Below are 69,799 nucleotides of genomic sequence, written 5' to 3'. Positions count from 1 at the left end.
AGCGCCTCGCACCTCGGCGGCTCTAGCTGTTCCACTTGCAGCGCGCATGATCCGGCCGGGCCCAGCCTTAAGGCCGGTGGCTACCCACTGGTGTACCCCGGGCACCCCTTGCAACCCGCGGCTCTGTCCTCCAGCGCTGCCCAGGCCGCGCTCCCGGGCCATCCTCTCTACACCTATGGCTTCATGCTGCAGAACGAACCGCTGCCACACAGCTGCAACTGGGTGGCGGCCAGCGGGCCCTGCGACAAGCGCTTTGCCACTTCCGAGGAGCTGCTCAGCCATCTACGGACTCACACAGCCCTGCCCGGCGCAGAGAAACTTCTGGCCGCCTACCCCGGGGCCTCGAGCTTGGGCAGTGCCGCAGCAGCGGCTGCTGCTGCTGCTTCTTGCCATCTGCATCTCCCCCCGCCCGCCGCCCCAGGCAGCCCCGGATCGCTGTCATTGCGGAGTCCACACACTTTGGGGCTAAGCCGATACCACCCCTATGGCAAGAGCCACTTATCCACAGCTGGGGGGCTGGCAGTGCCATCCCTCCCCACAGCCGGACCCTACTACTCGCCATATGCGCTGTATGGACAGAGACTAGCCTCCGCCTCGGCGCTCGGATATCAGTAACTACAGCTCTGGCCCCTCCCAGCCCTTCCCCACCCACCCACCCGTTCCTCTCCTGTCCCACTGCCCTCGACGCTGCAACCTCCACTACTGCTTACCCCTACCAGGATCCAGCCCAGCCCCTCCCCACCGGACTGTGTATTTATTTACTATAATGTTAGCTTACAAGCTGGGAATATAAGTGCATTAATGGCCCACATGAGTCAATGGTATGCAAAAAGTCTGTCTCCTCAAATAATAATATTAACCACCCAGAGAACTACACGAACCCCTTCCCTCTCCCATTCTTTTTTTTTTTCTTCTTTTTCTTAGGTGTATGTTTTAAGGTTTTGTTTTTTTTTTTTTTTTTTTTTTTGACTGGTTTGGTTTTAAGGAATGAAGGGAGAGCTGGGTTCTATGCTTTTCTCATCTTGGGCAGTCTCTTGCATGAGTCTTCACTGTTCAAACTGCATCTCTTCCCTTTTCCTTCCGTCCCCTCTTGTTTCTTTCCATGTGACGTTTTAATTTTTCTCCTTTGTACAAAAAAAATTGTAACGATTTTTTTTGGGGGGGGGGGTCGAAGGGGGAACCACCGTGGTGGCTGGAGGTCCCCAGCTTTGTTGAATCAGAACGCTGCTGTGTGGCCCTGTCTCAAGCAACCCTCCTTTCCCCTACGTGAGCACTTGGTTCTAGGCCCTGACCCCTCAAATCAAATCACAGCCTTGTTCTTCCACAATGCTCAGCTGGAAGAGTCCCGGTGCCACCAGCAGGCTTCCCCTGCAGTGGTCCCAATGGCCTCCAACAGAGCCTGCTGTTCCTTCTACCTTCCTGGCCCCTCAGGGACCCGCACCTTGCCCTGCAGCCGCAGACCTGCCACAGCCAGTCAAGCGTCTTAGAAGCCCCCCCCCCCCCCGCTGGCACGAAATTGCTCTTTATATTTTGTGGAGTACTTTATCATCTTTTTTTCCCCCTCTCCCTAGTTGGGACTGTGACCCCCGCCCTCCTCTCGTGATAGGAGCAGGGCCAGGGATCCTTGCCGGATCCCTCCAAAGCAGACTAGTCCCAGAGTCATCAGACCAGACAACATTAGTAGCTCTGTTGGGGGCAGGCTGGGGACTCAGGGAGCCCTAGGATCACAGCACTCCCTTCGCCCTCTCCCAGACCTGAGCCAGCAACCTCCAAAGCTGGCGGTGGGTTTCCCTGGGTTCCTGCAGTGGATTAAAGACTCGACCCGGGTCTTGTCCCCCTCCCCCCAACACCTTCCCTCCCTCCCGGTCTTACGCAGCAGCGCCGGGGCTGCGGGGCCTCTCGTGGGGTGAACAGAGCTCTCCCTTACTAAGACTATTTTGTTAATAAATGGAATACTTGGCTATATTCACACCGTGGTGTGTCTCTCTCTTGCCTCAACATAGTCCCACTTCCAGACACCTAAGCAAATGCCCTTGTTTTGGTTTGGTTTTTTTTCGATTTCCTTCTGAGACTGCGGTTCCAAGGCTAGTTTACTGCCTTTCCTCTCTGAGGGGGACTTGCACCCATGTATTACAAATTACATAAAAACACTTTTACTCCCCACCCCCCTTTTGGTTGTTTGGCTCCCAGCGTTACTTCAAAGGCCTTGGCATTTCCTGGGGGCAAAGTGGAGCAAGGGCGTGTGTGAAAGTGGATCTTCCTCTGGGCGGGAATTCAAGGGCTAAAGGCTGAGAAAGGGAACCAGGAAGGAGGGTTGAAGCTAGCTGCCCGGCAACCTTATCCCAAGCCCGGCGGGAGGGCTATCAGAGACGTGCCTCTGGCGCCATCTCGTGGCCAAAAGGAGAGCTACAGGCTGAGAGGCCTCACTAATTCTAGTGATAGACACCTTTCAAGGTCCCCAAGACTGAGTGAGGATTTGTACTTGGTGCTCATGGTAGGGGTGACTCTTTACACAATCAGCACTTGCTTCAAGAAATGTTTCGTGAGACTTGAGGGCTCCTCAGCCAACTCTGCGACTCTGAAAACTCGGAACCGGGTTTGGGTTTTGCTGAGAATTCTCAGCGATGATACAGGAACGTGAAACTGTTCTGATACGGGGGAAGCCAGACATTGAGACCTGGCTCTTCTTCCATATGTCTCTCGACTTGCCTGCATCCTCTCGCAGTGGCGAGCAGGCGTTGTTTACTGAGATGTTGGCCCGGTACTTGCCTACTTCGTGGAATGGCGTTCCCTCTGTGAGTGTCCAGGATGCCCTGAGCCCAAGTGTCTGAGTCACCAACTGCCTAATGCCAGTGCGAACTGGTTCTTCTCCATTGGGGGCAGCCACAGTGGTGCTGCAGACCGTGGACCACCAGCCCCTTCTCACTGCGCATCCCTGGTCGCGCCGCATAGGTGCCACCAGGCTTTTGGATCTGTTGGTGACTCTGTACTTTGCCCGCTGTTGAGAGTAACAACAGGTAGTTTGTACCTGACTTCCGGCTTCTGAAACTTGGTAGGCAGGAGTCAATTGCAGGGGGGGGGGGGGGCGGGGAGAGGCGGGATGTGTTCTCCATCTAGAAGTATCAAGAGTTCACAAACTGAACCTCTCTCTGGGTTGAGACTCCGTGGAAGGCCGCAGCACAGCTCTGGCCTCTTCTGCACAAGGCCCACACGTTTGTGTCCTGAGATCTTTGCATCAGACAAAATTCTTCTGTCAGTTAAGAGAACAAGAGGATTGTTTTGTTTTTGTTTTGTTGTTGTTGTTGTTGTTGTTGTTCTTCTTCTTCTTCTTCTCTCCTCTCCTCCCCCCCTCCTCTCCTCCTCCTCCTTTTAACCCAGTGTTAATGCTGGCCACTCAATGACTGCATGTTCCAGGGACAGTAGACTGGGGTCCAGAGAAAACTGCAACAAGCAGCAGGTGTAAAAGTCACCCTGAGACCAGCCCAGGTGGGACCTGGGGAAGAAGCATTGCTGAGCCGCCTTCTCCTACACCCCTGAAATGCAGACTCCTGCCCCCACCCCGCCCCGTTGTGCTGTTCGCTGTTACTGTTTCTTTCCCAGCTTCCTTTACACATACTTTCTCCCCCTTTTCAACAGACACCTTTATGTTTCTTCCCCAACGCCTGTTAAAAGTAATGATAAGGGCTCCTAAACTTTGCCTTTCTGCCCTTCCTCTGGGGCACAGGGCTCCTCTGCTTAGGATGGGAGATGGAAGGAGATTCTTTATCTCCCATATCTAATAACTGCTCTCTAGACAAAAAGAAAACTTTGCTAATAGCTGCCTGGCTTATGCCTTTGGTGTGAAAAAAAAAACCATTTTGAAAAACCATTGCACCTGGGACTGGGAAGGGCACGCACTGAGCCTGGTTGAACTAACTTGCCCCAAACTACCATGGTAACCAAAGGCCTGGAAGTAACGTTCTTACCTTTAAAACCTCCCTCCATTCATAAGCTGGGAAGATTCCTAAGAAATTGCCTATTTTAATTAAATAGTGAGGAGTTTGTTACTTTCGATGGCTTAATTCTCATTAATTGCCATTTTAATAGAGAAGAACTCTTCCCCCTACAGCTGCCAATTTGCATACTTAATACATCTGGCAACTCCTTCCCAGCATTTCTCTGCCTCCTTTTCTCCAGATTCCTCCTTCTTCCCTTCCTCCTCCTCCTCCTCCTCCTTCCCCTAATCTCTCCCAGCTCCAAAAACCGGGACCTGTCTTCCCAGGGTACAATGGTGGAAGCCATAGAGCTGAACCTGAGACTCTGGATGTTCCTGGCTCCAGCTCCCATTTTCTCATCTCTTGCTCAGTTATTTTTGTGGCCGTGGGCAGTGGAGACAAGAGGAAGAGAAGGGGGAAAAGGCTTGCCCTCGAACACGGTCTTGACTCCGAATTGGTCGTGTTTTTAACCTTCCCAACCATCCTGTGTCACTGGGGAAATTCACCATTCTCCATTCATAGACAGCTCCGGCCGCCTATCTCAGCCTATCCTACTGCATGGTGTTCGTAGACACGCTAACTCCCTTCTCATGCGTGTCGGGGCTGGGTAGAATCCGTCTTGCCATAATCCTGAGGTCAGCATTTCATTAATCATTCTGTAGGGGAGGCTGCACTCCGGTTTTCTGTTTGATTTGATTTCATTCATCCTGTCTTTTTGCAAAATAGATGGTTGGGCGCATCCGATAATGTATGGTTTAATTTGGAGCACTATGGGTTTGAATTACCATTTTCATAATGTGCTGCGCCTTAATGTGTTACATCATTTATAAAGAGGAATGTGCTAGGTTTCAAACTTTTCCCTCAAAGCCAAAGTCACCTGAAGGAAACAAAGCTCACATCGCTTCTACGAGTCTCCTCCTCCCTCCCAGAATACCTCCTGCCTGCTCCACAGGGTCACATGGCCAGAGCTCATAAAACCAACATGAGGGTTTTCATTCACATAACGCAGGTGGGTGTGGAGGTTGGGGGGAGCGTGGTCAACGTGCACATGGCTGCCCAAGCTGTCCATGGCAGTACAAAGCGCCCCCTCATTATTGCCTAACAACGGTTTTGCAGCCAACCAGCTTGCGTTTTTCGCCTAGACCTCCAGTGGATGGCTCTCCGTCGACCCTAATCCCAGCATCGCCTCTCCCCGATGGCTGTAATAACACCAGCTGTCTGTTACTCAAACTCTGAGTGAGGAGGAAAAAGCACTGATTATCCAAATACAGTCATTAAAGGGGAAATGTGTTTTTAGGACTGTCAGGGTGATTAATGAGAGCGAGCCGTCTTTGCAAACGCGCTTGTTTAGTCTAACTGGCAGCTTCTATTTTCCCATTGATTTATTGCAGCCGTTGCCGGGCCTTGGTGTGTGCAAAGTCAGGGCACTTCACAACTGCGCCCTGTTTAAACAGGAAAAGCATGCACCAGGAGGGAGGAGACAGCCTGAAGTCTCTCTCTTCTGGGCAGCCCACAGGGGCACAGACCAACAAAGAGGACATTAAAACCTGCAAGCAAAGAGGGAAGGAAACGGGCTCCCCTTGGTCCTTCCCAGTCATTTTGCTCCAAGGTCAGTAGAGACATAGCAGGCCCCTGGACAAAACCTGCCCTATTGTAACCCTCAAGCCTGGCCACATTTCTCCTCCCCGTGGCCAGAATCCAGCTGTCAGTTACTGGGTCAAAGGACAGGAAAGGGCCTCAGCAGAGAAAGAGACAAGAGAGGGAAACTGATGAAGAGGAGGAGGAGGAGGAGGAGGAGGAGGAGGAGGAGGAGGAGGAGAAGAAGAAGAAGAAGAAGAAGAAGAAGAAGAAGAAGAAGAAGAAGAAGAAGAAGTCACCAAAGCCCTGTAGTAGTCCAGCAAGGGGTGGGTATGCAGTACACTGATAGACACTAACAATTGGGTTCAACTTTTAAGAGAGATGAGGGGACCACCAAAGCCTCCATTTTTTGATATATACGGTAAATAATGACCGGAAACAAGGGTGGCAGCTCTAAAAGTCTCACAGGTTGGGGCACTGTACTTGCAGGTGGTGGCTTATGGTCCCAGAAAGGAGTTTACAGTCCGTCTGTGCCGGCACAATGCAGGATGCCATACAGTACCAGAGGTAACACGGGAAACCTCCCACCCACGAGGCAGGGGACGCTATAGGATGGTACTTAACTGAAGCTCTGCCCAGCTGACCCGGCACCACATTCTGCGTGCAGCCAGAAGACCATGGAGAGGCTCAGGAAGGTACCACGATGCTGACGAGACTGTCACACTGCAGAAGATAGGGCCATTGGAGGAACAGCGGTGGGACCCAGGGCTCCCGGTTGTCCTGAAGGCTTTGGGTTAGTTGAGGCATTTTGTAGTGGGGACAGGGATGGATGTGAGTCCCTAGGTCGATATTTTCCACTGTCAGAGCAAATCAAGAGACGGGGTTTAGGACCAGAGAGACAGTTCAGTAGTTAAGAACACTGGCTGTTCTTCCAGACGACGAGCATGGTTGGCAACCACCTGTTACTCCACTTCCAAGGGGTCTGACTCCCTCTTCTGGCCTCCGCCAGCACTTGTACGCTTATGGTATTTACTCACTTGGACACATAGACTTAAATAAAAGTAAAAACAATTTTTTTTAAAGAAACAGATTTTAATCTATGATGTAAACTATAGGGCTGATGCAATATAATGGTAAGTCCAGCGCTTGGGAGGCTAAGGCAGAAAGATACCAAGTGTGAGACCATCTTGGGCTACAGAATAAGGCCCTTGTGATGGTTTGAATAAAAATGGCCCCCAGAAGCCCATAGGAAGTGGCACTATTAGGAGGTGTGGCCTTGTTGGAGGAAATGTGTCACGGGTGGGCTTTGAAGTCTCAGAACATCAAGCCAGGCCCAATGTCACTCTCCTCCTGCTGCCTGCAGGATGTAGAACTCTCAGCTACCTCCCTCCAGCTCCATGTCTCCCTGTGTGCTACCATGTTCTGCTGTGATCAGAATGAACTAAACCTCTGAACTGTAAGCTAGCCCCAGTTAAATGTTTTCCCTTATAAGAGCAGCCAGGGTCATGGTGTCTCTTCCCAGCAATAGAAACCCTAAGACAGTCCTATCTCAAGAAAATAGAGAAACATCTGAATCACCACCCGTCCACTCTTTCCTGGTCAGCGTGCGCCCTCTGCACAGCAGTCCTCAGGTGGAAAGGGTTTCTACTTCTTCCTGAATGAAGGCCCTTCCCAGCATTCCTAGGGCGTCAGCACATCCCCCCGCACCATCAACAACATTTCCTGCAGCAGGAAAAGCTGCCCCTGGATTCCGAGTTACAGATGAACCAGAAGTAATTTTTTTCTCAAGACAAAACAAATTGAACCTACCACGTAGGAGAAGAAAGAGTGGCTGCACTCTATAAACTTCAGAACGGAGAGCCATGGGATCAGCATGCTTTGGTGAACTTGTAGACTATTATGGAAAGCCTGGGCTGTCCCGTCATTAATGCAGCTAGCAGGAAGAACACTGAGCTAAGAGACAGGAGACTTAGCTATTGTTCCGCTTCTAAAACCCAACTGGAGAACAAAATCCATCACTTTGTACTCTAAGTAAAAGAGTTAAAAGGGGAGGGGAGAGCTGGAGAGATGACTCAGTTAAGAGCACTGGCTGTTCTTCAGGGAACTGGGGTTTGTTTCCCAGCACCCATATGGTTCGCAGTCATCCGTTAGCTCCAGCAGCAGAGGATCCGCCATACTCTTCTGACCTTCATGGGCACCAGGCACACACGTAGTGTGCAAGCGTGCACATAGGCAAGACTCCCATGCACACACAATAAATAAATGATGGTTTTAGTTTTAAAAAGTTGTAACTTCGGGCCAGGAGTAAGCAGTGGTGCACACCTGTGATCCCAGCACTCTGAAGACAGAGGCAGGAGGATCTTGGGTGTAAGGGTACCCTGAAGTATACAACAAGTTCCAGGGTGGCCTACTTAAAAATCATTAATTAATTACATTCAATAAAACCCAGCTGTGCTGGCCTCTGCTGAATCTATTTTTGACTTCTGAAATGAGAGTCTTAGGCTGTATACTTATCTCTTCCTGGCCGGACTATTCTGTACTCTTAAAGGCAGGCTCGTGACATCCTCCTGCCTCAGCCTCTACAATAGCTGAAACTACAGACATGTACCACCATACACGGCTCCTACGGATGTATAAGCCATTTAAGTAATAAAGTACCATGAGGGTGTCACTGCCTCGGATGCTGCCCCTGATCCCCACCAAGTGTAACTCTAAAGTCCCTCTCAGACCTGGAGACACAGCTCAGTGGTACAATGGGCCTAGCATGCATGAAGTCCTGGGCTCCATCAGAAAAAGTTCCCTATCAGAGAAGACAACATGGATGGTCCAGTTAAAGAGTCTCCATGGCCTCACATCTCCAGCAGGCAGAGGGAAGGGGTGCCCATGAAAAGCTCCCGCAGTATAGAATCTTCCCCCTCAAAACTGACTCCTCCGAGGCGAATTGCTACAATGTTTTCTTTTTAAATCAAATGCTCAGTATAGGCCGAAACTGCAGGAGTGGTTCAGGTAGGGTAGAAATTATTTTAAATAATTTCCAGAATCCTGAGGTTAAACTAAGGTCTTCAAACAGAATTCTATTGTTCATAGCCTACAGCCAATGGCTTTTGGGGAGTGCGACTGGCTAGAGAGAAAAAAGGAAAAGCAGATAAACATCAAACCACACTGGCGGCCTTTGCTCTCCGTGGGCCGTGGGCATCTCTGCACGGTTCAGAACATAACGTGAAGTAGTCTTGGAGCTTAAATCAGAGCCAGATTTGAGACTAGAAAGAGCAGTTTAGAAAGTGCTCTTGCACGTCCCTCCACATCCTGTTTGCTCTCCTGGGAGTGTGGATTTGTGAGCATATGTGTGTGTGTGTGTGCTAGATGCGAGATTGTGCTTGGTCCTTACAGGAAATGGCGTGGCTCTGCTTTTCCAGTGACTCACACATGTGGAACTCTAAGTCAGGCGTGTCTGGGGAGATCAGGAAACATCGCTCTGTGTTCGTCATAACATACATATTGAATCATATATACATTTACCATAATAAGATATGCTCAGCACTTGGTTCCTCCTTCTGTGTGTGTGTGTGTGTGTGTGTGTGTGTGTGTGTGTGTGTGTGTGCTGGGGCTGGAACCCAGGGCCTGGCACACACTAAGCTAGTGCTCTCCCCCGAGCTATATCCACAGTCCCTGCTACTTAATTTTTATGACAGACCACCATATTCCTTTGATGATAGGCTGAGATTTAAAGTTAATTTCCCAAGGTTTCATAGTTAAAGGACTGTGGAAAGCTGGGTGTACACACACCCAGCTGTGGTACCAAGTACATAGGATACTGAGGCAGGAAGACAACTCTGCCAGATTCAGCAATGCGCTTCCAGCGTAAGCGGCGGCGTAGGGGCGGCACCTCCAGTAGAAACAAACACAAAGGCTGAACTCACGATCTCACTATTCTCCCGACTTTAAAACACGTCACACTCATATCTCGGAGATCTCCAAACTTGCTGATCTGGAGGCTACTCATGCTTCAAAAGTGTCTCGGACCACAGTGCAGGGCAGGAGGAGGTTAGGTTCGAATCAACAAGTAAACAAAGTGACCACCCGTGCCAAGTAGAACCAGCTGGACTGGGACCCAGGGCGCCGCACAGGTGAAGCAAAGTAAAGCGAATGCTCGTTCTACCTCTGAGGCGGGATTCTCTCCAAAAATATTTTTTTAAGAGCTGCGTGAACATAGAAAATGACAAGGCTTGCATCTTGTCATCATCATTCCTTAAGCAATACAGTGTCACGACTATTTACACAGTGTTCCATTCTGTCGAGTGTTATGAGTAACCTACAGGTGGTTTAAAGGGTAAGTGTACTTAGGTAATATGAGAATCCTATGCCATCTTCTGTAAGAGACAAGCACCCGTGGATTTGGGCCCTGAAGCCAGTCTAACTTGATTGCTGGTACTATAATCTGGCCTAGGGTTCAACAGATGTGGAACCAGTCTTATTTCAAGGAACTTATTGTTGAATGTGGCATAGAGACACATTCTAGCTAACATATGATATACTAAGGGACCCATCAATGCTGTTTCGATAGCTAGATTCTGTGGTGACAGACAATTAACGCTGAAATCTCAGGGCCTTAACACAATGAAGATCTTTCTTCTTCACTCACACTCCGTGTCCAATATGGACCAACAGGCGTCCCATCATCCACACTTCAACCAGAAACCGTGCTCAGACACTTCTTCCAAGTTATTAGTCTAAGCAATTGTAGTGGCTAGCTATGCAAATCAGAAGTTTGTGGGGCAGTGGGAAGGAAGGGAGGATCACAAACATGCTGGTGGGAGCCATGAATTCAGGGGAGGCTTAAAACCTCTCTCAAAGGGCTCACCTGACTAGGCGTGGCTTCCCCCAGACCATCTCCCTTTTGATCAACATAAAGTCCACTTCTTAGGAACTCCGACTATAATCTGCAAAGCTGTTTTACAGAGGTGTTTAGATTGGCATTTGATTGACTAATGGGACTATGACTCAATCTCATCAAGCCAACGTGTCAGAAAGCATCACTCTCTGCAAACTAATCAACTGGACCCACTGACTAACAGGGACAACAGCAGAGGATCTTGAACGAATGGTTGCATGCTTCAAGCCAAAAATAGCCCTGGGTGTCTCTTGTGCCGCTAACTGCAAGACTAATATGCAGATAGTCCCAGTGAGCAGAGGGGATGAGCCCAGTCAGCCGCTGAACGGGCACCTTCACAGGAGGCTCCCCAAACCCTACCAAGTCTTGCTTCGCTGGGCAAAGCTGATGTTGAGGTCACAGGGAGAGGGAGAGTTTGATAGTATAGTATGGGTCTGGAAGACCAGCACCAAGAGGGCAGAAGCAGAAGGGTCACAAGTTTGAGGCTAGCCTGGACTACATGAGAGGTTCCAAGCCATCCCAGAGTGAGATCCTGTCTCAAAAATAGAAAGGAAGGAGAAGGAAATGGGGGAGAGAGACTATAAGAAACACACACACACACTCACATCCCCAGGGATATAATGGTCCAGCAGCCGAATCTGGCATCACTAAGGGCAAAGCAGAAGAGTCAGAGCTACTCAGAGATCAAGACCTGTACCCTCCATAGAGCTGAGACCTCCCCCTTGCAAAGAACCACAGATCTGAGACCTTGAGGTGGCCTAGAAGCAAGCCTCTCTAGCAAAAAGCTCGGGGAGCTTTGATGTGTGTGATGATAACCATGGTCTTGTGGGTTACAGGAAGCTGAAGGTTTACTCAAAGTGATAACGATCAATGGCCACGGGCATCAATGGTCACCAACAGGTGCTGTCAGTAGAATGTGCTCCAAGTTCAAGTGGAAAAGCCTGGGCCACAGGGACCGGACCTGAGCGAGCCCTTTGTCCTCTAGCGTCAGCTGAATGCTTACTGTGCATCAGGCCCTGAGCTGGTATTCCTGCACACATGCTCCCATCAATGCCCCTCCATAGATCTTGATGCAAAGTCACACGAAGAGACAGAAACAAGATCACCTGATTGCACTGCCTGTGTTCCCACCTCCCAGGCTACCACACTATTGTCAAGGTGGAGCCTACATCAGCCAAAGCAGCGAGCGGGGCTCCACAGCTCCTGTGAGACCCAGCCTGGGCTGCACCCACAAAGGCCAAGCAGAAAAGGGAGCCTTGCTCACCTCTGACCCTACACGCCAAAGACCAAAGTCAAAAAGGAGCCTTTAGGCCCTGGTCACAGGTTCCCCTCCTGGAGTCTGGCACTAAGGATAGAATTGTGTCGGGCTAATCACCAGCTACAGAAGACTTTTGGAGTCCAGGGTTGGACACCCTAAATCCCAGTCTTCAGGAGGCTGAGGAGTGAGGCCTGTTCAAGGCGAAGTTCAAGGCCTATAAAAGGATGTCTCACACAGTTTTCTGGGTTTTGTTTGTTTGTTTGTTTCCTGGAAAACTCACAGTGTGTCTTAAACGCTATTGGACACATCCCGTGCACCAAAGTGCCTATGATCCAGCATGAAAAACAAACACGAACTCACGCTAATAATGCAAACACGATAATGGCAAACAAAGGGGATCCCCCCAAAAGTGCAAGGGCTTCAGAGTACCCTTAGAGCCCCACCCCCACCCCCGGAAGAGGAAGGTGAGAGCTTGCTGAGAGGCTAGCCTGAGCAATACCCAAAGCAGGACTGTGCAGGGGTACTGGGAATGCCCCCAATGTGTCTATTGCTCAGCTTGTATGCAGAACAGAAAGACGCCCAAAACCAGCGGTTCATTTTGCTTCTGGGTCACCTGTAGCGATGCAGCCACCCAGCCGACAGACAGAAGAGGACCAGAGAGGCTCGGTGCAGGGAAGTAGCATAGCCAAGGGATGTCAGCAGGAGAAAGGGGCAGCGCTTCACTTGGTGGTTTCTTCACTTGGTGGTTTCGATTTGAAATGAGCGCCTGCTCGCTCAGCCAACTCTCCAAGTCCCAGCTGCCCACCCTAGACTCGCATCCTCACAGGGACCACCTCCCTGGCTCTGTTAGAGCATCGGGGTCCAGAGCACAGTGAACTCTCGGGAACTGGTTCCATGGTCACACCTGCGAAATGGGACCTTCACGCATGTCGAATTATTCAGTCACCTGTCTTCCCCGGACTCAGCTCCTCCCTCCCTCCCCTCCGGACTGTTGGGGAACTCTTAGCACATTTCCTGGCACCTTTGTACCTCACTGTAACTCTCCCCCTTGTGCCCCTCCCCCCCAGGGCCATTCCTCCCCCAAGACACACTCACATGCATGCTCCCTCTCACCCTCACCTCCCCCCCTTCCCCTCCATTTGTTTCAATGAACAGACCCTTTTATCTATTCTGTAGGTACAAATGAAGCTGTCAAATTTGATCAGGCGCTTGATATGACAGGCTGTGGGAGTCAGGACCCCTTGAACAGAGTGCGCCTTGTCTGTCACAGCCCGCCTGACACTTCCCATAATGCCCAGACTGATGAGATTCTGAGTAGGGCCCAGCACATTTTCAACTCTATTTTGGGTGAAAACCCTTCTTGAAAGGTCTTGAAAGGAGCTGGCAGTTTGGCCGCCCAGATGATTAATGAGCCTTGGCTCCCCTGGATGGATTTCTCCTGGTGCCAACAGCCGTCCTCCCAAGAGGCCAGAACGTGTTGCCTCTGACTCCCCCAGTGCTTCCTCTCAGGCATCACCCCAAAAGTCCCTTCCCATCAGCCTTCAGACTGCCCCCTCCACTCCCCCACTTCTTCCACCAGCCACCATCGCTGCCAGTCCCCCCAACAGCACCTTCTAATGGGGCCTCCCTCACACATGGAAAAAGTTAGCCTCACAGCTGAGGGGCCAACTTGAGGCAGTAGAGCACTCTGGACATCTTTTGAGGAGTGGGGGCTGTGAGGGACAGCTGGGCAGGGACTGTGGAGGACGGTCACCCATGGACTCCTTGTGTGTATTCCATGTCCCACATGGGCAGGGTGGGCTTTCCCTTCAGGGATCTCAGGATACAAAGGCCCCAAAAGATAAAACATCAAATTCCTTATTTGTTTTTCTTATCTTTGGGTGTTTCTCAAACAGAACAGTTTACAGCCATTCAAGTCAGGAAGGCACCTGTGGAGGGTAGAAAGCCCTTGGACTGGAGACACACCTCTAATAGCCACCATGGAGATAATTAGAAGTGCTTCCCAGGGGCTCTAAATGCCCCCGAGGCACCGCCAGCTAAACCAGCAGCCACTTTACTACAGAAAGCCCTTCCTGGCCCAGGTACCTAAAAAGCCAGGCTCGCTCCCTGTGCAGCTTCATAAACTCCTATATCCTTCAAGCCCCACCCTCCCCAGCCCACTCTACTGCAAACTTCAGGGGGCTTCTCTTCCCTCTTACCCTCCTTCATCCTTCCCCAATCTCTCTCTCCCCTCCTACCCTCCCTTATCCCTACCCAGTCTCTCTTCCTTTCCTACCCTCCCTCATCCCTCCCCAGCCTCTCTCTTCCCTCCTATCCTCCCTCATCCCTCCCCAGCCTCTCTCTCCCCTCCTACCCTCCCTCATCCCTCTCCAGTCTTTCTCCCTCCTTCCCCCAGCAGCAGACTTTCGAACTCAGAACCCTTCAGAAAGGAGCAGGCTGGAAGTAGTTGGGATTAGGAATTTGGCGTGCCCTTCCTTGCTTGCTTTTTTCCTTTCTATCATTTTGACAGGATCTCCCTATTTAGGCCAGGCTGGCCTCAAACTTGCAATCCTCTTGTTTCCCTAGTACTAGGATTGTAGGTCTTCACCACCGTGCACACACGGCTTCTTTTCCCTCTGAGACAGACTGTAGCTATGTTGTCCAGAGGTCAGCCTTATGAGTAACAGCGTTTACAGGCACACACCACTATCACCAACTGGGAATTTGTTTTCTTCTTCTTCTTCTTCTTCTTCTTCTTCTTCTTCTTCTTCTTCTTCTTCTTCTTCCTCCTCCTCCTCCTCCTCCTCCTCCTCCTCCTCTTCTTCTTCTTCTTCTTCTAGCATTCATAAATTTCTTTTTCAAAATGGGTCTGAGGAAGAAACCAAGTCCCTGTAACCAGAGGGTCCCCTTTTTATCTCCTCCTTTTCTCTGAGAAGAGAGAAAGAAACTTCAGAATATACCCAGGCGTCCGGGTCAATGCCTAACCAACTTTGACATCCCTCCCTTCACCCACACTTGAACCTGAGACCATCCACAATTTCTGTCAGCACCGTTCATGCATGACTTGGCACTGAATTGGCTCTGGGCAGACACTGGTCAGTCAAAACTTGCAGCTTCCACCTTCATGCAGCTGACGAGTTAAGGAGATGAAGCCCACACCGATCAATGTATAATTGAGAATTGTTGGGATAATGATGAGAGCAAGGCCGAGCGCTGTATAAGTCATACAGGAGGTATAATGAGGAATCCAAACCTAGAACAAAGTTCCCAGAAGGCCTCATTGGAGCACGACACTCACACTAAGACCCAGTGGCTAAACGAGTTTGGCCAGGCGAAAAATGTGTCAGGCTGGAAAAGTCATGAGTGACTGTCAGCCAACCTCCTGTGATCTTAAGCTGAGACTTCGCAGAAGGACAGAAACTCAGAAACCAACCATACCTTGGCAGAGCCATGCGAGCAATGAGCTGGGGAGAGAGAAAAAGTCTGGAGATGCAGGAGGAGGCCACTGATCACAACAACCTGGGCAAGGCTGGACCTCTGACCTAAGGCTGGCGGCAAGAGTATGCGGAATGGGTGTCTCTCAGTGTGATACAGGGCCCAATGGGAGGCCCTAGGCAGTCTTCTGCTCCTGGAACTAACTCTACAATCAGCCGCTGAGGGAGACAAAACCAGCAGGTTACCCGCTCATCAGTACAGAACAATTACAAGCCCCTTGCCGGAAGTGTTTAACTTGAAGAAAACATCGTCTCTCCTTCCTGAAGATAGTTTTTAAAGTAATTATTGAAAAGTATGTTCCCTACCTCTGGAAAACTCCTATCTTTAGTTGTTTTTTTTTGGGGGGGGGGTTGTTTGTTGGGTTTTTTTTCCCTTACAACAAATGCCTGAGATAACCAACCTTCTTTTTAAAAAATATTAAGTTTGGGGGGGCTGAAGAGCTGACTTTGTAGTTAAGGGAATTTGAAGTTCTTGCACAGGACCCAGGCTTGGTTCCCAGCACCCACATGGTGACTCACAACTATCTGTAACTCGAGTCCTGGGGGATCCAACATCCTTTTCTGACCTCCACACACACCAGGTACATACGTGGCTCACATACGTACACGTAGGTCAAAGACTCATACACACAAAATAAAAATAAGTAAAAATTTTAAAAAGCATTTAAAGGGGCTGGAGAGATGGCTCAGAGGTTAAGAGCATTGCCTGCTCTTCCAAAGGTCCTGAGTTCAATTCCCAGCAACCACATGGTGGCTCACAACCATCGGTAATGGGGTCTGGTGCCCTCTTCTAGCCTGCAGGCATATGCATAGACAGAATATTGTATACATAATAAATAAATAAATATTTAAAAAAAGCATTTAAACAGGAAGATGAAGTAGGGTTCTATTCACTATCAGGAGACAGAAGGAGGAGGGGGGGAGAGGAGTAAGGAGAGTAGGGGAGGAAATGAAGAAAGAGGAGTAGACTCCCACAATCTTTCTCCACATCATGTTTCCAGTGACCCTAAACCCTCCACTGGGCCTGCCCCTCAAGGTTACACCAGCTCCCAAAAAGGGGACCAAACCTTTAACACATGGGCCTTTGAGGGAAGTTCCAAAACCAAATTATTGAGCAGGACGCCATTGGGCCCCATTTGTCTAAGAAGGCCAGACCTTTACTACTGTTGAAGTCCTCGTCTCTCCAGCGTACTTCCATTGGCCATCAGCATCTTTACAGGAGCAAACGGGACAGTTTGCTGCTATACAGCAAGCTCTCGAGGACTTACACCTTCTTCCAAAGACGCCCACAGCCCTTGACGCTGTCAGTTTGCCTCTGAGCCCTTATGACAGTTTTGTCTTCACTGGAAACATTCTCAACTCCTATTTATCTCCTCTGTAACCCTCATGTATTTCCCTCGCATCTTCACGCAATGTGCCAGAAACCCCTTAAAGAAAAGAAGGTTGTTCTCTTCATCTTCATGTCCCCTCTGCCCAGGACAGTGCCCAGCACCTGGTAGGCAATCGATAAGTGTTTGTTGTGTCCCCTTAATGGAAGTCACTGCAGGGGTAAACATTTGTCTGTGTCTCTGAACTGAAGTCATCAGGTGGACAGGGGAGGGGCCCCCAGGGTGAAAGGCAAAGGAGAGACCAAAGGTGGACATTGAGAGAGGAGAGAAAGCGTGCACGGATGCTACCAGAATTGGTTATCCCAGAAGGATTCCTCTCTCTACTCAATCTCCCGTACCCAGACCAGGCAGGTGGTCACTCTGAGGGGTCCAGCTTCAGCAACATGCTTTGGAAGCGTGCAGGAGAGACAAGTTAAACAGGACAGCAAAGACCCCCTTCCTCTACCAACGTGCAAAAACAGCTAAAATGTTCCCTTCAAGTCGTTGCTTGGAGAAAGAATCAAGTCATAAAAAAGCACCGTAGTTGCCAGACTGGATGGTGCACATCTGTAATCCCAGCCCTCAGCAGGCTGAGGAAAGATGACCAGAGCTTGTGGGCAGCCTGGGATTCATAGCAAGTCCAGTGCCCACCAGGATTATGTAGTAAGACTTGGTCTCTGAAAAATAAACAAATAAATAGAAACATTCCTATAAGAATGAAAGGGCGAGGAGACAGTCCTGCTAATGCACTTGTGTGGAATACTCCCTTACACTGTGTGAATATATGTTGCTGTGATTGGTTTAATAAAGATGCTGACTGGCCAATTGCTAGACAGGATAAAGTTGGGTGGGAGAACCAGGCTAAGGACACTGGGAAGATGATGGGCAGAGTCAGAGGAGTTGCTAGAGAGATGCAGAGAGAAGCAAGATAGGCATGCCGTACTGAGAAGGATCAAGCCATGCGGCAAAGCATAGGGGGAAAATGGGTTGACTTAAGTGAGTTAGCTAGTACAAGCCTGACCTATTGGTTGAGCATTTATAATTAATATTAAGCCTCTGTGTGTTTACTCGGGAGCAGCTTACAGAATAGAAGCTTCCTCTTACACACTCGTGCCCACTAAAAAGATAGAAATCCCACCTTAGGTAACCAGAATCAGGGTCTGAAAGCAGAGGTAAGTTCATTAAAAGGTGAGCCTGTGCCAGGCCGCAAACACGTTCCCAAGAAAAGCAGTTCCTAGAAGTGAAGGACAGATATTTATTTCTTTTTTGGGCACTGGAGATTTCTCTCCCGCCCACCAGTTTCTAAATAACCACTCTGAGGCTTAATATTAATTACAAACTCTTTGGCCTGTTAGCTCAGGCATATTATTAACTAGATCTTACAACTTAAATCAACCCATTTCTACTAGTTTACATTTTATCACGGGGCTCATGACTCATTACTTCACAGCTTGCTTCTCTGGCATCTCTCTTGACATGCCCTTTTTCCTCTGTATCTCTGCCTGGATTTTCTTTTCTTTTTTTCTTTTTTCTTTTTTTTCTTTTTTTTTCTTTTTTTTTTTTTTTTTGTTTTTTGGTTTTTTTTTTTTTTGTTTTTCGAGACAGGGTTTTTCTGTAGCTTTTGTGCCCATGCTGGAACTAGCTCTTGTAGACCAGGCTGGTCTCGAACTCACAGAGATCCACCTGCCTCTGCCTCACAAGTGCTGGGATTAAAGGCATGCACCACCACCGCCCGGCTGCCTGGATTTTCTACCTAGCTATATTCTGCCCTGCCATAGGCCAAAGCAGTTTCTTTATTAATCAATCGTAATAAAACATATTCACAGCATACAGAGGGGCATCCCATGTCACTTTTTAGATTTTTTAAAATTTATTTATTGTGTGTTTATATGAGTGGGAGTATGGGTATGTGTGTGGGTGGGTGCACGGACAAGGCACAGTGCACATGAAAACATCAGAGGACAGTTTCTGGGAGTCGATCCTCTCCTTTCACCGCGTGAGTCAGTCAGTCCAGGGAATTGAGCTCAAGTCAGCAAGCTTGGTGGCAAGCTCCTTTTAAGCCCTGAGCCATCTCAAGGGCCCATGGATATTTCTTGACTATGAAATGTTTTCTTAAAAAAAAAAACTACAAGAGAATGAATGAGATGGTGAAAATGTGCTAAAAATAGGACTCTAAGGGAAAACTAATCTGTGCCCTTTGGATTCTGCAGCGGGACCTGGAAGGCACGCTGCCATGCAGTCTAACCCACTAGACGCAATACTTGGAATGAGTGGCACACATCTTCCAGCAAACCAGGTCCATGCCTGCAACTTGGGAAAGATGCACCTCACAAATGGACCCACCCACACCTGGTCTCTAGACCACAACCAAGCTCCCTCCTGTTTTCGGGATCTCTTCAGGGAAAAAGTAATAATTTTCCTGCCTGTGAAGCCAGAATAGAAAAAACAAAGCTATAAAAAAAAGCCACACCTACAAGGCAAAGAGTAGGCCAAAAACAATACGCTCACCTCTCATGTATGTTCTTCCCCCTAGGACCTCAGCTTCTTTCCCGGTGGCAGGGGGCAGGGGAGCGGGGCAAGCCTAGTGACCCTCTGGGTCTTGTCAGACCAGAGGCCCTCACATTCGGGGAGTCAAGAAAAAAACCTCCTCTGAAGCTGATTACCAAGATGGGAAGGAGGTACACGGAGCACATGTGAGCAGCTCCTCGTTTCCAATTCAGGTCTGTCAGATGGTGATTAATGACTAACAGCCACGGAGCGGCCGTGATTGCCAAGTGCCGTATTGTTGAGCCTGACATCTAATGAGGCCGGACACAACTCCAGCCCAGTTCCACACCATCATCTGCAAATAGTGCTCGACGGACTTAATTGGTTAAGTGTGTGTGTGTGTGTGTGTGTGTGTGTGCGCGCATGCATGTTTATATGTGTGTGTGTGCGCGCGCATGCATGTTTATATGTGTGTGTGTGTGTGTGCGTGTGCATGCATGTTTATATATGTGTGTGTGTGTGTGTCATGTATTGCGTGGGGGGCAAGCTGTCCTACTGTGAGTTTGCCTTCTTGTGTGCAGTGCGTTTCTCTATTTTAATGTACAGGGCTGGATTATCGCTGTAAGGGCTGCCTACCTAGCCATTAGAACCTCTCTGACCCCAATGGGATGAAACCTGCCCACCTAACGACCTCAGTGCCCTACTGTGGCTCCTCCTTACCACACCACTCTCCCTGACGCTGTCTCCGAGAGGCCGCTGGAAGCTGGCACACTTGTGAAGTTAAAACACATGAAAGGAAATTGAGAGGAGTTGCCCAGAAGAGGGCCAGGCTCCAGGGCTCCTGAGAAGCCACTTTTTTCACTGGCCTCAGATCAACAGTGTCTTGGCCTGCCTCACTGGACCGTTCCTCCTTTGCCAAAAGAAAACTATGTCACCCCCCATCCCGGAACTCAGGACTCTCTTGGGAGATGGGATGAATCCATCTTATTGTTCTAGAAACAACATCCCAGGCAGTAGGGGCTGAGAGACAGGACTGGCATAGATTTTTTTGGGCCAACTGAGCAAGGTGACATGGGGCTTAGGAGAGAAGATGTTGGCTCCAAAGGGCAGATCAATTCTGGGAACCAACGCCTAGAGTGTACTTGCTCTCCCTCCAGTTTCATGTCTTACAAGGACAGATGGAAATAAGTGGCCATCTAGCTGGGCGGGGTGGGGCAGGGCGGGGTGGGGCCGGGCAGAAGAACAAATGGACATGTAGAACAGCCTAGAATATGAATGCTGAGGAAAACTGGTAAATACCACAAAGGTGCTCATAGAGGCCAACCTACAGGGGCTGGAAAAAAAAATCCAGAAACCCAGAGAGTGTGTGTAAAGGGATCCGAAAAGTTGGAAGTGCTAGGAAAGCATTGAGAGGGCCATCTTCCAAGTGGTGACTTGGGGAACATTAATCCCTATGGATTAATTCCCACTAACTACCTTCAAGGTCTGTGCCCCCAGTTGTAGAAGATTTGCAGCATCCCCATGGCCTGGCAGCGTATCGTAATGCAGACTCTAGGACTCTACTCTAGACTCACGAGTCCTCAGCTGTGATTTCACGTGAGCCCGGAAGTAACCGTGTATACATTGTAGATGAGAAATGTCCTCGGGCACGCTGGCCAAGATGCTGCACGGAACAGCAAGCCTGATCCGAGAACATGATGCCTGGCAGTCCCCTGATAGGAACCCACTGTTCTTCTACATAAAAAAAAAAAAAGCCCTCTGTGGACCAGATGTGGTGATGCTTGCCCGTAATCCCAGCCTTGAGGAGCTGAGGCAAGAGGAATTCCAGTTCAAGGGCAGCCTGAGCTATGTGGAAAAGGGGGGAAGGGGAAGGAAGGGGAAAGAAGAATGGAAGTGTGTGGAAGGGAGGGATGGTGAGAGAAAGCTTTAGAGAGGAGAGAAAACTTAGTCCTGGTCCTCTGGCTACAATGAGAATACACTGAGAAACTTTGCAAGGCACGGTTTTCCCGTACGCTGAAGGGCTCAGGGCAGGGGCAGGCGACGTTCTCCTGTGGGTGTCCTAGCTCTGGTGTTTGTTCAAGTCCAATGGTTGGAACCTAAGGACCCCACGCTGAGGAATTCAGCTCGTTACTGAGGCCTGGTGAAATTACTGCCAGCTACAGTTCAGCCCATCGGGCATTCCTACCCTCCCGTGATTGCCCTGCTCCAAACCCTCCAACTGTGGGAGGGCTGTGTGCCTCAGAAAACAAGAATTAACAGTATTTTCCAACTGTGACTTGCCTAGGGGTGCCCCTGCTGGGGTTCAGATCACCACGCCTTCCCACCTCAGCCTCTCCTCTCAGAAACCAGCACACACACAGACAGTTAGGGCCTTACCTGCTGGGTGGGCACCAGTTTCTCGCCCTGTAATAGATAATGCTCCCATGGCTTCTGCCACCCAGCGTCCCAGGTTCTAGTTCTGTGCTCCAAGTGGTCATGCCCCATTATTGGCCTCCATCTTCCTCCTTGGAGAATGTTGTGATTTGACAGAAACGTCCTCCACAGACATGATCCTATTGGCAGGGTTTGGGGAGGCTGACCACCCCTTTAGGAAGTGAACTCTAGGAGGTCCCCAGGAGTAGACCTCTGAAAGATACAGCCCAGGGCCCTAGCTCTGGCCAGTCTCTGTTTCCTGGTCAGCAATTCTGTGAACAACGGTCTGGCCACACACTCCTGCTGCGATGCTTTCCCTGCCAAATCCTTAGCGGAAATAAGCCTCTTCTCTTAGGCTGTTTCCTTCGGGTGTCTGAGTCACAGCTACACAAAAGTCACTTGTACTGATATGTAGAATAAGACATCACATGAGGCGGTTGATTTTCCATATCCTTTTCTGACACTGATTTTATTAGAGAATGGTTTTGAGAGCTACAAAAATGAGAAATGTTAAAATTCACTAAAGCATCTTTTTATTTGTTTTTAATGATCTATTTTTATTTTATGGGGATTGGTGTTTTGCCTGCGCGTGTGTCTGTTGGATCCCCTCGAACTGGAGTTTAGAGCAGTTGCGAGCCACTATGTGGGTGCTAGGAGTTGAAAGCTGGCCCTCCAGACGTTCCTAACTGCTGCCCCATCTCTCCAGCCCCTCCTACAGCACCTTTAAGGACTATTAGCACCTGGACCTACGGAGACACTCGCGCTCACTGGAGTCCCAGCCAGTGAAGTGTCCTGGAAGTGCACTGTTTTTTTCAGGGCCCTATGTTCCTCACCAGATGGGAGGTGACCTGAGAGCCATGATGGAAGCATCCATTTCTTTATGTCCTTCCAATGACTGATATCCACAGAAGCCACTGTGTGCTAGCAGCAGACAGGTATTCACTTATATAGAGTTGTGAGAGGCTTAGCGGGAAAGACCACTCTCGTGTGTGCGTGTGTGTGCGTGTGCGTGCGTGTGCGTGCGTGTGCGTGCGTGCGCGTGTGCGTGTGTGTGTGTGTGTGTGTGCGCGCGCGTGCGTGCGTGTGTGTGTGTGTGTGTGTGTGCGCGTTTCACTTCTCTGGAAGAAGACAAAATTAATTTAGCCCTCAACGTTAGCTAGAGTTGAGCCAAGCTGGTGTGTGTGTGCACACAGGCAGTCACAGTACTTGGGACTGGTGCTGGAGAAATACAATCTCAAAACCGGCAGGAATGCCTAGTGAGGTCCTGTCTTTTAAAAAGGTTGCTTGAGGGCTGGAGAGATGGCTCAGAGGTTAAGAACACTGACTGCTCTACCGGAGGTTCTGAGTTCAATTCCCAGCAACCACATGGTGGCTCAAACCATCTGTAATGAGATCTGGTGCCCTCTTCTGGCCTGCAGGCATGGAGACTGAACACTGTGTACATAATAAATAAATCTTTAAAAAAAAAAAAAAAGGTTGCTTGATGGCTCGGTTGCTAAAGGTGTTTGCCTGCCATAAGCTAGCAAGCTAAGTTTGGTTCCTACTTAGAAAGGTGGAAGGGGAGAACCAACTTCACAAAGTTGACAAAGTTGTCCTCTGACCTACACAACATACACACATGCAATTGAAATATACTTAAAAAAATTTAATTATCCTTCTTTTTTAAATAATCTTTTCTCATTTTGTATAAGAATTCCAGCTTCCACTCCCTCCCCTCTTCACACACCCCCCACCTTCTTCCCTCCCCACCCCTCATTCACTCCTGAGAAAGGGTGAAGCTCCCCATGGGGAGTCAACAAAGTCAAGCGCATCACTTTGAGGCAAGACCATGGCCCTCCCCACTATATCTAGGCTGAGCAAGGTATCCCTCCAAAGAGAATGGGTTCCAAAAAGCCAGTTTAAGCACTAGGATAAAACCTGGTCCCACTGCCAGTGGCCCCAGGGACTGCCCCAGCCTCACAACTGTCCCCCACATTCAGAGGGCCTAGTTTGGTCCTATGCAGGTTCTCCTGCTGTCAGTCCAGAGTGAGCTCCCAGTAGCTCAGGTAAGCTGATTCTGTGGGTCACAAGGAGAACTCTAATAGAGACATACATCAACTGTCTTTCAAACCCATATATTGCAGATACTCTCACCCTTGACCAGAGAGGGTGTCTTTCCAAAGTTGCTGAGAATAAGTGACCATTGAGTGCTCGGTTCCAAGGGGACATCTATATCAACCTCCCAAAGGCTCAGGGGACATCATAGGACAATGTCCCTATTTACATCATCATAAAATGCTGTCTTCTAGACACAACATGGCCAGTGCTCTCAGGAACTGACTGCCCCACAGTTTGCTGCACACGGTCAAGCCAGCAAACTCAGTCTACATTCCTGCACACAGACCCAGGGAGTCACGGGTGGAAAGGGAAAGCGCCTGAAATTGGGTCGGGGGTGTCTTGGGAAGTTCCTGAAGGGACATTGGGAGGGAAGGCTTGGGGGGTGTGTGAATATGATCAAAATACATTTTGTGCATGTATGAGATTGTGAAATAATAAATAAAAGATATTAAAAATATTTTGGCAAGCAAAGCGATTTTAAAGCTTTATTTAGACATCCAAATGGAATTTCTTTTTTTTCTTTTAAATTTATCCCAATAACTTTATTTTATTTTTCTCATTATTTTTTTTAATATTTATTTATTTGTTACATATACAATATTCTGTCTGTGTGTATGTCTGCATGCCAGAAGAGGGCACCAGACCTCATTACAGATGGTTGTGAGCCACCATGTGGTTACCGGGAATCGAACTCAAGACCTTTGGAAGAGCAGGCAGTACTCTTAACCACTGAGCCATCTCTCCAGCCCCCAAATGGAATTTCTAATACGGCCTTGCAAATGAACACCACACTAACATGCCCACAGTTTAATTCCACTCCCCGGGTTCTTATTGAGTGTGTTCTCTGCCAAGCTCTGGCTCAGCAGTAAGGGAAATGCAGAAGTGATAAATGTCACATGATTGTTTGAGACAAGGTCGCACTCTGAAGTCCAGCCTGGCCTCCAATACACTATATAGCTGAGGCTGGCCTTGAACTCTTGATGCTCCTACTTTCACCTCCCAAGTGCTGCCATTACAGGTGTGCACAGCAGGACTCAGATAGCAAAACAAATACTGCCCATTCCAAATGGCCACTTTGAAGGATGCAAGGATGCGTGCCTATTGTACTGTGCTGCCTTGCTCAAGTCCATCTTTAAAAGCTAGTGGCCTTCTGTACAGGACATTGACACGTCTTCACGTACTGATGAAGAAGGCAGGGGGTTCGTCAGTTTTCAACCACTGTGATAACGTGCCTGAGATAAATTAGCTTATGAAGAAGAAAGCTTTGACTCCTAGTTTCAGAGGCTGTAATCCACGGTCAGTTGGCCCTGTTGCTTGGGCCTGTGGCGCATAATATATTGTGGCAGGATTGCATGACAGAGGCAGCCTGGTTACTCTATGGCAGCTGTGACACAGAGAGAAAGGGGTTAGTTCCTCGTTATCTCCTCCAAGGGCACACCTTGCTCCTAGGTCCCACCTTGTAATGCCTCAACCACCTCCCAGTACCCTCACAGGCTGGAGACCAAGCAGCCTTCAATACATGGGATTTTAGGGAGCATGTCAAGTCCAAACTAGAGTGAAGGGAAATAACTGTTGAAACTAACCCTGAACGTTGAGATTTTCCTACTCAAGCCCAAAATCTAAATCAAGGGCCAGAGAGGTGGCTCAGTGGTTAAGAGCACCCTGTCAAGCATCTTACAACTGTTTGTAACTCTAGGTCCAGGGGACCCAACACCCTCTTCTGAGTTCCATTGGAAACCTGAATGTACATGGTGCAGATACGCTCACAGAGATGTATACATACACAGACACACACACACACCAAATAAACCTTTTCTAAAAATCTAAGTGATGTGTATCTTACAATGGAGCCCTGATGAACATGTAGTTCACACCTGTAACCTCAATACTGAGAAAGCTGAGGCAGGAGCATTCCCAAGAGTCCTAGGCCAGCCTGAGCTACATAATAAGCTCTAAGCAAGTATGAACCACAAAGTAAAACCACACCTTGAAGTAAAAAAGAATATGGGTGCTCCAAAAGTCAGATTTCATTGAGTTGCCTAAGTTCCGCATATTTGCAAGGAGGAAGAAGAGGAGGAGGAAGAGGAAGAGGAAGAAGAAGAGGAGGAGGAGGACAGGGTGCAACTTAGTGGTATGATGGAGGAAGGTCATTGGCTAATAAAGGAACTGCCTTGGCCCATTTTATTGGTTAGAGGATAGGTGGGAGGAGAAAACAGAACAGAACGCTGGGAGGAAGAGGAAGTGAGCTCAGAGATTCCACAGCTCTGCTCTCCAGAGCAGACACCTCAGAGAGACGCCATGCTTCCAGCTCCCAGGCAGACGCACGCCATGCCCCAGCTCCGACCCAGGATGGACTTAGGCTAGAATCTTCCCGGTAAGACCGGTGCTCACAGATTATTAGAGATGGGTTGATCGGGATATCAGAATTAGCCAGTAAGGGCTAGAGCTAAAGGGCCAAGCAGTGATTTAAAAGAATACAGTGTCCGTGTAATTATTTCGGGGCATAAGCTAGCCGAGCAGGTGGCTGGGGTGTTGGGGACGCAGCCCCGCCGCCCTTATTACTACAGTGGAAGAACACTTGCCTAGCATGCATGAGTCCCTGACAACAGTCCCTGGCATGAATATGCATGCATGTGTACACACACACACACACAATTAGCCTCTGTCTTGATCTTATTCTATTCCTCCAAACTCCCATTCATCTATCCTCAATTTAACAGCCAAAGAGATCCTTGAATACCACAAGTTAGATCACCTTACTCAGTGGTTAGAAACCTCGGAGTAAAGATCAAGGTGGCTTCTGAGGCCATTCATGTTCCAACGCCCTGTCCCATCTCTAATTTCTCTCACCATGGTCTCCTTCATTGGCTTGGCTCTCAGCCACATGGTCTCTTTGCTGATGTGGGATTCCCCTCTGTACTCTGTGAATATGTTTTATTACCACTGGTTAATAAAGAAGCTACATTGGCCTTTAGAGGTGCAGAATGTAGCCAGGCTGGAAGAGATAGAGAGAAAGAGCAGGTGGAGTCAGAGAGACACCATGTAGCTGCCGAAGGAGATGGACACCAGCTAGAAACTTTCCAGTAAACAGCCTCATGGTGATACACAGATTAATAGAAATGCGTTAACTTAAGTTGTAAGAGTTAGTTAACAAGAAGCCTGAGCTAATAGGTCAAACAGAGTTGTAATTGATATACTTTCCATTTGATTATTTGGGTATGAGTAGCCAGGAAACAAATGAGCAGTCTCTGTTTACAACATGCTATTCCTCAACCATGCTAGGCGTGGCTCAGACCTGGGGCCTTCACTCCTCTTATAGTATCCACTAGACGACTTCTTTATTTCCTTCAAGACTTCCTTCTCAGTGAGGCCTAGGCTGACCTCTTATTTTTTATTACCTCAAGGAATGATTGATTCTACTTCATGCCTTTAGTGACTATGCAGCCATGCATGCACGCCCTCACTGACAAGCTCACATTATACTACATAATCTGTCTCTATATTAGCCACCATGTTACTGTTGCCCATGTCTCCCCATTAGAACCTATGCTCAGCTTGGGGAGTCCTGCAGAGGAGGGGGAGGAAGGACAGGATGAACCAGAGAGGTCAGGGACATCAAGAGAACTTGGTTCACAGAATCAATTGACTGGGACTCGGGGGTCTGAAGAGATGAGGGATCCTGTAGGGGTCTGATGCAGGACCTCTGCATCTTTGTTCTGACTGGTGCTCTTCTAGGAAGCCTTACAGAGGGAGTGGGGGTGGTCACTGACTCTTCCGCCTCCTTATGGGGCCCTTTTCCTCCCACTTTGCCTCACAGCCTTGATGCGATGATATGTAACTGGTTTTATTATAGTGTATTATTCTGTGTTTGGTTGATGTCCCTCGGAGGCTTGCTGTTTTCTGAAGGGAGACAGAGGAGGTGTGGATCTGGAGAGAGAGGAGAGATGGGGGATAAGGACTCAGGGGAGGAGAGGGGAAACCGCAGTTGGGATGTAATATATGAGAGAAGAATTTGAGCCGGGCGGTGGTGGCGCACGCCTTTAATCCCAGCACTTGGGAGGCAGAGGCAGGCAGATCTCTGTGAGTTCGAAACCAGCCTGGTCTACAGAGCTAGTTCCAGGACAGGCTCCAAAGCCACAGAGAAACCCTGTCTCGAAAAAACCAAAAAAAAAAAAATTTGAAAAAAGAAAAGAACCTATGTTCAGAAGAGCCAATATCTTTGTCTATTTAGTAGACTCACAAAGGCGTAGAACAGGTACATAATGGCCACTCAATAAATATATGCCAAATTGGACTGGATTGGATTAAATCAGATTGATTTGCATTGTATTGAATTGTATAACACAGCTGATTAAGGGACCTACAGCCATCCATTAGTTTCAAGCCCTGAAGGGGCTCCTGGACAGCACTTGGCAAGGAAGAGTCACAGTGCTGCTGTGGGCACCTAGGGGGAACTGATTCAGGATGGAGGAGGAGAAAGGACTTAAGGAATCCTCTACCTTACCCTTCATGCTATCTCCTATCCCCAGCGCACGCCCAAACATTCCAGTCCCTGCTTCCTTGCCATTGCTGTTCCGTGGGCTGTGACTCTTTTTGCCCCCTTCTCCTAACCTTTGCCACCAACCAATGCTCAATCCCAACCCCCTTCCTCCATGCAACATTTCTGGCTTGCTCACTGCTTCTTTCCCCTCTTGGCTAAAAACACATGGAAAAAATGAGTATATATATATATATATATATATATATATATATATATATATGCTACGGAGAGGGCTCAGAAATTAAGAGCACATATCACTCTTTCAGAGGACCTGAGTTCTAATCCCAGTATGCACTTGAGGTGATTCGCTACTGCCTGTAACTCTTGCTCCAAAAGGATTTGACACCTCGGGCCTCTGCAGCCATTGATCCTCATGTATGCAATCCCACACACAGACCCACATACATACGCATTATTTAAAATAAAATAATAGAATAAATCTCTCTAAGGTGTATATGTGAATTATTTGCCCAGCTAAGAACCACACTTTTTGTTTCTTCTCTTATGTAAATAGAAACAAGCTATTAATAAGTTACCAGGTAAAGAAAAGAGGAGATATTGCAGGTGAGGTGATCCCTAGGACAGAGAGAAATCAAGGAAGGTAAGAGACAGAGAGAATTAAAGTATGTATGTTTGTATGTATGTATGCATGCCTGCATGCAGGGCGTGGAAATAAGACCCAGGCATCAGTATATTTTCAAAGTGACTGTGATGTGTAGCTGGGGTTAAGAAGAACCATAGAGCCGGTGGTGGTGGCGTGTGCCTTTAATCCCAGTACTTGGGGGCAGAGGTGGGTGGATCTCTGTGAGTTTGAGGCCAGTCTGGTCTACAAGAGCTAGTTCCAGGACAGCTAGGATTGTTACACAAAGAAATCCTGTCTCAAAAAAGAAAAAAAAGAGAAAAGAAGAATTATAGGGCCCAGCAGTGGTGGCACACCTTTAATGGCAGCACTCAGGAGGCAGAGACAGGCAGTTCTCTGTAAGTTCAAGACCGACCTGGTCTACAGGCTGGAAGGCTCCAAAGCTACAGAGAAACCTTGTCTTGAACCCCCCTCCAAAAAAAACCCATAAGCGAGCCTAGGCAGTTTGGATGCTCAACTTACTAGACCTGGATGGAGGTGGGGGGTTCCTTGGACTTCCCACAGGACAGGGAACCCTGATTGCTTTTCGGGCTGGGGGGGGGGGAACTTAATTAGGGGAGGGGGAGGGAAATGGGAGGCGGTGGCTGGGAAGAGACAGAAATCTTTAATAAATAAATAAATTTAAAAAAAATAAAAGAAAAAAAACCCATAAGCATAGGATTAGAGAAAACATAAGGGGCAAGAGAAATAAGGAAGAACAAGGAATTGGGAAATGGGCCTGACATACTGTGGTCCTCCTCTCCATCCTCTCCATTTTATTCTCCTCAGAGGAAGCTCTACGAATCAACTGTGACCAGAGCTACCATCCTCTTCCTGCTGCTCTGAGGAGTAGCGAGAAGTCAGTTCACGGACAGAGCAGACACACCAACTAAGGCAGCCAAGGCCCCTGGTCCGTGTGAAACTCCAGGCCACAGGAAGGTGTGGGGAAGTAAACCGCTATTTCCAGCCACTGGAAACTATGTCGCAATTTTTCCCTCCTTGGCGTTAGCAAAAGGCTTAGTCTCCAATGCCTGCCAGCGGAGCCCAAGCATAGTAGCCCTCTGAGGCCAATGTCTCAGAACGTCTTGGCTAACCCTCACACCCCTTGTCCCTTTACCTGCTGTGAGACTGAGCAGAAGTCCAGTGTCCTCCTTCCAAGTGACAGCTTGGTAAAGTGCTCTGAAGTACCTGCAATGTGACCTTAAGAACCAGGCTGTCCCCTAGATGACCCATGAAGATTCTCTGCTGTTGGGAGCAGTGAAACTCCAGATCCTGAATTTCTTGTAATCCCCTGATCTGAGTGCCTACAGCTGCTCTGAGCATCAGGAGTTCCTGATGGCGGGAGAGTGGTTTCTGGTGGGTTTGGCTGGAGCGTGGCTATCTCTATATAATCTGCCCCTGGACACAATAAAGGGGGCATTCTTGGGGAATTCAAGGATGACCCGTGTCGCTGTCTCTCTGTCTGTGTGTGTTTTAACCTCCAGCCCCCTTGCCCGAAGCTCACGAACTGGGTGCCAGCGCACAGAGCACACACACGCGGCACTCTGCACTCTGCTTTCTTCCTCTGGGCCTTTTCTCTGCGCATATAAGCCAGAGGGACAGAGTGTGTAGCCAGGCTGCTCTCCTTGTGAGTTGACTTCAGGGGTTCCTCTACACCTCTGTCACTACACACACACACACACACACACACACACACACACTTTCCCTCTCTCTATCAGACATCTCTTCTCACCATATGCCCCTACTAGGAATGAAGCTGGGAAGACAAGGGCCTCTGGGAATGGAAAAGATGCCGTGGAAAAGATGGAGATGAGGTTTCCCTGAGAACAGATTCTGCTTATTTGGGAGTGAAGGGTAGGGGCCAAGAAAGGAACATAAAAGAGAGGATGCTGGCATTCGGTGGTGGAGACCCGGGGGGTATGGAAAGGTGGCCTAGAAAACCGATGACAACGCTCCCGATCTCATGGCTGCCAAGGGCGCAAGGCAGGCTCTGGAGGCCAGACCCCTTCCAACTTTCTCATTCCCCCCTGATCCTTGTGTGCAGAAGCAGTGCTGGGCTTCCAGGCTCTGCCATCCTGTGGCCTCTCTACACTGCAGAGGGCCCTGGAAAAGCCGCCACGGGGAGAAGAGACCAGGGCGGAGCAGGGAACCACACATCTACCCAGAGGAAACTCTAAACTCCAGTGGGCCCGGAGAGGGGGGCACGGGAGAGGGGGAGAAGTTTTTCCACTTCCATTCGCAACTGTCAGGCGGGTGATTAATGGCCAACAGGTTTGGAATCGCCTTTATTGCCAGATCAGTATTGTTGCCCGTGACAGCTAATGAGGTTGGACAGGCTTCTCCACACTGAGCTTTATGGAGGTTGCACCCTCCCCTGCAGAGCTCACGAGCTTTGCCAGCTTTTGTGCGCTGGAATGTTCAAGCCCTACCCCCCTCCCTTCATTCCTCCACCACCACCTCCCCCAACTCCCCAACCACCATCTCACCCAGAACCTCACCCATCTACAAAGGAAGCTGGGGAGTGGAGTGCTGGAGATACTCATCTGTGACACCTAGGTCCCCAAGGCCTCTCCATAGCCACCCTGGAGCTTGAGCAGTAGGACCGGAAGGAGGAAGAAGAGTGGGGACAAGCCTCACAGGCTAGGCTTCAGAGCGAGGCGAACGATTGTGTGAAGGCTTGCACCGGACAGCTGCATCTGGGTCCATCACCCTTGGCAACCACTCGGGTCAGCTGTAAATCTCAAGACCGATTTTACATACTCACTGTGTGAGTTTGAAATGTGTTTAGGGGGTGAGGGTGTCGGAGCAATCCGAGTGGAGAAAGCTTAAAACCGTCAAGAAAGATTTTCAAAGCAGGGCGCCTGCTTCAGCTCCTAAGTTGGGCACCGGCGTAGTAGCATGAACAAGTCCTTGAGTGCCACCCCAAGAACAGAATGGGGGAAACGCTATTTTAACCCTCATCTTAAGGGAGATCCACAACGCCAAGTTTAAGTTCAGAAATCAGGATTGTCCTCGTCTGAGGGCTAAGACGTGAAGGAAACGCTGGTTTCGCTTTCTTCCCTCTTACACAGAAGACTTACCTTTGTGCTAGTCCACATCTTGATATGGTTAAGCACATGCTTGCCTGTGGTTTAATATTTGGAGGAGTTGAAGCAATGTAATAAGCAAACAGCTTAAAAGGCCCAGAAAGACCCCCTCAGCTTAAAAATCTATTACTTTTCAGTGTGATATAAATGCATTTTGCTTCTGCTTAGAGCAATTTCCTAGTTTGCTCTTATTAAACCAGGAGACGGCTTAGCAGTGATCTTGATTTATGAAACACATACTAGATTCATTAAAACCTTAAAAGATTTAATACATTTTATCAGGACATTAAATCTGTGCAGGCTTTTTAAATCAAATACCTGCCATATTTCATTCCCCACGCCCCGTACACTTACTTAAGGACACCGAAATCTGGACTGACAAACATTATGGGTATTTCAGGCCTGATTTCGAAGTGTATTAAAGTCTTCCCTCCCAGGATTTACAGCCCCACCTCTCCCCAAGCGTGATCTTTCCAAGGAACATGTGATTCGTCTCTTTGGAATTCAGTTCAGTAGGATGGACTGACATCGGTATTTCTTACCACACACCACTGTTCCACCTCTGCCATCACCAACCACCAACCTTCCTAATGCTGTGACCCTTTAATGCAGTTCCTCATGCTGTGGTGACCCCCAACCATACCATTGGTCTTGTTGCTACTTCGTAACTGCAATTTTGCTACTGTGATGAACCGTAATGTAAATATTTTTGGAGATAGAGGTTTGCCAAAGGGGTCGCGACCCATGGATTGAAAACTGCTGCCCTAGACAGTGGGTTCTGTTCTCTTGAGTTCTAGAGGAACCTACCCTCCCCATCAGCCATCTTCCTCTGGAACTTCTCATGGGTTCTGTGGGTTTGGATCTTCACTATGCATACCCCAAAGGTCAGTCAGTCACCAGCTATGATTGCTATGTGCTGCTATGGGGTGTGAACTCACCCTTAGGACGCTGGGCCTCGGGGAAGATAGGTCACTGGAGAAGTACTCTTTGAGGGGTTGTTAGAACCCTGGTTCCTTGCTCTCCGCTCTTCTCTCGGGCTCTGTCCTAGCCAGCATGAGGCACACTGATCTCCTCCCACCACACATCCCTGCCGTGACATATGGTACCTACCAGACCAAAAGCGGCACAAGCCCCGCAATCACGGTCTGAAACCTCTGATGCCACGGACCAAAATAAACCTTCACTTTTTGGAGTTCTTTATGCCAGGCGTTTTTATCACAGTGGCAGAAAGCTAACAGGCTCCTGCCATGAGCTCAGGCCCACATCTCAGCCACCCTCAACTCTAGTAGCATGGCCTGTGCAAAACCACATCAGTACAACATAGCAGACTTGGGAAGACAGCAGGCCTCCCTTCTTGTTCTTAATGCCTCACCTTCCCCACCCCCACCCCACCCCCCACCCCGGACAGGGTTTCTCTGTATCACAGCCCTAACTATCTTGGAACTAGCTCTTGTAGACCAGGCTGGCCTCGAACTCACAAAGATCCTCCTGCCTCTGCCTCCCGAATGCTGGGATTAAAGGCATGCGCCACCACCGCCCAGCTTATTGCCTCATTTTTAAAATCATAGTGATGCTCTCAGCTAGGACACTTTGGTGACAATACAGAGGGGTAGAGAGGAACCTTTGGAACACCTGAGACATATTTGTTGGCACCACCGGGTGAGGCAGAGTGCTGCTGGCCCCTAGGGACAGACACTAGAACTATCACTCACCATCTTACACTGCTCACCGGGAGGAGGGGAGGGGAGAGTAAGAGTTACTCAACCTGAAATGACAGCCATGTAGAGACGGCGAAACTCTGCCATAGCATCACAGCAAGTGTTCTGCTGCTGTAACAAAGATGCCTGAGGTGACCAACCTATAAGAAGGAAAAAATTCATTTGGACTCATGGTCTCAGAGCTTTCTGTCCATGGTCACTGGTTCCATGGATTATCGCGGCAGGGAACAAGCACACAGAGGAGCGAAGCTGCTCAGTTCATCTTGGCGGTCAGGAAGCAGCGAGTGCAAAGCCCCTCCTCGCAACCCCATTCATCTATGACCCTGTCAGTGAGCTGAGCCGCTGATTATATCAGAGCCTACACAAGCCATTCACCTCCCAAAGACCCCCACCTCTAGACTCTAGACGGGAGAGTCAAAGCCTAGTGAGAGGCATCAGGGGCTCCTTGCTCCCAGTGTGCTTTTGTTTGTCTCAGAACCAGCTATTTTCCCACACAATAGCATCCACAAATAACCAGACAATTCGGAGTGAGCTGGAAATTGGACTCACTTGGTCAAGGGATGGAGGAGAGCTCAGGCTGTCAAAGCATCCTTCCTCTGAGCTCAAGGACTGGATTTTTACTAGGTTGTGAGGGGTGTGGTACCCGTGTTGTGCTTGGAGATTTTCATGGAGAACAAGGGATTTCCAGGCATCAGGGAATTGCTTGCTTCTCTTCTTCTCCAGTTCTAAGCATGGTCAAATCCACTACACCAATGGCTATTTTCGATTTTTTTTTCATCGCTTTAGTGAAACTAAAGTCTGCAGCATCAGTATGGCACCCAAATCACACGAAAGCAGTCTGGATTCACCTGGGCAGTTAGAATGTGTGCTAACTTGCTGGTTGTTGGTGGGAGTGAGTGGCTATTAACATCTGGCTTTACTCAAGCAAGCCGTATAGGACACAACAGGCCCTCAGCAGTCCCAAGGTTCAGTCTAGCGTCACAGTCAAATTGTGGCTTATAGCTCATTCTTGTTTCAATGAATGCTTGTTGAATTAAACCAGATTTCTTTCCTGATACCATGACACGCTTCCAAGTTACAAGTGTACCGGAGAAAGTATTGGATTTAGAATCGAGTGATTCTGTTCAAGACTCTGAAGTATGTCTAAGATGCTTCGGGCACAGAGAAATGTTAGGACGAGCCTTGAAAGACAAATAAGAGTTGGTGTAGCAACACACATACACACACACTCGAATGTATCAAAAAAGCTGGAGATGTAGGGAGGGGATCACATTAAAAAGTCTATAGGATGAGATAAGAGATTTTAAGTTTTTTCTGTGAAGAACCTATTATTACACGTTTAAGTATAAAAATACACAGTCATGCTGGGTGGTGGTGGTGCAAGCAGGAGGCAGAGGCAGAAGCAGAAGCAAGCAGATCTCTGTGAGTTCGAGGACAGCCTGGTCTACAGAGTAAATTCCAGTACAGCCAGGGCTGCACAGAGAAACCCTGTCTTGAAAAGCCAAATAATAATAATAACAATAATAATAATAATAAACAACAACAATAATAATTAACAATAACAATAATAACTAAGACCAGCATTTTGCAGGGCTGGGATGGAGCCCAGGATCTCCTGCTCACTAAACATGCTAATCCCCATCCCCAAGCATCTAGGTTTTCAGCAATAGTCACCTAAATCTTGATTTGGTACCAAACATTCTGAAAAGTGACTTCTACTCTCTCTTTTAGAGCCGACAGAAAGAAACTCCTAAATCAAACAAAACTGGTTTCTAGCGACTTCCACTTCTATGATGTAAGAACCGAACCAAAGACGTGAGGGTTGCGGGCCCTTGGGGTTCAGCTGGTCACACTTTTTAAAGTGAGCTCCAGTTGGGAAAGAGGTTGGCTCTCTTAGGAGGGCACACTCACTATTACTGGTGGGCCAGCCAGGCAGCACCCCGGAGATGGGGAGATAGAGACTTCTGGGAGCAGCATTATGCTCTCATCCCATTTGCTACTGTTTGACTCTCATCCAAAGACTGGTGTGTTGAAGGCTTGGTCTAACCTGTGGTATTACCAGGAAGTGGTGGAAGCTTCAGCAGGTGAGGCCTAGTTAAAGGAAGTTAGGTTACTGGAGACACACCCTTGAAAGAGAGAGGCCAGTACCTTCAGGCCTTCTCCACCTCACTTCCCCCAGGCTGAGTTTTTTTTTTAAAGGGGGGGGGGTTGGACTTTTCTGCTAATTACAGACTGTCTTAATTAGGGTTTCCATTGCTGTGAAGAGACACCATGACCACAGCCACCCTTATAAAGAAAACATTATTGGGGCTCACTTACAGTTTCAGGTGGTCAGTCCATTATCATCACAGAGGGAAGCATGCCAGTGTCTGGGCAGACATAGTGCTGGAAAGGTAGCTGAGAATTCTGCATCTTGATCAACGGGCAACAGGAAATGAACTGTGTCCCACACTGGGCATGGCTTAACCATATGAGACCTCAAAACCCACCCCACAGTGACACACTTCCTAGTAGTGCCATTCCCTATAGGCCAAGCATTTGAGCTAGGTCCTCTGGATAGACACTAAGGTTGTGTAGCTGGTGTTTTTGTGGGACTCCTAATAGCTGGAGTGTCAGGGTGTCTCTATGACTCTTTTGCCTACTCTTTGGACCTTTTCCTCCTACTGGGTTGCCTCATTCAGCATGGATATGAGAGTTTGTGCCTAGTCTTATTGTAACTTGTTATGCCATATTCAGTTAATATCCCTGGGAGACCCGCTCTTTTATTTTTTTTCTTTTGAAGGGAAACAGAGGAAGAGTGACTGGTTTGGGGGAGAGGGGAAGTTGGAGGAAGGAATAGGAAGAGTGGAGGGAGGGGAAACTGCAGTAGGAATATAATATATGGCAGAAGAATAAAAGAAAAAACTATTTTTAAAAAGAAAAGACCTTTTGGAACTGCTCAATTATCTCTTGCGCCCACCCACCCACCCCCCACCTTTAGAGGGACCACTCACAGTTCACCCCAGGGCCTAGTGAGGAAATTCTAAATCACAATTAACATTTTATGCTGCAGACTGGGCCCATTCATTAGGCTGATAAGCCTCGATGTTTTCATTTTCCACATATATTTACTCAACTGTATTTTTAAGATTAAGGTCCCCTAGGTAGCCCAGGTTTGCCCGTACTCTCAATCCTCCTGCCTCACCATACCAAGTACTGGGCGTACAGGTGTGTGCCATCATGGCGGACTCTCTCAACTATTAAACATTAAGCATTACCTAGTATATAAGAAAGATATAACTTCCTGATAGGATCAACCAAGAAAGTGGCCACACGTGTCTATCTGTGTGCTGGGGCAGAGGGCACAGTGACTGAGAAGAGAGGCACAGGTCCCTGTCACTAACCACGTTCTCCCAGGAGCCCTTTGCTCCCTAGGAAGAGGAAAGACACCATCGATTGCTGACCAGGGCCTTTTCAGCCGTCCACTGAGAAGAGCAGAAGTTCCCAGAGAAAATGACTGTAGTGGAAGCCAGAAAAATGCATCATTTGTAGAGGGACGGAGAGCAGAAAACGGAGGAACTAGCCGGCCTATGGAAAGACCTAGAGCGCAAAGCAAATCCAGCTATGTCTGCGCACCATGTTTGTGCAGTGCTCATAGTGACCAGAAGAGGGCATCAAAGTTCCTCAAACCAGAATTAGAGACCTCAGTGAGCTGCCGTGTGGGGGCGGGGAGTCAAACCAGGGTCCTCCTAAGATCCCCTAGTGCCCCGACTGCTGAGCCACCGCTCCCTCCCTCCTATTTGATGTTTTTAAGTCTCTCTTGAGAAATCACGTCTTATTGAGGAAGCGGGTAATTTGAGAGGACGGTCTAGGGACTTTCTGAATCAAGGCTGTCCTCAAAGGTTAGCGCTGCGGAACCTCTTTCTGTTCGAATACCCTCCGATATTTCCTCTACCTCTTCTCCAGATGCCATTCAATCACAAACGTTCCATCGTCAGTCAGAGTATCTTTTCCCAAGTGAGCTTTTTAATCATCTGGCAAATTCTTCCTTCTATAAGACACGGCTCGCATAAAACCCTCCTCAGAGATCTTTACTTAAGAAGCGTGGGTTGGTTCAGGGGGTGGGAGGGTGGGGTGGCAGGCTTACTGCGCAAGCCTGGCAGCCTGAGTTTAAGCCCCCCTCTATTTGCCATTTTATTGCGGGCATTTCTGTTGTGGTCCTGCAAGATTGTTGATTGGAACCCGACAAATTCAGGCCAGCAGTTTTGGTTGTCAAGGGGATATTAGAGCCAGATCTACATCTAATTTGAGGCCCAATTGTTTGAAAAAAAATTTTAAAGCAAGCCAAAGGACTGTCTTTGGGAACAGAGGGACTATTGCTCATGTTTGTAGGTCTAAAAATGGGCCAAGGGCAGTTTCCTGGTCTGGAACGGACTCCGGGAACAGAAGTTTCGCTGGAATGAAATTCCCAAGAGTTTCCCGAGAGACGAATGAGAGAGTCCTCAAGCCGAGTCAAATTCCCAGGATGCTGCTGCGTACAAACGGACACTTACCCACATGCGTGCTAAGACGGATGCTGGGTGCAGATCTAGAAATAGCATAGGTGGGCCTCCGGGCACTGGAGGTCTCCTCAGAGGGTAAGAGCAAGAAAGCTTTCCAATTCTGACCACACGACTTCAAGCTAACCCCCACCCCGCCACGGCTCCATTCACTTCTCAGTGAGGCTGCTAGGGCCCCAGATGGGTGAAGTCTCCGGATAGAGACCCGTTGTTTAGCCTTAGTGAGTCCTAAGGGTAGAGGAGCACCTGAAGAGAAAGAAACTTGAGACAGGAGATAAGGGATAGGATAGAGGTGAAGAAAGGGCCCCGTGGGGCTGGAATGTCCTGAATATCCTGGAAGCCCTTCCTGGGCTTTGGTACCAATATGGAGGAGTATATAGTAATTACTTGAAAGGACAAATAAAAGATTAGAATTTAGAAGACCTCAAACAGCTGAAGCAGGCTTTTCTTTTCTTTTTTTTTTTTTTTAACGACATAGAGGTGTCTTCTCAGGCTGTGACCAAACTCTGATCAGGACACAGGACACAGTCACTCGGAGACCAGAGTTCAGGAGACTGCAGACCACACAGCTTCAAGCTAGGACTTGTAGCTAAGAGTGGCCGAGGGAGCCAGGCTCATTATGGGCAGGATGGGGAGTTAGCCGGTTCCCTCACGGACAGAATGGAGAGTTAGCCGGTTCCCTCAGACAAGCTGCTTTTGAAACTACAGGGTCTGCTGTCAGCGTTTGCAGCCACTGGGTAGCTAGGGTTGGGGGCTTTCTTCTGCTGTCCCCAAACATCCGGTTTCCCAGAACTTTGAACTCCGTTTTAGGGCCTTGACTTTGGGAGAGGTACTTTCCTCTCCTGAGCCCTAAAATCCTCTAACACGACAAGGAGCCATCTACTGTATAGAAAAGTTGTTCCGTTTACGAAAAGCTAGTATTAAAGTGGGCAGTTCCTGGTCTACAAACAAAATGACTTCAGTGGCTGGTTCAGTAATTCCCCACTAAGGAAGGAGTTTGGGGACAGAGTAGGGCTACAAAGTCCTTGGTTCCATGCCCAGAACAAAATAGGAGAAAAGACTCGATTTGAACATCCCAATACCACCCTGCTTTAGGGTGAGGACAGGTGGCAGCCTTAGACTAGGAGGCATGAAGTCTTGATTCTCTTCCTGGTCCATTATGTCCCTGGGTGCGTTTGGCAGATACAAGCTCACCATGGCAGGTGTTAACCAAGGCAGGGAGCCCCAAGTATTAAGGAAATGCAAAGGAAGCTTTCAATGACTGTGGTTGGCCTCGGCCCTCAGAGAATTCAGATTTCGTTCATTAAAATCGGGGCAATAATTCCTTGTTAATTACTTCATGTTGCTGTGGGGACCTCAAGGCTAAACAAAGCTCTCAGCAAAGTATAAAGAGCAGCTTAGAGTAGGACTGGTGACTAGCGACGTCATAATCTGCACGTTTCAGAGTTTTTTTCATTTTTTCATTCCGCTGGCTGGTGCTGTAGGAAAGCAGCAAGCAGGGGACGAAAGCTGCGTCGCGCTGGTACCTGTTCCGGAAGAAGAAAAAAAGAAAGAAAATAAGTCCAGCTCGACCTGAACCTAAGGAGAATTCCTAGGCATCTCGAAAATCAGAACCTCGGGAGGTGACACCAGAGTCGTGGTGTGGGAAACCCCCTCTTCCTGCGCTGGGCACCTGCACAGCGGGCAGCCTCAGACCCGCGATCCCAGGTTCGCCTGCAGCCGCCGGGTCGGCTCGCGGTCGCCCCCTGGCGGCACCGCCGAGCACTGCCGCTCGCCTCGCGGGGGCGGGGCAGGCGGACGAGCCCTGGGGTAGGGGCGGGGTTTTTGCGCGACTTGATGGCGTCATCGAGGCGCCGGGCCCGGAAGGAAGTAGCGTGCTGAGGGGTGTGGCGGTTTCTGCGGTTGCACGGGGGGTTCAGACGTGTACGGAGCGCCTGGAGGGACAGCCTGGTACGCAGCCCCCGCCCCTCAGTGCACGCTGGGCCTCGCTGCGGCTAGGGGGATGGAGCTGGCCCTGGCGCGGCTCCGGAGCTCAGGCTCCCGCTGCCGAGAGAACCCCCGTGTGTCCAGTCTCCTGCCCACGGGTCCTAACGCGAGTCGGAGCGGAAGCTCTCGGACGCGCCTGTCTCGCGGAGGAGGGCGGGCAGAGGGCGCGAGGTGGGGCGGAGTGGCGGTGAGGGCGTTTGCAGAGAGGGAGGCTCCTGCTGCTGCTCGGTAGCTGGAGGCCGCCACGGTAAAAATAAGTTAGACCTGAGAATTGGCATCCGCGCCCTGGGCCCACGTGCCGGTCCGTCACCCTAGTTTTTCCAGACTCTCCGTCGCATTTCGGTACCTGGATGTTTGGGACCCTCCAGGAGTCCAGAGTATCCCAACCTGAGGCACTCCCAGTTTCCTTTCCCCGCTGGACTTGGGGGCAAAGATTACGCGAGAGTTTTGATAAGAGATCCGTCCTTTTTCGGTCCAGAGGAATAACTGGGAAGGTGGACGGCAGGCCAAGAGACTCCCACCTCGGAGTTAACTGCCTGCTGTCTCTCTCTCCCCAGAGTCCCATGGGAAATGACTGATAGTTTCCTTCGAAATAGCAGGCAATTAGAAGTAGGAGGCGCTGGCCAGAAACACACAGCCACAGCTGCCTGTCATCTGACATCCTCTGTAATTTAAGCCAACCCGCGGCAGCTGCCTCTCTTCCCTCACTTATAAGTGGCTCTGGCGACAACCCGTTAATGAAGAGAAGGCTGTGTTTTGAGCCCTGCCCGCTTGGCACCGGATCTATCTCCCTTAGGTGGGGCAGTATCTGGACCTAGTTCCTCTTCGCTGCAGTGGGCATTTTACTTGCACAGTTAAGGGATGGGATGTTGGTCTGGCCGGCGTTGTGTTTGTTCTACAGCGGGCCACCTGTGCATCACTTTCCATGCGCCTCTCTCAGTGGCACAGCCTCTCTCCTGTACGTCAGGCCACACATTGTCCCTTGTCTCATCTGCAGGATATCAGTTCACTGATGGCCCAGTTGGGAGCAGTTGTGGCTGTGGCTTGCAGTTTCTTCTGCGCATCTCTCTTCTCAGCTGTGCACAAGATAGAAGAGGGACATATTGGAGTGTATTACAGGTAAGGCAGAGACAGGTGACTGCTTTCCCATCACCGGCTAGCAGATCCTGCTAAATCTGTATACGTTGTTAAATAGGAGAACCCTTTTCAGGTGCAGTTTCTAAGTCAGTGGCCATGGGTAAGGGCGCGCGTGTGTGTGTATGTATGTGTATTTATTTAAACTTCACATTGTCTCTAGTATGTGATGCTGATAGTGTATTTATAGGATTAAAGGCAGAGAGCTGAAGGAATCACTGCTCTGTCAAGGGCATCTCTGGGATACTGTTGTTTCTTGCATCACTTGAAGACTCTTGACTCCTTGCACCAGGCTACCTCTCCAAAAACTGACAGTCACAGTTCTTGATGACAGCTTGTGAAGTGTCACTCAAGAGAGACTGGTTTTTGTGTTGTTGTTGGGTCTGTTTTGTTTGTTTATTTTTTTTTTTTTAGTTTTGTAGCCCTGGCTGTCCTAGAACTCACTCTGTAGACCATGCTGTCCTCGAACTCAGAGATCCACCTGCCTCTGCCACCCAAGTGCTGGGATTAGGGGCATGCGCCACTGGGCCTGGCTTGAAAGACTGTTTTAAAGTGAAATTTCAAGAAAGTGTAAAGGCTCTGCAGGCTGATTGCCACCAATCAGGGAAGCTTTGGGAGAGCCACTCTTTTAAATACTTGCTTACTTTCCAGGGACTTCTTTGACCAAGGTTTTTGTTTTAGGTTTTAGAAGGGGGATTTGCTTGACTGATAGTTTGGTTTGTGGTGCTGAGGATCGAACAGTGTGTTGAGCTGTTGCTCTACCACTGAACTACACCCCCAGCCCTTGCTGTAAGCCTTTATGACACCGCCCCTTTTTGAGACAGGGTCGCACTGTGTAGATCTGGCTAGTCTGAAAGGCTATGTGTAGACCAGGTTGACTTGGACTCACAGAGATCCACCTGCCCCTGCTTCCCAAGTGCTGGGATTAAAGGCATGCATCAACATGCCTTCTTTTTTATATGGGTCTTATGTCATGCTTTCTTACGGAACACAAGCTCTAAAATGCTCGTTGAATTGGAGTTGTAGCTCAGTGGAAGCACTTCTGATATACTCAAGACCCCTAATTAAAAACAACAATAATAAAAAGGTTTAAACCTTTGTTGAGTTCCCACTTATTCAGTAATTTATCTCTGCCATCTGCTTTCATGTCCCCCAAAGCTTTTAATTTTGTCACTCATATACAACTTGATCAGAAATATATATGTCAAAAGATATATTATTTATTTAATATATATTGAAAGTACTTAAACATTGCTGTTGAACCAAGTATGATGGCTCAACATCTGTAATTCCACCCCTTCCTTGGGCGAGGGCTGAGGCAAGAAGACTACTATGAGTTTTAGGCCATCCTGGGTCTCATAGCAAGCACTGCACAAATCAAGGCTATGTAGCACGATCTGTCTCAAAATTAGTGAGATCATGTGTGAGTCCTCGGATGCTTCTGGAACATGGTCAGGAAAGGCAAGCGAATTACCCTCTTGCTCTACGCTGGACTAAAACTTTGGTTAAGATCCTCTCCCTTCCTCTGCTAATTAAATCTCACTTCTCTATCATGGAGGCCATCACTTTATATTAAAGTATGCTTACGGAGCAGGGTGTAACTTGTGACAATATAGTACTTGACTAGAATGTGTGATGCCCTGGATTCAACCCTAGCACTGCCAGAAAAATGATTCTTTTAATTGTCTGTGTCACTGGCCTCCCAACAGTAATGCTGCTGGTTGATAACTGTGTTCCTGGGTCTCACATGCTGGTGATTGCCACAGGCTCGGCAACTGTGACAGACTTGCCTCCCATCCTGTGTGCAGCCAGGGATTCTGCTGTCTTTGTCTTGCTTCCTCTATATCATTACTTCTCAGATGGAAAAAGTATAATGGGTTTTGTTTTCCCATCAGGCTCCCTAGAATGTTCAAATTGAGACAGAAGGAAGAAAGGGAGAGGGGGTGGACATGTCATTGGCATGTGTCACTTACAGTATATTTTTATAGGAGCAGAGAGATAATTAGCCCATAAGTATTGATCTAAGGCAGTGGTTCTCAACCTTCCTAATGCTATGACCCTTAATACAGTTCCTCATGTTATGGTGACCCCCCAACCATAAAATTATTTAATTGCGACTTCATAGCTGTAATTTTACTACCATTATGAGTTGTAACATAAATATCTGGTTTTTGAAGATCTTAGGTAACCCCTGTGAAATGGTTGTTCAACAATCCCCCCCAAAGGAGTCATGGCCCACAGGTTGAGAATCTCTGACTGAAGGGATCCTGGGATATTGAACCTCCCTCTCTCCCTCCTCTACAGAGGTGGTGCCCTGCTGACCTCCACCAGTGGCCCCGGTTTCCATCTCATGCTCCCATTCATCACATCCTATAAGTCTGTGCAGGTACATGCGCTCGTGTCACGGTGTGGTTGGCTCTCTACAGGCTCGGGTTGTTACCTAATACACGCTTTGAAATCATTTAGCTGTTAGATGAATAAAATGCCTTTTCAGAGGCTTACGTAAGGATCTCTCACACACACATGCCGGGCAGGGGGGGCTCTTATAATGTTACTTGATGATTGAAATAGCTGAATGGAGCCACTGCCTTGCCTTAACCTCTCAACCCCAAGTGGAAATTATTCCCTCACCTTTGAAGTGGGGCTAAAGAAGAATTTGTTATAAATATTTAGAAGAAAAATCAAGTATGTGTTTTTAGTAAATCACAGGTTACCATGACAGATTGAAATAAAAGATGGAAATTTGCTTGTACTTGTTTGAACTTCAAAAATGTGAACAATAGTTGTGTGGGGAGGGAAGTTGATTGGGTGAGGGCCAAGGCCATGTAAAATAGGAGTAAGGCTAGTTGAGGCTGGCCCCCTCCTAGCTGAGGTAAACTAAGTGTCTCTACAGTATATCCAACAAAGAAAACTCAGCCACCCCAAAAAGGGGTTGGGGATGTCACAAAGAGACAGAGACAGGGACAGAGGCAGCTTACACCAGGATGTATGCTCAGTTCCCAGAAGAAAAGAGTGAGCGGGAGCAGGAGATGATTAGCCCAGCAGAGTGTACCCACCTTTCCTGTTAGTCTTGCCTTTGCCTTGCTGTGTGGACCTCACAGTGCTTTGGGTACTTTTTCTTATCTGAGGCTCACAGTAATGCTAGCAGGTACTGTATTCTGAAACCAATGTGAAGGGAGTCGGCTGCTTCAGCACTAGTGAAATACGCTCTTCGGGCTCCAAACTCAGTCATTTCTTCATGCTCCTGCCCGTTCATGTGTGCTTCACAGACATGGACAAGATTCAGCCGGTAAAGGGGTTAGGTGGGACAGTCGTGTTTAGCAAGGACAAAGCTCAGTCCAAACTAGCAGTCAATTACAAAGACTTTGAGGCTTCCAAATAGTAGGTTGCTCTCTGTCACTGCCCGTTTCACATTATTTCATGTTTCCTCTGTCTCCAGACCACTCTCCAAACAGACGAAGTGAAGAACGTACCATGTGGGACCAGGTAAGGTACCAGGAGTGAAGCTGAGGAGCCCAGCAAGTAAGAGGGAGGACGGCCTGGCGGCTGCAGTGACAAACAATATGGAGGATAGTGAAGGAAAGGCAGTGCCTGACGGGCGTGCTGGTGAAGCCAGGATGAGAGACAAACTTCCAGACACCCAGTGCACTCTGAAGCCTATTAGTCCTCTTATTCCTTTCCATGTAGTCCCTTTGATCAGAAGATAGGAGCTACCCTTTCCTTCCTGACGCTGCAAAGGGCTTGGAGTCTTGTGGAGGTTATAAGCTCCACACATCTGCTCAGAGGTGTGACTGCCTCACAGTCCATGAACACTGAAATCCTGTTCTTCTGGTCATATGTCTTAAGCCGTATCCTTAGGAAATTTCCCCAGATTCCAGAGCTTTGGTAACATCTTTGTCACGTCTCCCTCCGATAGTGGTGGTGTGATGATCTACTTTGACAGAATTGAAGTGGTGAACTTCCTGGTCCCGAATGCAGGTATGTCTTCTAGCCTGTCCAGCATGCTGGCACCATCTGTGGGTCACACGAGCACTGAGAAGTGAGGAAGGCGAGAGAGTTTGGAGAGGTTTGCAGTCTTGGGTCTTTCTTACGCTGAGCCCTCCCCCTCCTCCCAGTGTATGACATAGTGAAGAACTACACTGCCGACTACGACAAGGCCCTCATCTTCAACAAGATCCATCATGAGCTCAACCAGTTCTGCAGTGTGCACACGCTTCAGGAGGTCTACATCGAGCTGTTTGGTAAGAGGGTGGTGTCATCAGGGTGGCTCCACCCCTTCTCTGAGGCATGTCAGCCTTCAGCAGCCCTCTGTCTGTCTGCTTCTGAGCTAGCACACCACAGAATGGGGAGTACACAGGCGCCAGTCACCAAGAGAGTTCCAGATAATACTGAGAACAGCCAAACATGGTGGCCCATACCTTTAATCCTCACACTCAGGAGGCTGAGACAGGTGAAAAACAAGTTCAGGGCCAGCCTGGGCTACAAAGTAAAACTTTTCCTAAATAAATAAACCCCCCAAAAGAAAAAATAGGATGTTATAAACAAGGGAAAGATCCTTGGAGTAGTCAGACATAGCACTGCAGTATGAGTGTGATGAAAAGTCCCTGCTGGTCTGAGCAGAGGCCTGGAGCACACTGTCCCAGGAATACTGTTCTAAAATGAGAATGCACTCGTTTCTAGAAGAATCTGACAAGGCCATGTAGCGTAACATACTCATTTTAAAATAAGTATGCTGAGGCCAAGAGCAAGAGAGTGAGAGAGCTGTTGCTAGTTGACAACAGAGCTGAGGCCAGGCCCTCCTCCCTGCTGTCCCGTGAGTGCTCTTCCCACTGAGTGCAGGCACCAGGGGTATGCGGTGAGAATGTTGGGTTCCCGAAGTCTACATAGCTCCAGGACAATCAAGGCTACACAGTGAGACCCTGGCTCAAAATAATAATAAAAACAATCAAATGGTTAGTTGTTTTACACTTTTACTCTGAGATTTAGGAAATCATTCAAATCACTTTCAATTTTTCTGTAGTAGATAATGAACCTAAATTCACTTTAAAAGTTTGTACTCTTTTGTTGGTTTCCGATTGATTATATTTTCAAAAAAACTGAAAAATTTACTGTATCTTTTTATGTCACACCAGTAGAATTTAATGAAATATTAATTTTATAGCCATCGTTTTAGGACTTGTACCTTGTCAAGGCATATGAAACATTAAAAGACAAAGGATCTTTAATGTCCCCAGAAGGAAATTAAGATACATCGTTTCATATTTGAAAACTGTTGCTGTCCAAACAGATACACGTAGTGCTTACTAATCTGTTGCTTCTGTACAGTGGAGCTGGGAATGAGTGTTTGCCTTGTAGCTCTTTTCTTTGGGGTTGGTGTCCTAGTTTTCTTTCTGTTACTGTGATGAGACACCATGGCCAAAAACAACTTGGAGAGGAAAGGGTTTATTTGGTTTACACTTCCACATCAAGGCCATCCATCACTGAGGGAAGTCAGAGCAGGAACTTGGAGGCAGACACTGAAGCAGAGGTCACGGAAGAATGCTGCCTACTGGCTGGCTCTCCGTGCTGCACTGAGCTTGCATTTTCAACAGCCCAGAGTGATCAAGAAAGTGCCCCGTAACCTTCCCTTGAGTTAGTCTGAGGGAACAGTTCTTCAATTGAGGTTCCCTTTTCCCAGTTGTCTCTAGTTTGTGTCATAAGAATCAAAATATAGTAAGTAATCAGGTGTTTCTTTTCTTCTTTCTCTATCTCATGTGTGTGTGTGTGTGTTGCTAGATGGAATTCAGGGCCCGCCTTACGCATGCCCAGGAGTGCTCTGCCACTGTTTCACTTCCCTACCCCATCCCCAAACCGGAAACTTCACATGTTGGGTGCTAGCTAGCTTCCATAGGCTTCAGTTTGAGCATCTGTAAAGGAAAGGAGACTCACTGTTCCTCAGAAGCTGCCGCTTGGGCACAGCTGACAAACACAGATGGCAGCTCACGAGAACAGTGGTGATTGTGCTCGGATATCCTAGCCTGGCTCTGCTGACTCTTCTTCCAGGATCTCAGGGAGATCTAGGAAGAGAAGGTCCAGGCCCAGAGGTGGCTTTAGTGTACTGTCCATGGAGTGGATCAGTGGCAGCCTTTCCCACACTTGCCTGTCAAACAACACATTTGAATTCCAGACTAGGAAGCAGAACCAAAGCAAATTTATGAAAAGACATGAACTGGGCTGGGAGATGGCTCGGTAAAGCGCTTGCCTCAGACGTGTAAGGGTCTGAGATTAATCCCAGAACCTAGAGCACGTGGAGATAACACGGAGGACTGGCAGGAGGAAGCTGGGCCTCTCTGGCCAGCCAGTCTAGCCTAATCGGTGAGCTGAAGACCACTGAGAGATCTTATCGCAAAGGAAGTCGGTAGTGTCCTGAGAATGGCTCCATGGTGCTCCCCTGACCTTGCACACATACGCACAGCCACGTGAACAGACAGCAAACATTAGACAAAAGGGTGAGCTGATGTTCAGAACAGGAAATTTCATTTTCTCCTTGTGTTCATAGGACTCATAATGGAAGCAATGTGAGGTTCTCCTGGGTTTTGTTTTGTTTTCTTGTATGTATGCGCACGCACCTGCATTTGTATAACCAAATGAGTGGGTGCCGTGTGTGGTGGAGGGGAAGTGTCTGCAGAGGCCAGAGAGTAAGTCAGATCCTTTGGAACTGGAGTCACAGATGTATGAGTGTGGCACATGGGGCTGGTAACTGAACTTGGGTCATCTGGAAGAGCAGCGAGTCATGTTTGTTTTTTCTATAGGGTCTTACGCTGTAACTCAGGCTGGCTTGGAACTCACTTTGTAACCCAGACTGGTCTCAAATTTATGACCCTCCTGCTTCAGCCTCTCTAATTCTGGAGTTATACACATGAGCCCTGCTCTCATACCTCCAAATTAATTCTGGATTTGATAATATCTTTAATACTGCAGCAAGTGTTTTTGTTTTAACCACTGAGCCATCTCTCAGCCCCTTGTTTTGTTTTTTGACTAATAAAATTACTAGATTTAGTAACCACCTTTTGGTGAGAAGACCTCATAGTGTAGCCCAGGCCAGCCCTGTGGTCCTTCTTCAGTTTCCCAGGTGCTGGGTAACAGGCATGTGCTTCCATGACCAGGTTGCTTCTTTTCTGAAAACCTGACATAGCCATTCTATCCTCCTCCGAGAAACCATGGGTCTGCCAGTTGGGAAAGGCTGCTCAAGGTTTTTGTTTCTTAAGCTCAGACACCCTGGAAGTGTGTTTTAAGCAATGAACACCCTGGCTAGTGTTTTAAACAATGAAAGGGCTTTATTTTGAAGCCAAAATGAGAGGTTCCGCTTAGCTCTCCCTTCACGGAGGACCACTCCAGGGTCTCAGCTGTGTTCCCGTGTGTTAGGTATAGTGTTTGGAAAGGAGAGTCAGTGGGCCATTGCTTTTGCTTGTGTTTTCCCCACATTCTTCTCTTACCTAGACAGTAAACGGCTCCCTTTGTGTCTTTCTTGATTCCAGATCAAATTGATGAAAACCTCAAGTTAGCTTTGCAACAGGACCTGACTTCCATGGCCCCGGGTCTTGTTATCCAGGTAAGCATTGCCTCAGTGGGGAGTGCTTACATTGGACCCTGTGTGTTCTCTCCTAAGGGATACCTTTTTAGCACAGGGACACTAAGAGCCAGATGACCCTCACGTCCCTGACCATTTCCATTCTCCCTTCAGTTGCTATTTGTGTCCTTCTCCAGGCTGTACGAGTGACAAAGCCCAATATTCCCGAGGCAATCCGCAGGAACTATGAGTTGATGTGAGTATACCTGTGCCTAAGCTGTCCCCCATAAGCTCCCCCTAACCATCCCCAAGCGGCAAACTCTGAGCTTTCCCTCCCTCCCTTGAGCATTTGTTAGTCTGTTGTACTACAAGGTTGGGCAGGTGTGTCAGCACTTGGGGCCACAGTGGAGCCCTGGAGAGCAGCAATGCTTTTAAAATGTGAGAGAATCATAGCAGAAGTGGAGATAATAGGGACAGATGATAAGCTTGCTGGCAGGTCTGTTTCCTTAAAGTAGAATATGTTTCTCTTTTATTTTACTCTGATCGAGGCCTTGAGTGTCCAGGCTAACCTCAAGCTAAGCTTGAGACTAAGCTCTCCCTCTGCCTCAGCTTTCTGAGTAGCTGGGACTACAAGCATACACCTAGGCATTGTGTTTTATTTCTCACAAAATAAAGCCTTAGAGTAGATGAGTAAAGGCTGAGCCACTGAACAGCCTTGGGCAGGAGAACAAAGACACCCTAGTGCGCCGCTCCTCAGCCAGAGTTGGGTTTCCAAAGAGCACTGAAGGTCTCCAGAAGCTACTAGGACAGCCTCACAGCTGTGTGTGTCTTCCTTCCAGGGAAAGCGAGAAGACGAAGCTTCTCATTGCTGCCCAGAAACAGAAGGTGGTGGAAAAGGAGGCAGAAACAGAGAGGAAGAAGGCCCTCATTGGTCCGCACATGGTTCTCTAATCCTCCTTCAGGGAAGAAGGGTTGGGAATGATGGGATGGTGTTAGGACGGCCAGGGCATGCTTAGGTCCTCCAGAGTGCTTCCAGTATGCCGGGGTGGCGTTCATATCCCCAGGAGCCCAGTGGAAATGGTCGGGCGGTGGATGTAGGTAGTGAGTCTTGAGATTTTCATATGGGAAGTAATGCAATCGTCATATCACCACCAGAGGAAAGTGCTGTCATTTGCCTGGACTTTTCTGTTTGGTTGGCTTTTAACTTTTATTTTGTGTGGTGTGTGTGTGTGTGTGTGTGTGTGTGTGTGTGTGTGTGTGAGAGAGAGAGGGGGGGGGGAGGGGGGGGAGAGAGAGAGAGAGAGAGAGATTGCTGTAACTAGGAGCGCGTATGCCATGGCACAGCGTGTGTGTGTGTGTGTGTGTGTTGTGTTCTTGTAACTAGGAGCGCCTATGCCATGGCACAGGTATGGCAGTCAGAGAACGACTTTGGGGATGGTTCACTCCTTCCACTGTGTACTCAGGTTTGCCTGGCAAGCACTTTTACCCACTTGGCTACCTGGAGGTGCTTGCTTTGTTTTTCTAAACTCAGATTTGTAACCATGTCCGAGATCATGTGACAAATAAGAGGGTGCACTGGAGCTCTCTGCTCCAGATCTCTGGTCACAGCAATCAGCTGAGCTGTTTACTGACGTGAGTGTCAGGTGAAACCCATGTAAAGGGTTGGCTGGGGAGAGAAGTTAGGTTCTTTCCGGACGCATGCTTTTCTCCTGGGTCATCATCTCCCGTTAGTGTTTGATGCTGATATTGTTCTCCTGTGCTCACTGGGCCATTCGTCTCTCAGGTGTGCCTATTGCCGCTGCTCTCTGTGAACTTGGCTTTGTGAGCATGCCCATTCAGGTATTAAGGCCCTCAGTCAATCAAGGTTTTCTGGTTTTACATTTACTCTCTGTACGAGTGTATGGGCACATGCATGCCATGGTTGCTTATGTGGAGGCCAGCAGACAACCTGTGGGAATCAGCTCTCTCCTTCCACCACGTGGCTCCTGGGGTTGAACTTGCATCAGCAGACTTGGCAGCAGGCACACTTGCCCCCTGAGCCATCTCACCGCATTAGCCAGCTTTTGACATGCCACCGCTAAATCGTTTCTCAATTTTATTTACTCAGAGGCAGAGAAAGTGGCTCAGGTTGCAGAAATCACCTATGGGCAGAAAGTGATGGAAAAGGAGACAGAGAAGAAGATTTCAGAAATTGAAGGTGAGTGGTGTGATGCCGTGCCTGACGGAGCACGGTGACTGGGTCACTTCCTGTTCTCTTCGATCTATCTATGTTCTGGGTGTTATAATATCTCAGAAATACTCTCTCTTCTGCTTAGACCCGGGTTTAGAACTTGGAACTGGCCCTGCACGGTAAGCAGATTTTCACAGAACATTCACTCAGCGAGTGTTTGTCGTGTCAGTCATTCGCCAGGCATTTTGTTAGGAGGGATGGCTGTGTGTAGTGTTTGCTGCACACCTGAGAACCCTCATGGTGGAAAGAACCAACTCCTGAAAGTTGTCATCTGACCTCTGTACGCTCACCGTGCCCTGCTTGTACTCACACAAATAAATACATGTTTATAAGTAGGTAATCAAATAGTAAGAGCAAGGGTATCAGTCTGGGCATACTAACATATTCTATAGTCTCAGCTCTTGGGGTAAAAGCAGAATGGGGTAGTGAGTCAGAGGATATCCTGGGCTACAGAGTAAGAATGTCTCAAAAAAAAAAAAAAGAAGAGAAAATGAAGAAAGCAACGTAACAGTCCCTGACCTGAAGCTCAGTCTAGCGGACATCTCTGAGAATTGGGCATTAACTTTGACACTGGGCTCAAATAGCAGCTCTCCTCTAAAGTCCTCTTGAGGCAGGCATGGTGATGCACTCCTCTGTCCTCCCACAGCAAGGTCCTCCTAGAGGAGGGAGTCTGTCCTCCGGGTCCATGCAGGTACTGCATTAGCCTTGATGAAGTGTCACTCAGTAGATCTCCTACCGCTGCTCACCTTCAGTCCCCTCCGGAGCCCTCGCTTCCCACTACCCTCACTTTCTGCACATAGTGTTTCTGTCGGGATTTCCAGGACAAAGGCCACAGGGTTCCATGTAACTATGTAGGACTTGCAGGGACCCACTGGAAAGCTGCGCTCTCACCAGGAGCTCTTAGTAAAACTGTGCTTTCATTTTTCTGTAGATCCTTGTCATGGAGCTGAGAGAGGCACAGCAGCTACAAGAGTTCACTGCTCTTGCAGAGGACCTGAGTTCAGTTGCTAATGCCCACATTGTGCAGGTCACAACCACCTATAAATTCCACTCTGGAAGTATCTGACACCTCTGGGATCTGCAGGCTTCTGCACTTATATGCACATAATCATATACAGATACACATTATTAAAAACAAATGAATCTTTAGTAAAACATGTCATGCTGGGGTGCAGTAAGATACCCCAAAGTGTAGCTCAGATTCTAACATATTTGCCTGCTATGCTCAAGGCTCTGGGTTCAGTAGACAGCAATGAAAAAAGTAATGCCAGCCCCCAGAGCACAGGCTTCTGCACCTTCCCGTGTTTTGTTTTACTTAATCCATCTCCTCGTACCCTTCACCCCTTAGATGCTGCGTTTCTGGCCCGGGAGAAGGCGAAGGCTGATGCTGAGTGTTACACTGCTCTGAAAATAGCAGAAGCAAATAAGGTAAAGGCCTAACCCCGCCCCCCATACTGAGGATGTGATTGGGTTCACTGCTCCCTGCCCCGTCCTCACAACAGTTCTGAGGAGCCCCATGCTGTTAGAGATAGGCACTTCTCTTAGCGGGGAAGCCGTAGGAGAAGTTTCATTCTTGTGTTAGACATGGGAGCTATCAAAACTGTTCCTACTCTGTCATAAGACCTTAGATCACTTTTTCTTAGAAAAGTGTTTTCTGGGTAACAGGAAGACCATGGAAAGTAGAAGGAGCTTATCTGCTTGACAGAGACCCTCTCAGATGAAAGTTGAAAAGGCACTACCAAATTTTTCTCTGATGTCATCTCTCCTCCGCTTTCTTGTATGGTCCAGCTCAAGCTGACTCCGGAGTATCTGCAGCTGATGAAGTACAAGGCCATTGCGTCCAACAGCAAGATTTACTTTGGCAAAGACATCCCCAACATGTTTATGGACTCCGCAGGTGGTCTGGGCAAGCAGTTTGAGGGGCTGACCGACAAGCTGGGTTTCAGCTTAGAAGATGAGCCCCTAGAGGAAACCACAAAGGATAATTGAAAAAAAATGTATACACCCTCTGATTGTGACGCTTAGAGAGAGCTTTATTTTTTAAGATGAACCGAATGTTCCTCTTTCCCACACTACCTTCTTTGACTCTTCAAGTTACTGTGGTAAAAAGGAAGACATGGACATAAATCTACCCCCTTCTGGGAAGGGCAAGCAGATGGAGAATTGTTTTTTAGTTTTACTTTTGATTCAGGTAAGTGGGTTTTATGAGTTCTGGTAAGGTGTGTACACCGTGGATTCGACCTCTGATCTGCAGGCACCAACCTTTTCCCTTTGAAGCTGGCTTAACTGGGGATACTATTAAAAGAAGTGGGAGGTATGTGGCTGCTGCTTCCTCGTGGTTTGAAAACGTGCTCCACAGTGCTCTCCTTGCCTCTGACATAGGCGGTGTCTGCCTGTGGACCCCCGCTGACCAGGCCTCTGTGGAGTGCCAGCTGCAGAGTGTCGTACTAGAGTAGAGCTGGGTTGAGCCCTTAGGAAGAACCTGGTGCTAGGTTTTTTGCAAGATTTTGTATACACTGTACTTTTGCCCTAGTGTTTTCTGACTACATCTCACCGCAGCAGGGTTCTGTCACTCCACACACTCCTTTTTCAGAATGTTCACCTGATCTGTGATTTGATTTCTTCTTGAACCATCTATCTATTAGTTCCACTCTGTATCAGGATGGGAGCAAGCAAGTGTCGTACTAGCTGATGAAGCAGGCTCCTTATACCCGTTAGCCACTCTACTGCTGTTTGGCATTTATGTCTTTATCATTGTGGAGATTCTTCCTTGAAGAGCTCTTGACACTGGAGAGAAAGGGCCAGCCAGTAGACATCCAAGTAGTAGTACCTATGTACCTCTGCCTGTGCAGGGGGTTATGTGACACTGAGAAAGGGATCGCGTAAATCTAGACAATAGGCGCTGCTTGGGAGTGAACGGCAGAGCAGCTGCACAGATGCAAGTCAGCGTTCATGCCCACGCCCCTGCGGGCTGCATTGAGTCCCCAAGTTTTGTTTTTCATTGCTAGTGAGGAAAACAATGAGACACCCAAGGATAACAAATACGAGGGAAGAACAAATAGAAAGGTATTTCTTAGATCCTGAGATTGGCCCGGGTGGGGGGCAGGGCTGCACAGAAGGCCTTTGTGGAGGGTAGCTCTGCAGAGTTCATTTACCTCCGTGTGGTGCCCTGTGCCCATGCCTGGCTTCAGCTTAGGACACCCCCACACACAAAGCACCTACTGTTATCTTTTAAGTGAATACTATAAATGGGATTTTCTGGCATTTCTCATTCTTGGTTCTATATGGCAGGCCAGTTTGCTTCTAAGTGGCTGGCACTAAATAGGCTTGTCAAGTGTTTGGGTAGTGTTTAGCCTGCCTAAAAAGAAGCAAAGTGTTAACTCTGCCTGCTTTGGATATTGCCCTTGTCTGTTCTAACTCCTCATACTGAGACGTCTTAAGCCACTGGTCCTGGTTACAGTTTGTACAGTCTACAAAATGTTTATGGAAGGCATAGATTTTAACGTGCTCAAAAAAACTTTTTTGGGTTTTTTTTTTCACCAAGATCAACTCATCTTCCTCCCACTTTCTGCGCTAACCACTTGTTGAAAGCGACATGCTACACCCAGCGTCCCCTCTTCCTCCTGAGCCTCGAAAAACACTATTTCCCTGGAGTCAGTGCAGGAGTAAGGGGATGTCCCCAGAGAGCACCCTCTTAGTCTGAAAGTCTGTCTGCTACTACCATTCAGATAGCTCGTCCCTTGCTCACAAAGAACCTCAATAAAGTCCTGCTGCAAGTGCTGCTTCCCCACCCCTTGAATGTCACTTCTTTAAACAAAACGTATGAATGTTCCCATGTCACTAACATGAATTCAGTAGTTGTCAGTGTCTGTCCCAGCAGTGAAATCATGGAATTCAGCTATCTTTTTAGCATGGATACCTAGCCCATCTGTCTGTATGACTTTGTTTTTTGTAATACTAGAAAAAAGTGATTGTAAAGCATTTAAATTCTAAAATGTAAAATGTGATAAGCCTACAGTTTTGTAGGCAGTAAAGTCATGGCTGCTATTTATATAGAGAACTTATATCAAAATAAGTTACTGTTTGTAAAATTCAGTTTTTGTAGGATTTTCCCAAGGCCCAGCCACCTTGGTAGAATGTTTCTCACTCACTAAACTTTGCAGAAGCTATTCATATTTGGAAGAGTTTTTAATCATTTTTCAATATATGGTCAGAATGTTTGTAAGAAAGCCTAAGTTTAATAATTTTTATAGCTAAAAAGAGATGTAGAGGAGCCAGTATGGTGCTGAGTTGAGGGAACCAGTGAGTGAGGCTGTGTAGTTCAGTTTCTAAAAGGGATGTGTGGTCTGTGTGTGTCTTGTGCTGGCGTGGACGGTCGCAAGGTGGAGTTTAGTAAACTGTACCTTGAAGTAGCTGATCTGCCTGTAAGCTTCACCGACTCTGCTGTCCTCAGTGGCATCCTAGCCACTGCTTGTTTCCCTAGAAAAGCTGTAATGGGCAATCGTGTCTTTGTACTTCCATTCCTTTTTGTCCCTACTTCTGTGTAAACTGGTGATTGCATAGTCAAAGCAATTTTTCCAGTGTGCCCCAGGGCATTAGTGAGCCTTTATAACTGAAAAATGATTCTTATTCTGTTAATCATTCCAAAAATGATACTACTAGATTAATTATTTTGGGTTACTAGCTCCAGGAATTGTTTAGACAACACAAAAGGTCTCATGTGAATATACTTAACATTTTGGATTTAATTTCTGTCTTGCTAAATAAAATGTCTTTGTCTTTACGTTTTTTTATTCAAATAAAATTTGCCAGTGGCTAATACTAGAATAGGTGATAGACATAAAACTTCCCTGTTAGGCTTTCCCAAAAAATGTATCCAGGGGATATATTCTTCCCAGCCTCGTGTTGCTTTAGTCCCAGCGCCCAAGCAGAAACAGGAGGACCTGTTTGAGACCATCTTGATCTGCATAGTGAGACCCTGTCAAAAACAAACAGTACATTGCTCCATTTCATCAAAAGATAACTGCATTCCCAGTTGACCCAAAACTTATGTGACAGCAGTTGAAGTAAGTAACTCCCAAAATGGCAAATTGCCTAGTCTAGTGTCAGCGGATAAATGTGATTTTACAACTCTATCCCATCCCAAATACTGCACAAAACTTATTTGCTCTTTATCTGAAATTTACATTTAACTGGGTATTTTAAATAACAAGTTTCAGCCGGGTGGTGGCGCATGCCTTTAATCCCAGCACTTGGGAGGCAGAGACAGGAGGATCTCTGTGAGTTCGAGACCAGCCTGGTCTACAAGGGCTAGTTCCAGGACAGCTAGGACTGCTTATGCAAAGAAATTCTGTCTCAAAAAAAAAAACATAAGTTCCATTTTTTTTAAATGTGTGTGTAGTGCAGAGTGTTTTGCCTGCATATATGAATACTTAGGAAGTCCAGAAGAGGGTTTGGAGCCCCTGGACTGGAGTTACAAGCAGCTGTGAGCTGCCATGTGGGGTGCTGAGAGTCAAACGGGCCTCCTGAAGAGCAGCCAGTACTCTTACCCTCTGAGCCATTTCTCCAGCTCTCTGGTTGTATTTTTTATTATTGTCTTCTTATATCAAACTACGCTTTATTTCTTTTTGAAAATGATTCATCAGACAGTGTGGCACACACCTTCAATTCCAGCACTCAGGAGGCAAGAACAAGGTCAGCGCTCTGCGAGTTCCAGGACAGCCAGGACTACACAGAGAAACCCTGCCTCGACAAAACAAAAACCACTCACTCCAAAAGAAAAAAAATGATTCTTCCACATTGTGCTTTGATCATTACCACTCCCCACCCCCACCCCCCCCACACACATTATCCTCTTAGTCTCTTCCTGCTGACCAAACCTCTTCCCATCAAGACCCTTCCTACTCTGGCTTGCTCATGAGCCCCAGTGGGGAGTTCCTGGGACGAGGGCAATGCTACGGCCACAACTGCCTCAAGCTCCCCCAGTAAGCTCCCCAGAGACTGGCTGGGCCTCACGTGCTCCGTCCTTGTCCACAATGGAATGTTGATGGACCCAGCCCTGTACAGGTGACCACTGTTGCTGTTGGGAAGGTGTCCACCACGGCATACCCAGATGGTCCCATGACTTCACAGCTCTCCTCCCTGGTCTCTAGCTCCCACATCTTTTCCCACCCCTCTCTTCCAAGATGTCCTTTGAGCAATGGCAGCCATAATACAGATGCTCTGTAGGGTTTAATAGTCATTTATTTTGAACACTTTGACCAGTGGTGATTGCATTAATCATTACTCATAAGAAAAGCAGCTGGTCAGCACTAATCTATAGGTATAGATACTTAGAAGGCAGTTTGATATCATGTCCATTTAGCAGAACAGCAGTAGTAGGTTATCCACTAGGTCCAACGATCTCTCTCCATCCATGGACTTTTGACTAGGTTTCCAGTAGGCGCGAACTCCCCCTATGGAGTGGGCCTCAAATCCTGTCAAAAAGCAGTTGGCTGCCCCCATAACAGTCACAGCACTACTGCTGTGCAAGTATCTTGCTAAGCAGGCTGATACAGTAGCTCGTGAGGTTCAATGCTGAGTACCACGGATGAGTTTTCTCCCCCAGTAGCCTGCTTAGCACCCTCCGGCATTATCAAAGTTAACCAGCAAGGAGGAAGCTTCCAGCTCAGTTCTGGCCTGGTTTCTCTATTTCTTGTAACCAAAGAGTATGGTGTCTCCAGCAACCGGGTCTCATCATCTGGTTAGGCAACCAAGCACTGGCTTTGGCAGGCGTTCGGCACTGGGGGGCTCTCAGCTGGGGTAGCCTCCGACCTCCCCAAGATGGCGCCAGCCTCTGCCACCAGCCTCCCCCGGGGGCGGTGGCTGGGTGGTGAGCGGCGATTGGGCCTCGCGGGGAGGGGGCGGGACCGGAAGTTGTTCTCCGCGGGTCTCGGGTCCTCAACTGGGCACCCACCCGGGTATGTGGAGAGCTGGCAGCATGTCGGCGGAGCTGGGAGTCGGGTTCGCGCTGCGGGCGGTGAACGAGCGCGTCCAGCAGAGCGTGGCACGGCGGCCGCGGGTGAGGACGGGCTGAGGGGGACAACTGCTTGGGGCCGGGTGTCACAGTGACGCAGAAGGGGGTCCCGAAGGGGCGGGGGCTCACGAGGTTTCCTCAGCGCCCTGGCCTTGAGACTGGAGCTTCCGGGAGGTTGGCTTGGCTGGAGAGAAGATGCTCACTTTAGGGAAAGTGTCTCGCCATTTGCCGTTCCCGTCGCCACAGTACTAGAGCCCTCAGAGGGTCACATCCACCCGCGATCACGTGCTTTGCGGCGGAGACCCGTGGTCAAGGTGCGAGACTTGGCAAGGCGTTGCCACCACAGAGTAGCGGGGAGCTGTCAGGCGCCCAATCTCAAGCGTTTTTAATTTTCGTATTGGTTGTTTTGTTCCCGGTTGGACTTCTTATTAGACCAGGTCAGTTATCTGCCTTTCTCCGTGCAAACTAAGCTTCGTTGTGTGGTGAGACAGAAAAGAAAATAAAAGCCCTCTCTGGTCTAGTATTTATGGTCTCAGACTTCAAAATGATGCCTGAAGACACAGTCTTTTCTTAACTGATGTCTAGACGTTAAACAAGTCCTGTTAACTTTTCTTGCCCTCGGTTTCCTTATTGCTGAAAGAAATAAGACGACCCCGGGAGCTCTTACCTCTTTCGTGGTAACAGTATTCTGTTTCTCCAAAGATAAATCTAGCTGGGCATAGTGGCACACGCCTTTAATCCCAGCCCTCTGAGGGAGGAGGCAGGCGACTCTCTGTGAGTTCGAGACCAGCTTGGTCTAAAAGAAAGTGAGTTCCAGGACAGCCAAAGATAGACAGAAAAACCCTATCTTGGAAGAAAAGAGAGAGAGAGAGAGAGAGAGAGAGAGAGAGAGATCTGAGAGAGAGAGAGAGAGAGAGAGAGAGATCTTAGGAGTTCCCTGATGCACCTCTGCACCTCGCTGGGAGGTTCTTAGGAAATTAGGCCTGCTTGTATCAGGAAGCTTTGTACCTGGAAGCCTTCAGTTCATCATTGTGATGCCAGGAGCTAGACACAGTCCATGAGAGCCGGGTGACCCAGTCCCTCGGAAGGAAGCATCAAATGACTTCTCTGAGTCCTTGAGAATACCGCAGTTCAGTGAAAGTCTCAGAAATGGCCGGGTTCGTGAAGATAGCTGTGTGAGGATCCCTGCGCTGAAAGCAGGGAAACCCTGAATTTTATGTAACGGATGTGCGAAGAGTGTGGATGAATCTAATCCTGAATACAGAATTGTTGGTGTCCTGTTGTCAGCGCTGCTATTGGTTGGTTGAATCATAGGTTGACCAGTACATTGTATGCCTTTACCCCAGTCGAGCCCCTGTCGGAATGAAAGCAAGCGGTTTTTTTTTTAATAATTATGTTTTAATAAATTACATTAAGAAATGAGTTTCTAACTGTTGACTTTGTGGTGGTGGGAAGCCTGGAGTAACCTCCCTGCTTAATAGGTTGCTGCCTTCCCTTAATGAACTGATTCTGTTACGTTTTGTTTTAGCTATTGTTCGTATGTTTGGGGGGCTGGAGATACAACTCAGAGATTCACAATGCTAAGCAGACCTTCTGCCATTGCCACTGTGACTGTATGCTCCACCCTATGAAGTGATTCACGGGCATGTGTTAAATGGGCGTATGTACAAGTGCGCGCACACACGGGTGGATGAGTGATGTACTCGAGGAGGTGCAAGTGCACATGCCCGTGCACACGTGGAAACCAGAGGTCAATGTCATCATCTTTCTCTATCACTCTCTGTTTTATATTTTGAGTCCTTAAACCTGGCGCTAGCTAGCCAGCAAGCAAGCCCCAAGGATCCACCTGTCTTGACCCCCACTTCAATGGGGTTACAGACAGATGGCTCTGCCCCTATCTTTTATATGGAGGTTGGGGTTGAAACTTAGGTACTTGTCTTTGTATGCCTAGCATTTTACCCACTGGGCTATCTTCTCTGCCTCAATGCCAAGCTGAGATCTATGCCAATCTCTTTTATAAGATATATATATATATATATATATATATATATATATATATATATCTTTTGGGGGGTGGTGTTTGTTTTTTGAGACAGGGTTTCTCTGTATAGTCCTGGCTGTCCTGGAACTCAACTATGTAGACCAGGATGGCCTCGAACTCACAGAGATCCGCCAGCCTCTGCCCCCGAATACTGGGATTAAAGGCGTGCACCACCGGCACCCAGCTGTTTGGTTTTTGAGACAGGGTTTCTCTGTACAACCCTGGCTGTCCTGGAACTCACTTTGTAGACCAGGAGGGCCTCGAACTCACAGAGATCTGCCTGCCTCTGCCTCCTGAGTGCTGGGATTAAAGGCGTGCACCACCACCATCCAGCACTACAGGTGTATCTTATTGAGGCAATATTTGCACACTTGCATTCACGTGGCTCTTTCTCTCTTGGCAGGATCTCCCAGCCATCCAACCCCGGCTAGTGGCGGTCAGCAAAACTAAACCTGCAGACATGGTGATTGAGGCCTATGGCCATGGCCAGCGCACTTTTGGAGAGAACTATGTAAGACACCTCTTATAAAGAGCCCTTGGAGGACTTGTGACTGCCAGGATTCTGACTTGTTTTGTTCTTGCTCCTTAGGTTCAGGAACTACTAGAAAAAGCATCAAACCCTACGGTGTGTAGACACGACAAGTATTGGTTTTGTATAGAAGTCTTAGCTCTTAGCTGAAGGTTTGACCCATGTTGGTGATGGAATTTTACAGCAGAAAGCTGGGCTAGGGGCAGAAATTGTCCACACTTCCCTGGAGCCCCAAATAATTCATAGCTAGCCTTTCTGCCTTTATTCAGACTTTAATATTCTCTTTGTGTCTGTTTATGAATAAAGATTTAGGAGCTCACCAAGTCTCGGGAGATTTGAAAGCTTAAATCAGAGGCTATAGGATGCAGCCCAGTGGCAGAGTACTTGCCTTGAAAACAAATCATTTTTGTCTCTAATGAATACCTGATAGATACAGGGGGTTGATGGGAACAAGGAAGGGAAACGGCATTAAGTTTGGGTGACTCTCTGGGTTTCCTTGTGTTTCGGTGGGAGACTGGCTGAAGAGGGCAATGGTGGTTCATCGGCCAAGGGATAGGATAGGCATTAAGGGGCTGAGCTGACAGGACCTCTGTGGAGTCCATATCAAATGATTCCCTTTTTCTCTTCAGGTCCTGTCTTCCTGTCCTGAGATCAAGTGGCACTTCATTGGCCATTTACAGAAACAGAATGTCAACAAATTGACGGGTAAGACAAAACTCTGTCAATACGAAGACAGTCCTTCCCTGTGACTGTGTAGCTTCTACCACCTTCTGAGGAAGCAGCTCTGAGAACCCTCCTAGCTCACCATTTTGAATAAAACATAGTAAAATAAAAATAAGAATGAACTATAAAGATTGGGAGGAGGTGTGGCTAAGCAGTAGAGTGTTCCTAGCACTTACAAGGCCCTAAGTCAATCCACAGCACCATAAAAAATAATTACTAACTACAGAACTATTTCACCATGTGGCGTGTGAGGATTTCAAATAACTTCTCTCAGATATCAAAATTTAGGAAACCTATATTTTTTCCCCCTTTTTTTGAGGGAGTTAGGTTGAGGCCGATTGTATGTATAGAGGTCCAAGGACAACACAGAGGGGTTGGTTCTCTTTCCATTATGTGGATCCCAGGGATTGAACTCAGGTTGACAGGCTTGGCAGCAGGCACCTTTACACTAAACCGTCTTGTCTCCCCTGGTATCAGTGTTATCAGAGTGCAACTGATAAAAACATATCCAACTACAATTAATTGCGCACATTGACAGTGTCTGATTTTATAAGTTTTGTCATAGCATTACAACCTTGAAACCATTACAAGAATTAAAGCAGTGGGTCACCCATCACCCCAGAGGCTCCTTCTTGTCCTCTTGTCCAGGTGCTCCTTGTCTGTTTCGCTGCTGCAAATTTCATGTTTTAGAATTTTGTGTAAATGCAATTATTTTTTTAAAAAAGTCTCTGATCTCCATCAATCCTCATTAGGCATTTGACCTTTGTCATGTTTGTGTGGTTCCTTCATCTTCTTATTCAATAGTATTCCACTAGTAAACGTATTACAATTACATATTACAATAGTATTCCACTGCATAAATATATTACAGTTCCATATTACAATAGTATTCCACTGCATAAACATATTGCAGTTCCATATTACAATAGTATTCCACTGCATAAACATATTGCAGTTCTTCATTCACATTGATGAATATTGAGTTACTTGTAGTTTTGCATTATTACAAAGAAGCTACTATACCGGATGTGGTGGCACAAGCCAGAATTCCCAGCACTCAGGATTAATAAACAAATGTAATAAAAATAAAAGAAAATTTTGAACCATTATTTTATCACACTTTATTTTTTCTTCCCCAATTACTTACTATACTATTTCAGAGTTCACTATTTGTTTTCGCTTCTTCTGCCAAGGCAGGAACTGAAGCAGATACCATGGAGGAATGTTGCCTACTGGCTTGCTCCCCATGGCTCACTCTGCCTACTGTCTTAGACAACCCAGGACTACCTGCCCAGGGATGGCGCAGATCAGTGAGCTGTGCCCTCCCACACCACATCCATCATTAACCAAGAAATGCCCATGGACATTTGCCTACAGGCCAGAGATCAAAGGCCTTTTGAGTGCTTCCTCTGGCAACAGGAAAATGAAACCTGCTCTTTCTCATTGCAGCTGTCCCCAACCTCTTCATGCTGGAAACCGTGGACTCCGTGAAGCTGGCAGACAAGGTGAACAGTTCCTGGCAGAAGAAGGGTTCTCCTGAACGGCTAAAGGTGATGGTCCAGATCAACACCAGTGGAGAGGAGAGTAAGTGACCAGCCCTGACTGTAGATATTGGTGCCTTAGGTGACTGGAGCTGAGGTGGGGTGGGGAGTAAGCATCTGATGTGGAGATTGTGGGAGTCCCCAGCCTCTCAGCTGCTTTGACCCTGGTAGGTGCTGATTTTGAGCAATGATAACTTTGATGTTCTAGCAACTGTCCGAGATCTTCCTCAGTCCCCTCCTGAAAGGGATTGAGAGATACATGCATAATGCTCCTTGGGTCTCGGGACAGTCACCCAATGTTCCATGAGGCCAGACTAGAAGAGAACCTGCTGACCCCAGTGAGGGGCTGTCTCGGGGCCCGGCACAGCTGTGTTGCAGCCGTGAGTCACAGAGGAGCGTGGGCTCAGACATCAGACAGATGAGTGCTCGCGCTCCACCGCTTTCTGTCTTTGGAGCTTTCTGTCAGTTACCTCATCTCTCCGTACCTGAACTCCCTTGTGTGGCAGTGGCATGGGGGGTGCCCCCGTCAAGAGTGTAGTGAGGGTTCCGTGCCATGGTGCAGAACCCTGGATTCCCTTGCTTGCTCTTTGCTCGGAGTGAATGCTAGGCTTTAGCCTGGAGCCGTCTTCTAAGCACTCACGTGTAGCCGATCCTGGCGGGGAGGAGTCCAGGGCAGGCATGATTTCCAGGTGTGCTCTAGAGTCAGGCTGCCTGGGCTCCCATCTCGGGTTCACAGGTCTAGTCTTCTAGCCTTAAAAGGGACTTAGCCTGCCTGCCTCAGTTTCCTCTGGAGGCTGATACTAGAAAGAATACCTGCAGTGACTGTATAAAAGGTAAAGTCTTAGAGCTGGCAGTGTTCGGTAGACTTTAATGGTTACCTCTCTCTCTCTTTCTCTCTCTCTCTATATATATATTCTCCAGAGTGTCTTTATTACATTTCTTGACAATTAGCTGTGATTTTTCTTAATTAAACCATAGTGAAAATTCCTGACAACTCCATTAAATAAACGGGGGCAAAGGCCAAGCAATATTAATAGTTATTAGACTACATAACATAATTATCTGCTGCAGTTCCCCCAACTAGTCTCAGCTAGTAAGCTAAGCTTTGCAAATACACAGCCCTGAATTTATCATGTCTGTATAATTTATTTTTTTGCATTACTATTAATAAATTGGTGAAACCGTACAGATGCCAGGATTAGAAAAAAGTTCTGAGACTCATCTAGGACATTGTCAGGGTGACTCCCCCTAATGTTGCAAGACTTATGTTTCTATTTCTGTGATAAAACACCACGACCAAGGCAACTTACAGAGGAGGGGTTTCTTTGGTTTATGGTTCCAGGGGGATAAGGTCCATGGCAGGGGAGCATGGAAGCTGAAACAGAAGGCAAGGGCTCACATCTTAAGCCACAGACATGGAGGAGAGACAGAACTAGGAGTGATACATGGCTTTGAAACTCCCCCAGCCGGCACCCATGACATCTGTCCAGCAAGGCCACATCTCCTAGACCTGGCTAAACAGTGCCAGCCACTGGGAACAAAGCATTCAAACACAGGCGTCTATAGAGGACATTCTCGTTCAAACCACAGCATACTTTTCCTTTTCCGTTTCCATTTCCCCAGCCATTCTCAGAGAAAACCCTGTGGGGTACGGCTTAGTGCGTGGAGCCTGTGAATGCAGAGCCCTGGTTCAGTCTCTGGCACTGAAAAAAAAAAGCAGAATCCTGCAGTGGAGTAAAAAGAATCTGAACAAACGTAGACCCGAGTGGAGAGAGGCAGGTGTGGAGAACTGCACCTGCACAGTCCCTCTGGAGGCTCAGTTACTCCATCCGAGCCACCTCTGTGGACGGAAGGGATGAAGGCATAGACTTCTTCTGCCTGCTTAAGACATATTGGTATACCCATCCTCTGTTTCTTTCTGTGAAGGTAAACACGGCCTTCCGCCTTCAGAGACCATAGCCACGGTGGAGCACATAAAGACCAGTTGTCCCAGCCTGGAGTTTGTGGGGCTCATGACCATAGGAAGCTTTGGACATGATCTTAGTCAAGGACCAAACCCAGACTTCCAGGTACTGGGGTAGGGGTGACGCTCTTGTGGGGCTGTGTGTGGATCCCGCTGGTGGGGTGTACCCAGCACGTGCAGCGCCTGTGCTTGATCGCAGCCCCAGTGGGGTGCGGTGGCATTACACCAGCTTACAGGGCTGGCTGTGTGGTGTAGGCGGACTGCCAGTCCCCAAATAACCGACATGGAGCCTTAAGATTATAAGTGGTCAGCCAGTACTCAGGCTTGTTACTGGCTAACTCTTACATTTAAATTAACCATATTTCTTAAGCTTTGCCGTGTGGTTTGGTCCCTTTTTTCAGTACAGCATGCCCACCTTGTTTCCATTTCTGCTCGCAATTCCTGTGACCCCACCCTTCTTCCCATCATTCTCAGTGTGATTGTCCCACCTATACTTCCTGCCTGGCTACCAGCCAATCACCTTTTTATTAGCCATAAGAGCAACACATTTTCACAGTGCACAGGATTATTCCACTACTGTGGAACTTCAGGGATCTCCCAGAACACAGCCTGTCGGTGCACTATTCCAGCCTCTTCCGAACTCCCCTCCGGAGAAAAAACAAGACCAGGCCCCCAGATACACAGAGACCTTCCTTAACTCAGTTTTAACTTGGTTAAAGCAATTTTTGGATTAAGCTTTCCTTCCTCTCTCATAACTGGCAGTTTGCATTTTTATTGCTGTTGGGTTTGTTTTATTTCACTTTGGGTGTTGCTGGTTTTTATCCCCACTTCTTGAGGTGGAACCCGGGGTCTGGAACATGCTGTGAAAGCATTCTACCCCCGAGCCACACCCACCCTGGCCCTGGTGATTTTCTTGACAGTAGGAAACATGGCTAAAGCACTTATAGTAACTTCTGATAATTATTACCCGCCTCAAAATCACGAAGGATAGAATCATCAGAAATGGTTTGAAGCTGGGTGGTAGTAGCACACGCTTTTAATCCCAGCACTTGGGATGCAGAGGCAGGAGGCTCTCCCATGAGTTCGAAGCCAGCCTGGTCTACAGAGCAAGTTCCAGGACAGGCCCCAAAGCTACAGAGAAACCTTGTTTGGGGAAAAAAAGAAGAAAGAAAGAAAGAAAGAAAGAAAGAAAGAAAGAAAGAAAGGGGGAGGGAGGGAGGGGGGGAGGGAGGGGAAAAAAGAAAAATTTTGGTTTGGTAACTTTCCTTTTGTTTCCATTTTGATGGGTTTTGCTTTTCTTCTGTTTTGTCTGTTTTGTTTGTTTTGTTTTGCTTGCTTTGTTTTGGAGACAAGTTACCACCCTATGTAGCCCAGGCTGGCCTTGAACTCAGGGTTCTCCTACCTGTTCCCAAGGATTACAGGCTAGCAGCACCATACCCAGCAGACTTGGTCATCTTTTGACATCCCAGGAAACAACCAGAATAAAATGGTAACCCTTATGTTCGGTCAGGTGTTACTGCGCCTGCGGCAGGAGCTGTGTGAAAAGCTGAGCATTCCTGTGGAGCAGGTGGAGCTGAGCATGGGCATGTCCGGGGACTTCCAGCATGCTGTAAGTGTCTTTGCCGGGCGGCCGAGGGGCAGGGTGGGTCCTGCCATAGGCTTTAAATGCCTCGTCCTAGACACAGTGATTCAGCCTTTTTAACATCTATGAAAACTACACTCAAATGCTTAAAACTCAATGTAATCCACTACGTGTAACCTGGGAAAAGGCTGAGGTGTAATTCAGGCTTTAATGAATGTGTTACATTGTGGGTTTGCTCTCCCAGCACCAAAGAAGAAAGGGAGAACTGATTTTCAAAGGCATTTCCTACGTAAGCCCTAGGCGTTAGCTCTGGGACCGTACGTATAAGCCAAGGCTAGCAGCTCACTCGCCTGAGTTCCTAGGGTAATGAATAGTAACTGGGCACCGTGCACATGCCTGTAGTCCCAGCACTTGGAAAACAGTCAACCGGGCTGCTGTTGAGTTTCAAACCAGTCTGATACCCCATAAGTCCCATGCAAGCCAAGGCTACAATACTGAGACCCTGTCTTAAAAATAAACAACAAACAAATAAATAAATGCAAAGTTTTAAAAAAAAATCCAAGTACAAAATTGCATTTTGGGAGTATCATATACATTACAACAGTGTAAAAATTCTAAACTTTACGTAGGTAACTACTTGTTCTTTCCATTTGGCCAACCCTGGCCCTTGGTCGTGGAGTGCAGGGCGGCTCTTGCTGGGCCGCTCTGTCCCACACCTCAGGTCCCTGCCATCCTTTCTCTCGACCACTGCCTGAGCAGGGGCCCTGCTCTGGGGACTCCAGAGCGCCTAGCCATCTTCAGCTTGGTCATTCCTTACGCAGCCTCTGGGCACCCAAAACTCTGTACAGCCTCAGCACCAGCTACATTTAGCCTTTGAGTCTCTCCTCTGCGCCCTCTTCTCTCCCACAGATTGAAGTGGGATCCACAAATGTCCGGGTAGGAAGCACCATTTTTGGAGAGCGGGATTACTCCAAGAAACTCACCCAAGACAAGACTACAGCAGACCCGAAGGCCTGAGTGCCGGTGGCACAGGAACAGCGAGGCCAGGTCAGCTGAAAGATGGACTACACACCAGCCTGGGTTTTCCGTCTGGTCCGCATGCTCCCAGCACACACTCCTGTGGCCCGGATAGAACGCTGAGGATCACCTGTGCCGATGGAAACCACCTGTGCTTCGCCTCGCTGTAGGAGGCTCCATTCAAGCAGTCACTTAGGCTTAAATTTGAGGAGTTCCAAGACTTTAGAACTGACGCCGAGTCAGTAGCCAGGAACTAGACACTGCCAGGAGCACCCCAGCCTCCATGAATGCCTTTCCCGGGGCAGCTTCTGGGTTCCTGGTGTCTGTAATGGAGAAAATCGGGGATTCCCGTTTGCCCTTCCACCCTGATAGAGCACCCTACAGTTGTTCCGACAAGTCCCCACCGAACACTCACTCGCTCCTCTGGAACGGGATGACTTTTGCTGCCCTGGCCAGTGATGCCTCTAGCCACAGCTCCTCTGTGGCACTGACCTGAAATTCCAGGGTAAAGAGCACTCGGGCCTTTCTGACATCCTGCTGAAAAGATGGTCCTTGGGGACTATAGTGTTGGAAAGTGAGGGTTTCTTCTCGATCATGATCCTTTTCCAGCTTTAGCAAAGACTGCCCCCCACTTGGAGACAGACGCCCTTCAACATCAGTTCCAGCGCATGGTTTCCAAGGCCTGACTCACCTTTTCTTCTCTGGGGTCATATTTCCCAGGTGTACTGATCGCACCCCAACACACACACTTTATTTATAAGCCAGAATTTTGCAGCTCTTGATTGTTCGTAATGTAACAAGATCGTCAAAAACCTGGAAGCAACTGGACATAGTAGCACCTGCCTATAACTTGGTGTTTCGGAGGCACAGACAGAAAGAACAGGTGCCAGACAAAGGCTAAATAACAGAACAACCTCGGAAGCACAATTCAGTAACCACAGAAGAGCTCCGGTGGGGGCTGTTTAGTTCCCGATAGATTTTCTCTTGTTTACGCCAGCCCTTCTTCACTTATTTACCCAGTAACTTCAGAACCTGCTGCTGAATGTAATTTCATAAATTTAAACTTATGGTTCTTGTTGTGCTTCGATCAAAACTAGTGTGGTATTTCAGAGTCTTAAATACAAATGTGAGCTTGAATTATACCATCTGTGCCAACTGCAAAGTGATTAAAGCTTTATTTTTATGATCCAGTGTCAATGAGTGGATGTAGCAAGGGGGGCATCGGGGCTGATAGGAAGCAGCTGCGTTCGCTCTGGAGAGGCATCTCCTTGAGTCAAAGATGCCACCAAGGCCATGCCATATATACAAGGAGAGTTCTGAACTTAAAGAGCAAGAAAAAGTCTTCGCAGAGCTTCATGACATGCCTGTAAACACAACACACGGACGGTGGCGAGCTCTAGACCAGCCAGGGCTACATACCAAGTTTCATGCCACCTGGGCTGTAGAAAGGAGCCTGCCTCCCGCTGCATGAAGTTCTTTTGATTGCCTCTAGGTGGCGACATTGGTTAACCTGAAGAGCACACGCCCTTGGCTCCATCAGCCGTTTCTCCTACTGGGGACTGTTCAGATTTACTTGCTGTGTGAGCAGAAATGGAGGCACGAGAGGACATGTCTTCCCAGGTGACCCACGGACTTTCAGACTTACGGGTGTGTCTGGCAATCTCACGTCCATGCTGACTTGGTTCAGGAATCTGAGGGTGACTCTGGAAACTTTGGGGAAAATGAAATGGTTAAGCAATAAAAAGTCTCCCTGGCTTGTGCCTAGAGATTAATAACACGGCAGAGGAGAAGCCAGGAGAGGCTGTAGCCCAGTTGAAGAAATCCAGACTATATCCAGTGACCCTCAGCAGGATGACTCTCTTGAGAAAATTCGGCCAGGCTATGAAACTGTCTTTTGTTTCATGTGAGGCAGCCGGTCAGGTTACTCCCATGTTTTTATAGCAGCAGTGACAGCATCAGGGCAAGTTTTAGAGTCCAACCCACCCATCCCCCCATGCAGAATTTGCCGCCGCTCCCTGACAGCCCATGCCCTGGGCTTTGTTTTGGAGTGTGTGTGTGAGCATGCGTGCACACACACATTCCCTGTATTAGGGTTCTCTAAGCAACAGAACAGATCATGTGTGTGTATGGTTTCTTAGAGTGGCTTACAGGCTGTGGTCCATGTCATCCAACAACACATGTGTCCTGCTGGAAAGGCCAAAGATCCAGTAGTTTCTCTGTCCACAAGACTGGATATCCCTGGAGCCAAGGAGGTCCTAGAGAGCTGCACATTGGAATATGGGTCAGGATAGACAAAGCTTGCCCGTGAGAGTGGGGCAGGCAGGTAGAAAGCACAAATTTCCTTCTTCCACGTCTTTACATGAGCTGCCAGTATAAGGTGTGGCCCAGATTTAACGTGAGATCTTCTGACCTCCAAAGATCCCGACTTCAGTGGGTCTTCCCACTTCAAAC

The 69,799-nt window shown here is 48.2% G+C and overlaps 3 protein-coding genes across 8 annotated transcripts in view; all 3 read left to right on the top strand.

Annotated features, from left to right (window-relative positions):
* The window catches only part of Znf703 (zinc finger protein 703), a 4,316-nt gene extending 2,347 nt beyond the window's left edge, over nt 1-1,969 (top strand). The window contains exon 2 of the mRNA XM_041673951.1: nt 1-1,969. This exon is cut by the window's left edge and continues 912 nt beyond it. Within this exon, the coding sequence (XP_041529885.1) occupies nt 1-615 (615 nt within the window). The 3' untranslated portion in view covers nt 616-1,969.
* Nucleotides 1,970-39,574: 37,605 nt separating this feature from the next.
* Erlin2 (ER lipid raft associated 2) lies at nt 39,575-55,720 on the top strand. Of its 5 annotated transcripts, none has more exons than XM_041673733.1 (12): nt 39,575-39,745; nt 41,022-41,143; nt 43,463-43,544; nt 44,598-44,644; nt 45,075-45,136; nt 45,274-45,399; nt 48,676-48,749; nt 48,905-48,963; nt 49,547-49,638; nt 50,815-50,904; nt 52,286-52,365; nt 52,726-55,720. In XM_041673733.1, exons 2-12 carry the CDS (start codon nt 41,037-41,039, stop codon nt 52,924-52,926), a joined length of 1,020 nt encoding a protein of 339 aa, XP_041529667.1. In that variant the 5' UTR covers nt 39,575-39,745; nt 41,022-41,036; the 3' UTR covers nt 52,927-55,720. The 5 variants fall into 5 exon arrangements, with proteins under 5 accessions (XP_041529667.1, XP_041529664.1, XP_041529666.1 ...); XM_041673730.1 differs by lacking the exon at nt 39,575-39,745 and adding an exon at nt 39,900-39,988; XM_041673732.1 differs by lacking the exon at nt 39,575-39,745 and adding an exon at nt 40,033-40,195.
* Nucleotides 55,721-57,840: 2,120 nt separating this feature from the next.
* LOC121462355 (pyridoxal phosphate binding protein) lies at nt 57,841-69,102 on the top strand. 2 transcript variants are annotated; one of them, XM_041673892.1, is made up of 8 exons: nt 57,841-57,997; nt 60,397-60,504; nt 60,583-60,618; nt 61,152-61,227; nt 62,695-62,829; nt 64,713-64,855; nt 66,260-66,358; nt 68,841-69,102. In XM_041673892.1, exons 1-8 carry the CDS (start codon nt 57,899-57,901, stop codon nt 68,970-68,972), a joined length of 828 nt encoding a protein of 275 aa, XP_041529826.1. In that variant the 5' UTR covers nt 57,841-57,898; the 3' UTR covers nt 68,973-69,102. The 2 variants fall into 2 exon arrangements, with proteins under 2 accessions (XP_041529826.1, XP_041529825.1); XM_041673891.1 differs by lacking the exon at nt 68,841-69,102 and adding an exon at nt 67,241-68,534 and having other exon boundaries at nt 57,866-57,997.
* The last annotated feature ends 697 nt before the right edge of the window (nt 69,103-69,799 follow it).

Source organism: Microtus oregoni, unplaced genomic scaffold (genome assembly GCF_018167655.1).
Source record: "Microtus oregoni isolate MIOR12 unplaced genomic scaffold, Mior012 000024F_ref0000369, whole genome shotgun sequence".
NCBI classification, from domain to species: Eukaryota; Metazoa; Chordata; class Mammalia; order Rodentia; family Cricetidae; genus Microtus; species Microtus oregoni.
This window is presented reverse-complemented; position numbering and strand designations above follow the sequence as displayed.

Bases quoted from the DNA above. Each gene is read 5' to 3' on its own strand.
- Erlin2 (XM_041673733.1), top strand. From the start codon at position 41,037: ATGGCCCAGTTGGGAGCAGTTGTGGCTGTGGCTTGCAGTTTCTTCTGC. The intron at 41,144-43,462 runs GTAAGGCAGAGA...CCTCCTCTACAG, and splicing joins CATATTGGAGTGTATTACAG to AGGTGGTGCCCTGCTGACCT. The intron at 45,400-48,675 runs GTAAGAGGGTGG...TCTTGATTCCAG, and splicing joins GGTCTACATCGAGCTGTTTG to ATCAAATTGATGAAAACCTC.
- LOC121462355 (XM_041673892.1), top strand. From the start codon at position 57,899: ATGTGGAGAGCTGGCAGCATGTCGGCGGAGCTGGGAGTCGGGTTCGCG. The intron at 57,998-60,396 runs GTGAGGACGGGC...CTCTCTTGGCAG, and splicing joins GCGTGGCACGGCGGCCGCGG to GATCTCCCAGCCATCCAACC. The intron at 60,505-60,582 runs GTAAGACACCTC...CTTGCTCCTTAG, and splicing joins GCACTTTTGGAGAGAACTAT to GTTCAGGAACTACTAGAAAA.